This window comes from Toxorhynchites rutilus, chromosome 3 (genome assembly GCF_029784135.1).
Source record: "Toxorhynchites rutilus septentrionalis strain SRP chromosome 3, ASM2978413v1, whole genome shotgun sequence".
NCBI lineage: Eukaryota > Metazoa > Arthropoda > Insecta > Diptera > Culicidae > Toxorhynchites > Toxorhynchites rutilus.
This window is the reverse complement of record NC_073746.1, coordinates 87,339,933-87,412,021: the sequence shown is the minus strand read 5'-3', so window position 1 is coordinate 87,412,021 and position 72,089 is coordinate 87,339,933. Positions and strand designations below refer to the sequence as shown.

Below are 72,089 nucleotides of genomic sequence, written 5' to 3'. Positions count from 1 at the left end.
TTTAAGCAAAAGTAAATGTACAAATAAATTGTATAAATGTGAATCTGTAGTCCACTCAGGAAGTTTTTCGTCATGTTGTTAAGTTATGAGTAAAAGTCATATGTGATCCTGTAATCGTTCACTTTATGTTTCATTAAGGTTTCACGTTATCCGTGTTTCGAGATTATTATTTGGATTTCGTTGTTGTTTTGGAGCCTTTGTTTCCCAGATGGTTGAGCCAGTCTGGTGATTTGTTCGTTGAATACTTCCGGTGATGAGAAAACCCTGTTGTGGTATTCTGTGCTTTTAGGGTGATTCTTGGTCGTTTGATGGTTCTCTCGGAGTACCCTACGGGTGTCTTCTAGAAGTCTTCGCTGGTTGGAATTGGTACAGCTCGATCGTCCCCCGATCCTGATAAAAGGATACAATTTAGGCCTGCCTGTCAGGCCTCTAGCTGGGCAACTAACGCGGCGATTGGTCCTCGAAAGAGGTGGCGCTTAAGCCAATCGCTTAAGAGAGGTCGGGTGGGAAAGCTGAGCTGTTAGCCTTCTTCGAGCTGGCCGTAGGTTCCGGGTTGTCTTTTGAAACCCGGTCCGTTACAAAGGTTTCTGGTAAAGCAAAGATTCCTCGTAAAGATCCTCGAAAACTCATGAAGACAATCTGGCAGTTCCTGGCCCAAGCGGTACAAACTCAGCGACTAGCGTTAGCAGGCTAGGGACTTCGATTAAGCTAAGTGAAAAAGGCGAGTTCCTTCAAACTTCGGATCATTCCAGATCCAAAACCAATAATAGTAATTAATTCAATAATTTTTCCAAACAAGCAGATGGGATCCCAACTTTCCCAAACGTGCCTACAAAGTGAACAACCCAACGTAATGCGGAACACTAAGGTTGTACAAATAAACCTCCATCACGCTAAAGCAGCATCGCTACGGCTGAAAGTCTCTTACATAAAGACAAAAAAAAGCAAGCAGTTATCTAGGAGTTTTATAAAAGACGCTGTGGATCTAATAGGAGTACCGGTAAGTTTCTTCGTTTTTTTTCTAAATTAATGCTTTATTCTGGAAAAATTGTTACAAATTTAATATTCAAAGCATTGCCCATCGCTAGTCACAACTTTTTCCCATCTTTCTGGCAATTCACGGATCCCTTTGCGGGTATAATCGACCGGTTTGTCGGCTAACTACGAATCGATCCAATTTTCATCATCAAAATTGGAGAAGTGCTGGTCAACCAGGCCATGTTGCATCTATCGAAAAAGGTAGTAATCGGACGAAGCATTGTCTAGAGCATAAGGCGGGTGGGATATGACCTCCCATTTCAGCGTTTCCAAATATATATTGACCGGCTTCACGACATGCGGCCGAGCATTGTCGTGCTGCAAAATAAATGTATCTTGTCTTTGTTTGCATTGTGGCCGTTTTTCCTTCAGTGCACGGCTCAAACGCATCAATTATCGTCGGTAGAGGTCCCCGTAATGGTTTCATTCGGTTTTAGCAGCTCATAGTACACCACACCCAACTGGTCCCACCAAATTGACAGCATAACCTTCTGGCCGTGAGTATTCCGCGCGACCGTCGATGTTGATGTATGGCCGGGGTATCCATACGTTGCCCGACGTTTAGGATTGTCGTAATGGACCCACTTTTCATTGCCAGTAACGATTCGATGCAAAATTCGACCCTTTCTTTTATGCCGTTGGGCAGTTGTTCGCACGTGAAAAAACGGCGTTCGGCGTCTCGTGGCTTCAATTCATACGGCACCTCATGGCCTATCTTTCGGTTCATTCTCATTGCTTTTGAACGATCAGATATGGTTTGCAAGTGTAACTGCAAGTTCTTGCAGTGTTTGTGACGGATCTTGATCGAGTAAAGCCTCCAATTCTTCATCTTCAAACTTTTTTCGCGATCCGGAACATTCTCCATCTTCCAAGTCAAAATTATAATTATAAACATCATCATTATCATCACCATCATTCGAGTCCTCTCGCTCCAGCTATCAAACAGCAGTCTTTCTCAATGCTGATGTCACACGTCACATACAATGGTTTTGCTCGATTCCGAGGAAGAATGATTAATAGATATCGCACTGTATGGTACAGCTTTATTCGATGGGGGCACCGCGTTGATTTGCATTTGGTGAAGAGTGCCTCTGTATTTTTTCATCACGTCATATTTGAATCTGTACTGGGTGTATGTTTAAAATTTCTGAAACGAGGGCGTTTGGGGTGCAAAGTTTTGAGCGTTCACACCTTTTTGTCAGTTGTACAAAAGTGTTATGTCAATCACTTCATTCGAAAGATAAAAGGTGTATGAGTAATGCTGTTTACTAGTCGACCCAAAAACTTGTTTCAATATACAGGGTTTTCCATTTCGGGCTTCCGAAAGTATATAGCCCTGCGCTGATATCATGCGTCATATCGTTAGTTGAATGTCTGCCATTTTACAATATGGATCGTTTTAGCATCGCACAACGTGTTAATTTTGTTAAATTATACTATAAAAATGATGAAAACCCGGCAAATGTTTTTCGAGCATTACAGACGGATTTTGGTCCTCATGGACGGCCTACAGAGCACACAATCGCTAATGTAGTGCGTAAATTCGAACAAACTGGATCCGTAGCGGATATTGTGAAACCTGTGCATCATCGTAATGTGCGTTCGGCCGAAAATATTGCTGCTGTTGCTGCCAGTGTGGAGGATGACCCGAATGTTTCGATTCCACGGCGTGCTCAGCAATTGGGCTTGTCAAACACATCATTGTGGCGAATTTTGCATTTGGACTTGCACCTACATCCATATAAAGTCCAACTGGTACAAAAATTAGAGCATGGTGACCATGGAATGCGTCGGGCATACATCGTTTGGGTGAACGAACAACAGCAGCAAAATGCTAAATTTTCGCATCAAATTTTCTTCAGCGATGAGACACATTTCGAGCTCGGTGGCTATGTGAACACCCAAAATTTCCGTATATGGGGCTCAGAAAATCCACACGTGATTGTTGAGAGGCCATTGCATCCGCCAAAAGTCACTGTTTGGCATTATGGTCTGGTGGAGTCATCGGGCCGTATTTCTTTGAAAATGAGGACGGCGAGACGGTAACTGTGAATTGTGAGCGCTATGGCCGCATGTTAACCGATTTTTTTTGCCACAAATTGAAGATATGGATACGGATGACATGTGGTTTCAACAGGACGGCGCCACGTGCCACACAACACGACCGAACATGGCCATATTGCGAACGAAATTTGAGGGACGCATAATTTCGCGTTTTGGTGATGCCAATTGGCCGTCCAGATCATTCGATTTGAACCCGCTAGACTTTTTTTTTGTGGGGTTATGCGAAAGACTGTGTTTATGCCAACTTTCCGCAAACTCTTGAACATTTGAAAGACAACATTCGTGAAGTTATGACCGAGATACCGCCCCATATGTGCCGAAAAGTCATCGAAAATTACCTCTTCCGGATCAAGGTGTACGAGGAAGCCCTAGGTGGACATATGAATGATGTTGTATTTCACACATAATGGCATAAACCAAACTTTAATTTGAAATAAAAGTTTCATCGAAATTCGAATTCTAAGTGTGTTTTATTTCAATTTACTTTCGGAATTTAAAGTTGGAAAACCCTGTATAAGAACTGCTTCGAAAGCAAACTATCGAAATCACAAAAATCTATAAATATGAATACCTGCTTGAAAGTCCATCTTAGTCAAGATTGGTCGATGCATGTCGTTGGCTGTAAGCGAAAGTTCTCTGAATATTGTGCTCGCCCTGGCCAATCTCAGTTTCTATTTTGCTACAGTGTTGAACAATTTTTTTCGCCACAGAATGCATCTTCAGAATATGCAAGAAGCCAGCATAGTGTAGAGCGGAATCAAATCAGAAGAGAAATATTAAATAGGAAGTACATCGTCGGTTTTCATACCGTGGAGATTGTACGCGTTGTTAATTTTATGCGTTATGCGGTATCAAATAGATAACGGTAGTGTGGGAAAAATATATAATCGCCCAGAACCGCACTGTGTGTAGTACGGGAAAAGTGCCGCGATACATACCGAATGCGTTACGTGTATTGTTCTGAGTGCGTGTGCTCTCAATGAGAACAAGAATGAACCATGGATCAACCATTTTCAGCTACGTGTACAAAACAACACAAACCCGTCGGTCCTTTTCAGGGCCACTAAATCATTCGACTAAAGAGTTATGTAAGAATTTTCGATGCATTCTAAAATTCTATTTAATATTTACGTTGGCCTAAAGAGAGCTTCTGTGAATTTAGGAGTGTGTTTGGATTTTTTATTGGTGTAATTATGTTGTTTTGAATTGTAGATGGTTCAAGCTTTCTCAGTTTATTCGCCTCTAGCCTTGAAAAAGACCAATTTGAAATATCAAACTAAACAACCCGCCCTTGAGAAATACTATTTGGAAATCCTTGCTATTTGGATTACTGATAAATCGTGAATGACTGATTTTCGATTCTTTCAATCGATCATTCAACTTTCGTGATTTCTTTTTTTCGGAAGGTATTTTTCAACGTTAAGAGTTGAGTTCTGCGGTGAAAAATTGTAGTTGAAATTTTATTTCGATGGTATTTCTATCGCCTCCGCAGCCACCACATAATAGGTTCGGTTCGGATTTTCTGTTACCGTTCTGAGATGTTTCGTTCTGCGTTGGAGATGTAATTTTTTACGCGGGTACCGCGTTAATTGAAAAATCCGATTTAAAAAAACCGCGTTAATTGGAAAATCCACGTAAAAAAACCGCGTTAATTGAAAAATCCGCGTAAAAAAACCTGTGTGTACATGTTGATGCTTAGAATTAATTTGACAATCTACTCAAATTGCTTCGCGAAGCGTTCGCACTCCTCACTCAGTGAAAGTATTCATTTGTCGGCTCTTGTCATTGCTATCAAATTTTTACATTTACATTTATACCATTTATTCATTACTATCAACAAGCCTACTTAACTATACCCAACTGGAAAGAGCAGTCAAGTATGCCTTTTTCAAGATTGCACGATATAAGTGAAAGTCATAAGACAAGTAACAACGTTAAAAACACGAGACATACTCGATACGGGTTCATTGTAACCGTAATCCGTAAACCGTAAGCAGAGAAATGTATGAGAACACAGGTTATGAAGGGGTAGGTTAAAATTGATCGACTGAAGAAGATCAACACAGTCGATTTTCGAGGAAATAAGATCTGATATGAAAGTTGCCTTCGCTACATCTCTACGTAACAAATCGAGCCCGATAAATTTACAACGATCCTCATAGCTTGGTAGATTCGAAGGATTTCGAATTTTCGCTGGATAGCCGGACTATGCACGCGTATTTAAGAGCAAAGAGGACTAGAGCACAATAGAGAGCTTTGATACAATGTGGGTCTCCTCTGAGCTGCTTGGTTACGCGAAAAATGAAACATAAGGCCCTAGATGCGTTGGTGATGATGGACGAGATATGATCGCAGAACGTTGGCTTGGATTCTAGGACGATACCAAGGACCTTAATAGTCATAACACGGTTTAAGGAGATATGGCGTATTTTATACGAAAATGTAACAGGCGATCGTTTCCGCGTGAATGATATGACACACTTTGCTGGATTGAAAACCATTCTATTCATTTCGCACCATTCAGAGAGAATGTCGAATATTTGTAACAGTTTTATGATTAAATATCTTCAATGTTTGTGTTCGCCAGCAATAATTTCGTAGTTCTACGTTAACACGTGCGGTCGTGTCTTGAACATCACCCTTCTTCATTTACCTTTGCGGCCCACGGTACCATGACTAACACGTGTTTGGGGCCTCTATGAAAAAAGGTTGAGTATCGCTGGTATATACAGATTACAGATTATTGGATATTGATGCAGATTTAATACAGATTTTGTGACAAGATGAACTTATCACCACGAGTAAAGTAAAAATTGAATGAATGTTTATAACGCGAAACTAAATGAAATAAACTCTTTCCGTCGGTTTTCCATAAACATACATTTGAATTTAAAAAAAATATATTTTGCACAATTCTCTATGTATCTCAAACTCTCAATCTAAGATATTACACATCTCTGATCAAATTAGACCTCTGTGCGAGAAAGAATTGCACAGTAAACTTTCCGCATAGGCCTGAAAATTGAATAATCACGAGCTTAAAAATATGGATAAGCATAATATATACACTTTACTACAACGGTAACGATATTGAATTAAAGAGACTTTAAACTCAGAGAGTTCATTCGTCTCTGAATTTACTACAAGTATACAATTATTACTTCATACTTAAATCTAACGCAAAAGTGTTTTCAGGTGCAAAATCTGCAATACAGATTCCAACACAAATCTTCTATTCTTTCTACAGATAAAAAAGATTTTTTAGCTCGGAAATACAGATTTCAATGTGGCAACATTGGTCACCATCCTATACCCTCGACACCATAGCTAACACATGTTTATCACCCCTCACTCAGAAAAAAAGGTTGAGTACCGAAATGAACAGTAATTGGATGGAGCCTAGGACAAATTACGACATCCCCTACAGTGTAATCGAACCTTCTCGTTCAGAAGGGGTAATGGTGGTCCCAGTGTTCGTAATGGTTCAATCATGTTCTATACGGATGTGTCGAAAATGAGTTGTTCTGATACTGATGTACTGGAGTGTTTGGTCCCAGAAAAAAAAAATTTATTATTTTTTTTATTAAAAATTTAGTTTTATTTTTAAAACTGGCCAACAGTTTTCCAGGCTGAAATAACTGCAGCAATAGAGTGTATAAATGTCTGCCTCAAAAGAAAATATAAACATGCTAACATCTGCATCTTCTCAGACACCGGCACTCAAAGCTTTAACGTGCTCTTCAAAAATTGTCTGGGAATGAATTTGCCTTTTACGGCAACTATGTTAGATAAGTTCGGTAAACTGTACTGGATTCCTGGCCATTATAGGATGGAGGGAAATGAAAAAGCAGACTTGCGGTTCAAGCTCTGTGGAATTTCAGACCATGTGTTGGTGGGCTGAAGAAATGGGAAGATCTGGAAGTGATGGCCAATTGGATGGCTGTACAACTTAACCAGTAAAAAAATCATGCCGAGTATTGAGAAATCTCAACAATTGTTGAGTCTTAGTAAAAAAAGATCCCAGTACATTTAATGCTTTTATAACAGCACACTGTCTTAGCAAATACCATCTCCGAAACGTTTCGTTTAGTACAAAAAATATTTGTCGTTTTTATAAAGCCGAAAGCGAAACCACAGAACATTCGCTCTGTAATTTCTGATTGGCACCTTTATCGCTATAGCGTTGAGTCTACTCCTTCATCAATTAGCAGTAGGTAAGCTACAAGTGTAGCAGAAAAAATGGAGCATACCACAATAGATCATAATAATGGACGCAGTGGTTCACATCCAGCAGGGGGAAAAAGCTATGCTCACCTGTTAAAAACACTAGGATGTCTCCCAATGGCTGAGTTGCGTGGATTTGCAGCACTGATACAACACAGGCATCAATATAGTCGGCCTCAGGAGCTTTGGTATAATAAATATCCACCTAAAAGCAATAAAAACAATTTAGCGCAACCCAATCTAGCCATTTAAAATAAAACTATACCGGAAATCGCCGCCCTGGAATTCTAAAAATTGGTGCTTCATCAAAAAAGTCGGAAAATTTTTCCGCATCCAACGTGGCACTCGAGATCAACAATTTCAAATCCAACCGAAACCTGGCAATATCTTTCATTAATCCAAACAGAATATCGGTGTGCAGCGTCCGTTCGTGAGCTTCATCGATAATCATCACGCTGTACGAGTTTAGATCCGGTTCCGACAGAAATTCCCTGTGCAACGTACCATCCGTCATGTACTTGATCACAGTTCGCTCGGAGGTGCAATCTTCGAAACGAATGCTGTACCCAACCTCATTGCCCAGTTTTACTTCCATCTCCTGAGCCACTCGGGCTGCCACGGACATCGCTGCCACTCGACGAGGCTGGGTGCACCCGATTTTCTTCCCATCGTTAGTGAATCCCGCCTCATACAAGTACTGGGGAATTTGCGTCGTCTTTCCCGAACCAGTTTCACCCTCAATGATCAAAACCTGATGTTCCTTGATAGCTGCAATAAGATCCTCTTTGAATGGATAGACGGGAAGAGATTTTTTCGTTTCCTCAATATTCATTTTCTTCCTCTCGGATTCAGAAATGTGAGGTTTCCTATCCTTCTCCTTGGTCCCATCAAGACGCAACGCTTGGACGAAATCAATTTGGTCATCCAGCAGAAGCTCGTACTCATCCTGTTGCCGGGCATCTTTTGATCCTAACTTGTACACCGCTGACGCAAGCTGCTCCGCTTCCCACTTCTTCTGCTCGGAATTGGGTAACTTCTCCCGTTCGTCCACTTCCACATACTCCTCCTTATCGCCTTTCTTAATATCCTTCGGCATATGATACCGCTGAATCCGTTCCAGCTCCCGCGCCTTCTCATGATCTTTGGCAATTTGAAGCAAATTTTTCTTATACTCACGATCATGCCGCTCTTTCTCCGTGATTTGCGACTCCTCGAAGAGATACTCATCGTCCAGAATGTCCGCTTCGAGTTCGGCGACTTTATCATCTTTGCGTTTTTCCAAGTATTGTCGTCGTGACTGGATTCTTAGCTTCGGCAGCAGCTTTTCCCTGTCGTCAGCTTCCAATTTCAGCCGCTTGGCAGCTTCCTCATACGCCTTTCTGCTCGTGGACTCCACAACTTTCCTAGTTCTATCCTCATCCTTCTTTTTCAAGCGTTGGGAAAATTCGTCACGTTCCTTAATATCACGAAGCCGAGCCTCCTCCTCGCTGTCGATACTATCGGCTTCCGACGATGACGAACTGGCTTGCCTTCTTCGACTCATCCTGGTGGACGTAAGATTGGTTTCTTGATTATTAGAAAAAAAAACTGATCAAAATTAGAACTGTAATGTTTATATTTTTCGTAGTGTTTACGATTGATCTGATGGTTTGTTTATAAATTGTGGCCGGATAGTTGTCAAACGCGGATGCAGGGCTGTTCCTCATACAAACATTCGATGTTTTAGGTTCTCAGACTTGAAGGACCCCTATTGGCGATCTAACGTACAAATCTACACCTAGGCGGCGCTGCGGTGAAAGTGATGATGGTTTCAAATTCTGCAATGCTAGTTTATGGGAGGTTTGTAGTTCTTTCCATAAATTACAATGTTATAATCATAAAACATTATTTGATTGCGATGAGTTTCGAAGAAATTTAATTCTGCGCAGTTTCATATACAACATGTTATTTGTTTACCTCTTTCAGTAGTGAAAACTGTATAAATATTGACAATGGTTGAATTAAAGAAGGAAATTCGAGAGCACAATCAAAAACAAGTAGAAAAATGCATGATTCCTGTATGTAAGAAGTATCTTGGAAAGCACGGAAGTAAAATATACGTGATTTGTTTTTGAGTTTTAGGTTACATTAGCATCATTTTCTTAGTTCAAAAACAAAATCCAGATGTCTCACCGATTGTTTACGTTTTGCGTTAGATCGCCAATATGTCGATATGATTATCAACATACAATATTGAAGGTACAGTGTCTACACCTATATCTAGTTTGAGTGTATGTGATGCAAAGTTACCAACTTTCAATTGACAAGTTAGATTTTCATCCAAATAGCGCAGCGAGTAAAATAATGATGTTTTGTTTTTTTGGTTTAAAATTCGTTAAATTCTAAAGAAAAATCAGGACTTTTCTTCAAATTTTTCGGTTTCAAGTATTCTTTTTCGCTGAAAAGGTTGGAAAAACATCATTTTACATTGTTTCATTCGTAACATATAGAAAATGGCTAGGTATAAGTGTTGTAATTTACATTTTTTTAACTGGGCAAACGAAGGGTGGCATATGTTGCGCTTCGAATATTGCAGATCCTTCTCGTGTCGGCCATACGGAATTCCCTGCATAATCAATTATATCAACAAACTCAATGTAATATATTAGGCTGTCAAAAAAGTCATGCGGTATTTTTTTTATTTTCATTTGTTCACAAAATTAGTTACAATCATCTGTTTTAAGTCAAATATGCGCCGTTTTGTTAGATGACTTGTTCCCAACGAGATGCCAACTTCATATTACCCCTGTTATAGGAGCTCGCTTCCTTATTGGCAAAAAAACTCGGATAGCCAATTTTCACAGGCCCTGTTTTGTGGCTAACTTCTGACTACCTAGCTGGTTCGCCATGGACAAAAACAGGTAGTAGTAACGTGGTGCAAGGTCCGGACTATACAGCGGATGCAAAAGAACCTCCCATCCGAGCTCCCGGAGCTTCTGGCGCGTCACCAAAGAAGTGTGTGGCCTGGCGTTGTCCTGATGGAAGACAATGCGGCCTCTGTTTATCAAAGATGGCCTCTTCTTCATGAGTGCTACCTTCAAGCGGTCCAGTTGTTGGCAGTACCGGTCCGAATTGAGCATTTGGCCATAGGGAAGCAGCTCATAATAGATTATTCCTTGACAATCCCACCAAACACACAGCAGAACCTTCCTGGCCGTCAATGAGGGCTTGGCCACCGTCTGAGCCGCTTCAGCGGGCTTCGACCACGACCGTTTGCGCTTCACGTTGTCGTAAGTGACCCACTTTTCATCGCCAATCACCATCCGCTTCAGAAACGGGTCGATTTTGTTGCGATTCAGCAGCGATTCACATGCGTCGATACGGTCAAAGATGTTTTTTTGCGTCAACGTGTGTGGCACCCATACATCGAGCTTCTTTGTGAATCCAAGCTTATTCAAATGGTTAATAACGGTTTGATGACTTATCCCCAGCTCTTGGCCGATGCTACGGCTGCTACTATGCCCGTCTTTATCGGCTAATTCAGCGATTTTGTCGCAATTTTCCACGACAGGCCTTCAGGAGCGTGGCGCATCTTCGACGACCTCTACACCAGAACGAAAACGTTGAAACCATCGTTGTGCGGTGGAAATGGAAACTGTATCGGGTCCATAAACTGCATAAATTTTATTGGCAGCTTGAGATGCATTTTTGCCTTTGTCATAGTAGTACTGTAAAATATGTCGGATTTTCTCTTTATTTTGCTCCATATTTGCGACACTATAACTCACGAACGACTTAACCAAACAAAACACTGTCAAGGACTATATTATAGCGCGCAAAAATACCTTTCCAACAAGCTATAGTATGACTCGATACAATGAATACAACTAGAACTACGCGCTTACAACGACACCTCGAGGAAATACCGCAGGACTTTTTTGACAGCCTAATATATTTCATCGCCCTTATCTCAATATGAGCATCTGAAAAATACCCAGAAGCTAGTACTCATAACCTATATGCAGTGGCGTCGAGTGAAGCTTTTGCACCCGAGCGGAAGAGTTGATTTGCAGCCCCTACCTCCGTCAGAAAAGTAGAAACATTTGCACCCAGGAAAGAGTCTGTATCGCACCCGTGACGGAAAATTCGATTTGCACCCCCACCCTCCCCTGTCAGAAATCATATTTATCCAATTTATTTATATAAATTCGGTCCATTCTGCACCCTTAAAATCGCACCGGGGGCGATCCGTCTCCTCCGCACCCTCCATTCGACGCCACTGCCTATATGCATTAACTAACTTGAAAATTTCGAAGATTATCTATGACTTTGGTCCAATCGCGTGTTAAAACCATTGTAAATATACGGTTAAAAAAAATACGGCATGTTAAAACCATTGTAAATATACAAAAAGCTAACCTTCTTACCATTTACTGACATCATTTAACGGCTAAAATCAATTAAAATGCAAATTAATTAAAATAATCACGGCCGAACCTTGCTTTTCTGTGCGTAGAATTAACAAACAGCATCACTTTTGTAGTTCTGAGCTCTAATTTAGGTGTCGCATGAGCTGATTCAGCTTTACGTAAATTCGTCAATAAACACGCCTGATTGTTAAAAATGCTTAAAAAATGTAGTTCTGACCGTCACTCAATCATTTTATGTAAATCTTTTGATACATCCATTATAGTCCTGACCCTTACTTAACAATTTATTTATATTAGTTTGTTTCAAAAGTTCTTGTCCTCAATGATAAAAGCAAAACGAGCTGAACAGGGATTATGAGAGCGAAATGAAAACGCGTACTGTACGTTTGAACACAAGTAGAAAGAATGAGTTTTTATTTCTGACAGTTTATACACACTCAAGAACACTCAAGTTTGCCTTTTATAATCCTCTTCAAACTAATCACGGTTCAACTCCCATAACGCCTCGATGTTTGGCAAATGATGCCAGAGGAAGACCTTTGGTGAGTATGTCTGCCGTTCGATCTGTTGTTGGGATACAACACAAGTTCACCATGCCTTCTTGGACACACTTCTTGGCAGAACTCAGTTCCACTTCAGTATGCCTGAATTTTTTAGATGATCTATCCGATTCGGCGGTAGCAATCGTAGACTGATTGTCTTCAAAAATCTCAACGGGCTGACGTTCACGAATATCCAATCCTTCAAACAGTTTACACGTCCACAATACTTCACATATACAGTCTGCTAATGCATAGCATTCTACCTTAGTCGAGGAATGCGCTACTGTCCGTTGCTTCTTGGTACTCCATGCAGTTGTGGCTCCGTAGATCTGGATCAGGTACCCATAGACTGAAGGCCTGTCGTTTATGTCTGTAGCCCAATTTGCGTCGACAAATCCTACGATCACGACCTGATGACAGCCTCGATTCTTTCTGATGTATATCAAGCCGTATTCTGACGTTCCTCTCAAATTCGAAGGATTCTTTTTGCATGCTTTCAATGTTCTTCTCCGGGGTTACACAGGAACTGGCTAAAGTATGACACATCTGCGCTTATGTCCGGACGAGAGGATACCACCAAATATGTTAAACACTCGATCAGCTCTCGATAAGGCTTGCGTAAATTTTTCTCCACCTCTGATTTTTACAGCTGCAGATCCGACTCCATCGGTGTTGACGACATTCCAAAGCGTCTAGTACAGCATCAACGTACTTTGGTTGACTCAACTTCAGTTCACCCTTCGCTAGGTCTCTTTCAATTCGCAAACCAAGCCCGTAATGTATTTGTTAAGTTTACACACTGTATCCCCCTCCTCAAATCCCTTAGGTTTTACGCATATAGGGGAAGGGTGGTAAAGACGGACACCTTAAGTAAATGTTGATTTTTTTCGTGGATTTCACAAAAAAATATAGCTATCTCGTCACAAATTGATAGTCTAGGTCTCTTTTTACAAAAAAAAAATGAAACCAGAAAAGAAATGAGGCCGAGTTTGAACAAAATGAATCTGTCCGGCATTTTTGAAAAAAAAAATTGAGTCGGGGAAGGCGGGCACTTGGCGGGAAAGATGTGCACCTGAGATGGGAAAGATGGACACTAACTGAAAATTCAAGTTTATGTACTCGATAAGTTTTGGAGGTCTTCAAATGGGCTCTAAAAATCATCGAACAAGAAGGCTAAACTAATATGTGTAATTTTCTCATATTTTCATGTCCAAAATAGCTCCCGGCATTCGGAATGACAAATTCGGATTATGTTTTAAAAACCGCTCTGCTGATTGGTCCATGATATCTGGTTGCACTTGCGAATGTAGTTAGTGAGCATCTGTTAAAAAAAGGAGGAGAAGATAAAATGTTTTTCTTTCCCTTCGGTGGAGTGTCCGACTTGAATAGTATTTTTTCATCTATACTAAAATGAAAAAATAAAATTAGAAAACATCACCACTGATTTGACGAATTGGAAGTGAAGTGATGATAAAACACTCACGTAAAGAAAAAAAAATCCCAAAAAATTACTCGATAACAATGAGAGCCTTATTTTCTGTAGACGAAAATTTACATCGAGCTGCTCTTTGAAGATTACATTTTTGTTTTTATGTGTTTGAACACACGTGCTGTAATATCATGACAATGCATGCGTTTAGGCAAAGGGTGCGTCGGCGTTGCTCATAATAGCGTCTTGCAAGTGAGTGTATTTATTTAACAGAAAGCCAGCTAGGTGTACACAGTAAGTGTCAAAAGTATTGATACACTGTATTGTAAGTTTGTACATACTTAAAATTTAAAATAAATATGTAATTTACCAATCATACATAGGTGTCTGTCTTTCCCGACTCTTCCCTAGATATCTTCGATCAGGACTCCATTGAGGAAAGCAGACGTCACATCCATTTGGTGGACAACATGATCAAAGTGATTGGCTAGCTAGCATCGAACGAACAGTGAACATTTTAACCACAGGCTAGCTTCACTCCGGTCAACCATCCAGTTTCTTCAACTCATCAATTGTATCAGTAACGTTTTCGACAAAACATTCAGCATTGAGATGACTAGGATCTACAACGCTTCTCTTCATCGATGGGGATTGCTATAATAGATTCCCAGATGCTCCCAGATAACTCTTCCAGCACGACATCAAGAGCGATAAGAATCCGCTTACCGTCCCACAAACGATACCCACCACCGCCGTATCCAACAAAATAGCTGACCCTGCGAGCATCCAATATACCACGCTCTGTTTCGGGATGTGACTGTATGTCGCAGCACAAACGACTTATGCTACTATCGAAATGGACCTCTGTCATTGCTGTATATGTTTTAAAATAATCCAACACCTCATCTTTCGTACTCAGAATGTAAGCCGCACAAAAATGGGTAGAATCATCTGTAAAAGTTACAAAATAGCGTATACCATTCCATGAAGTCGGATTCATTATATCGCAGACACAGCTGTGCACCAGCTTGAGAAGCCTAGAGCTCCAAGGAAGCACCAAATCCCGGTTTCCGTGTTTGCTTGCCTTCCATGCAAGGACCATACACGCCACCACTTCCTTCCAGCTTCCTTCTTCAGTGATAAACCGCACACCATATCATATCACAGCATCATTCTTGGAAAATGTTATTTCCATACCGAGCTACCCAACGCGTCGGATTGAGAAAAGATTTTAATTCAAACCCGGAAAGAACAAAACATTCTCGACGACGCACTTTAACCGACGATTTCCAACTCGCGCTACGATGTCCACTTTTCCTTTGTGGCGACTTCGAAGCACTTCACGAGACGCAAATTTAATCATCGCTGGCTCGTTCAACTTCTTTACGTCCCGGAGATACTCACTTGAACTGATCATGTGATCGGACGGCTTTGTATGGAGTAAATAAAACACCACTATACATTCCTACAGTTTGAATCCGGCCTTTTCCAAGTTCCGCACCATTCCTTCGAATTGAAGCAAGTGCGCTTGAAGAGCCTCAGATTCCATAAACTTTATCGATAGAACTGCCGGAGATTCCTTTTCGGGCGAACGTATTCTCAAGTGTCGCCCAAATCTGCCGCGGGGATCTCTAAGGCTACGGTGATACTGCCTGCAGCTTCTTACGAAAATAAGGCTGCACAAAACGCATACAATCGTGAGAAGTAAACAACCACATAGAATTGTAGTTACATGTAGTGTAGTTATATTGCTTCCTACTTGCTTCGTTCGAATTCGCCAGCTTCTATCGAACAAAATTGTTTGTTTCTCTTCGTCAGTTATCACACAATCAAGTTTTTATGCGTACTCCGATCCAATGTAACCTTACCGTTATACTTTTTTTTCGGATAGAGCCGAAGAACAAACTACTGCTTTGGTTGAGAACACAGTTACTAATGAAAATTTTATTTCTAGGTTTAAAGTCAGCGCCTGCTGCGCATGGATATTCAAATTCAAATTCTGCACGCTAATATAATCTTACGCTAATACTCCTCCTCGTGCTAATCTTGAATTACTCCCATTTGGCTTCGTAAATTCTCCGAACGGACTCGTTGCAGTGGCTTCGTCAACATGTCAGCTAACATCGATTCCGAAGGGCAGTACTGCAGGTTGATTAGCTGTTGTTGATGGAGATCGCGAAGGAAAAAGAATTTCGTTTCAATGTGTTTCGTCCTTCGCTCCAAACGGTCGCTTTCGATTACCTTGATGCAGCTCTGGTTATCTTCGTATACTGGAATTGGCTGGGTTGAAGACTCGCCGATTTCATCCATCAATCGCTTCGTCCAGATAAGCTCTTGGCATCCCTCTGCAAGTGCAACCAGTTCGGCTTCAGTTGTGCTGAGGGCCACACACGACTGCTTTCTGGAACCCCACTGGATCAGGCCTCCTCCGAACATGATCAAATGCCCAGATTTAGACTTCCGGTCCCGCTGGTCTCCTGCCCAATCCGCGTCAGCGTATAGCGACAAGCCATCGCTGTTGCATCCCAGTGCCAGCTTGAGGTGACTGCTTGTTGCTAGATATCGCAGCACTCGCTTAGCTTCATTCCAGTCTTGTTGGTTGGGGCAACTGGATTTCTGCGCCAGGATTGTCGTGCTTACTGCAATATCCGGACGAGTGTGCAGTGCCACGAAAAGCAATCCTCCAATAAGGATAATGAATTGGTGGTTATTCGGTAGCTGGTCATGCTCCTCCTCCTTCAGCTGCAAATAGCCTGGATCGATGGGAACCTTCGACGGTTTGGCATTTTCCAAGCTGAACCTCTTGACTAGCTTCTTGATGTAAGTCTGTTGGTTCAATTTGAAGCCATTCTGGCAACGTTCTACCTCCATACCCAAGAAATGATGAAGATCTCCCAGGTTGGTAACGGCGAACTGTTGCTCTAGGTATCCCAAGATGGAGCGGAACTCTTCCTCTGACTGCGCGACGATGACCATATCATCCACGTAGATTTGGATGTACGTTAATGCTCCTCCTTTCTTCCGGATGTATAGGCATGGATCTGCCTTCGACTGGATAAACCCTATGGCCTTGAAGATAGAATCCACCTTCTTGTTCCATACTCGCGCTGACTGTTTGAGTCCGTATAGGCTCCTCCTCAAGCGGTCATTTCCGGTATGGAAACCATCGGGTTGGCGCATATAGATGACTTCATCCAGCTCTCCGTTAAGATACGCCGTCTTGACATCTACGTGCTTCACAGTCAGATTCTTCCGTGCAGCGACGGTTAGCAACGTGCGAAACGTGACTTGCTTCGCCACAGGTGCGAAAACTTCGTCGTAATCGACACCAAACTTCTGGGTGAAGCCTTGCGCCACGATCCTGGCCTTGTGCCGCACGATGTTGCCCTTTTCGTCCTCCTTGGTTTTAAACAGCCACTTGCAACCAATTGCACGCTCACCGGGGGGTAGATCGACGAGCTCCCATGTGTTGTTCCTCACTCACGCTTGATATTCTTCGATCATTGCAGCTTTCCAAAGTTCGGCGTCTGCGAATTGTAACGCCTCCTTGAAACTACGGGGGTCACTAGCGGTGCGGCTAGCGAGACAGTTGCCCTTCTTCATACGTTGCTGCTCCGATTCGGTAGCCGATGCCGATCCAAACGACGAACCAACCGATGGCTGAACGTTGCGCTGAAAACCTTCTTCGTGGCGGTATCATACAAGCGGTATGCCTTGGTATCTTCATCGAAACCCACGAGAATCGATTCCTTGGACTTGGGATCCCATTTGCGCCGTTTTTGCTTGGGAATGTGTGCCATCACCTTGGCACCAATCACACGGATGTGTGACAAATCCGGCTTACGGCCACTCCAAGCCTCCTCCGGTGTTTGCTTGTGCCCTTTGGTCGGGGAACGGTTGACCAAGTACGTTGCAGCTGCCACCGCTTCGGCCCAGAATGCCTTCGGTAGCTTCGCTTCAAACAATATGCATCGAGCCCGCTCGACGATGGTGCGATTAACTCGCTCGGCCAGACCGTTTTGCTCCGGGGTATACTCCGTTGACGTCTGGTGCCGGATGCCCAATACTCTCAGCCGGTTCTGGAAAGACTTATTGGTGTATTCCTTACCATTGTCTGTCCGAAGAATTTTCAATTTGCATCCGGTTTGCCGCTCTGCGAGACTGTGGTAGTGGATGAACGCTCGCAGCACCTCGGCTTCGGACTTGGTCTCCAGAAAATAGATGGAAATTCGTCTCGTCTTATCGTCGGTGAAGGACACGTAGTATCGACTTCCGCCCAACGATGTCTCCTCCATCGGACCGCAAATGTCTGAATGGACGACCTCCAGCACTTGACCTGCACGATGTCCCTCCTTAGGAAAAGGTAGACGGGACTGTTTTCCCATCGCACAGACGACACAATTTCCACAAGTCGTTTCATCGAACTGTATACCAGAAGCTAGACCACCTTTCAGCTGCTTCAGGCTGCCTACATTCAGGTGACCCATTCTCCTGTGCCACGTGTCGATATTGCTTGATGTGCATGCCAGTGACGTTGCTATAGTCTTTTTCCCTTCGAACCGAAACAGTCCTTTCTCGATGTCATGGCAACCCGTTGCTATGACGACGCCCGATGGGTCGATCACCTTGACTCCGGTTAGAGAAAATTGCACCACGTGTCCACGGCGAACGATTTGACTTACCGAAAGAAGGTTGTTGGACATTTCGGGGATGAATTTCACGCCGTTGACTTCTATCGGTGGGCTTTCGGGAGTACACTTCGCATCTAGCTTGACCAGGCCACTCGCAACGATATTCATCGTCACTTTGTCTGCTGCTATAACTACACCGCGTGCATCCCTTGTGTTCACCAGAAGTTTTCGGTTGTTGGTGAAATGATCCGACGCTCCTGAATCAAAATACCAAGCTTCGTCATCCGCACCGTTGTTAGTCGATAACACGGCACTAAACGCTGATCCTCGTTGATTCGCTGGGCATTCTCGGGCGATGTGGCCAAACTTCTTGCACCGCTTGCATTTGGGTCCCTTGGGCTGCTCTGCTGACCTGCTTTCGGCTGCGCTTTGCTTCTTCCTCGGTTGAGGTGTCCTTTTCCCAAAAAATGCGGTTCGGTCGGTTTGCGTTTGCACTTCTTGTAGCAATTTCGTTTTGATGCTGTCCCCTGTAATCGCAGTCCCAGAGCTTTCCAATGCCATTATCATGGGTTTGTACTCGTCCGGTAGACCTGCTAACAGCAACGTTCCGATCCATTCCTCAGAGATATCAAATCCAATGCCTCGAAGCTGGTGGGCGGTGGAAATGATCTGGGTGACGTACTGGTCCACAGAATCGCATGCGGCCATCGTTGTGGTGATGAGCTTTCGCAGGAGTCCTACTCGCCGGGTCAAACCGGTGTCTTCAAACGCTGCTTCCAGTTTTGCCCAACACTCACTTGCGGTTCTTGCGTCCTTCACGTGAACGTAGTTGATCGGATCAAGTAAAAGGATGATTTTCGTACGCGCTTTCCTATCCTTCCGTTGGTCGACGGCTGGGAAAATTCCATCAGCATTCGCTATCGGCTTCACCGCATCCCACAGGTCCTCAAGTTCCAAAATTTTTCCACCGCAACCAGTCAGGCGTTCTATGGACGGTAGGGTTGACAAATTTTGAACTTGAGCTGCTGCTGGTACCGGTGCTGGTTCGCCGCTTCCGCTTCCTCCTGAGTTACTACCTCCAGTCGACATTTTTTCTTCACTATTCTCGAACTTTCTTCAGTTTTTCGCTGGGCCCATAACCTCTCGGATAGAGCCGAAGAACAAACTACTGCTTTGGTTGAGAACACAGTTACTAATGGAAATTTTATTTCTAGGTTTAAAGTCAGCGCCTGCTGCGCATGGATATTCAAATTCAAATTCTGCACGCTAATATTATCTTACGCTAATATTTTTAATTAATTAAATTTTTTTTTTATTATTTTAGTGTAATACTCTAGATTTAGATCCATAATGTCAACAAATGGACCGTATGAAACTAGGATTGACCGGAAACGCCCAAAATTGGCCAACAGGGGAGGTGTTGTGTTCTATCAAGACAACGCAAGGCCACACAAATCCGGGAGATTGGTTGGGATGTTTTAATGCATCCACCATATGATCCGGATCTGGAACCAAGTGATTACCTTCTTTCTCTCGCATTGAAAAACTTCCTGAGTGATCAGAAATTGGGATCAACAGAAGATTTTTAAAATCTATTGCCAGTGTTTTTCGCCAATAAGGACCAAGACTTTTACTATTTCTACGCGCTTAGAAGCGAGATTCGATCGTGATTATTTTAATTAGTTTCTATTTCAATTCATTTGATACAATAAATGTCGTCAGTAAATGGTAAGAAAGTTTGATTTTTTGTGTATTTACAATGGATTTAAATCCGTGATTGAACAAAACTCTATCTAATTTTGAGCGTTTGATAATGCATGAGCACTAACTTCTGCACATTTTTCTGTGGATAATGGCGATACAATCGATATCATATTAAGGTGGTTGACTATGTAGGGGATTCCGTTCCGCCGATACGAGAAGGATCTGCAGCATTTGAAGCGCAACATATGCTACCCTAGTAAAAAAAAGTAAATTGATACATTTAAACCAAGCCATTCTTCATATGTTATGAATGGAACAATTTAAAATGACGATTTTCTAATTTTTTCATCGAGGAGAGAATACTTGAAACCGGGTAATTTGAAAAAAATTCTGGTTTTCTAAAAAATTGAAACGAATTGACGCAAAGCTGAATCAGCTTATGCGACATCTACATTAGAGCTCAGAACCACAAAAGTGAGGGTGTTTGTTTATTTTACGCACTGAAAAGCAGGATTCGGTCGCGATTTTTCATATTATTTCTGTTTAGATTCATTTCAACCATTAAATGTCGTCAGTATATGGTAAGAAAGTTAGGGCTTTGTATATTTACGATGGCTACAACACGCAATTGGACTAAAGTCATTGATAATCTTCGAAAATTTTAAGTTTGATGATGCATACTGGTTATTAATACTGTGGTCAATGGGGATGAAATCGATCATATTGATTTGGATGATATCATTGATAATGTGAGGGCCGATACGAGAAAGATTTGTAGTATTCTTAGCGCAACAAATGCTACTCATTATTTACCTAGTTGAAAAAATTGAAGTTATAATACTTATACCAAGCTATTTTTCAAAATATATATACCACATTGTAAAATGGCGATTTTCTAACCTATTTAAAGTAAAACGAATGTGTGAAACCGGGAAATTTGAAGATAAATTCTGATTTTTCTAGAAAATTTGAACGAGTTTTATATCAAAAAAACAAAACATCCTCATTTTACTCGCTGCGCCATCTGGTTGTAAATCCAACGTAAATTCTTCAATTCCAAATGCCATCTGGTTGTGAATCTAACCTAGGTTCATCAATTGCAGAAGGCGACACTGTACCTTCGATGTCTCGAATTTCGTGAAAATGTCAACACAGTGTGTCAAATTTAAGTCACTAAACGCACCCACTCAGCTGAATTGCGACAAAACAACCCGACGACTGGATCAAAACAACACAAAGGAATTTCATTTCACGGCTAGCCTTTCGTGAGTCAGTCAGTCGGTCGGTTTTAGTTCTCATTGATTTGTAAACAAAGTAAACACACTCACTAACATTGCGTTTGCGGAAGGGTGTAATGTAGGGCGATAATATTCCATTCAATTATTGAATTACTACTCTTGTGATAGTGGAAATTTTTCAATTCGTTCTTTGCTGTGATACTTTTTGAATTATCGCATCAAAATATTGTTGCTTGTGATGCATTCTGCGATTGTTGGCCATCGTATTTCGGTAGATGCCCTGAATGAAGCTGCGGACGAAGATGCGATAGAGAGCGAACCAGAGTGCATCGTTGAGGCGTTCGAGCAAAGTACGTTGATTATAGAAACCAAAACCAGAAGCCCTGCGCAAGGTATCCCGCCAGTGTTAAATCTGTGATGCAATCAGCTTTCATTTTCGTGTGAAACGAGCCGTTTAGATCGGTGATACAATGTTTATTTTGTGCTTATTCTAGATAACTGTGAGTCATCTCGGTTTATTACGTAGGCTGTGTGTAGCCTATTTGTTTACTTGTCCGATCGCACTCCAAACAATATTGGAATTTTTTGCGCTCTTAGTTGTGTACGGCCTTTGTTTCTTTAGTTTCCAGACATCAAATCGCATTGCCGCATATAATCAGGTCATTTTAGTTAGCGAAGATTAGTGTACATATTGTGACTTTTTATTGTTGTTGGTCTAAAATTAGAAGCTGAACTCATGTGCAGAAAACAGTTTTGTATTATGTCTTCATACTCGTTTCGTTACTATTATTTTGAATATTAAGCTACCACTATCTGTTACATATATGCCATTTTAGCGTTATAACTATTTGTGGTCGATTCAAACTTGTAACTCACTTTTAGGTGCCTGGCAACGTCCAACTAGACGGCCCCTGCCCAAGAATGGCCGTATCGTTCTTTGCTTCGAAATTCTCTACGCTCGTGTGCTTCCGCCAGAGACAACCGACGCAATTGGTTCTTCAACCGGCAACAAAAAATATGTCCTATACGTAGTGAACGTTCGCAAAGATGGTATCGAGCCGGACCCTAATCCAACGAGTATCGAGCGTCGCTATACGCATTTTCTCAAACTATACGAAGGACTTCGGAAAGAACATCCCCTGTTGCTACAGAACGTGTTTTTCCCCAAGAAGGTTCTGATGGGAAACTTTACCGCAGAGTTGATTGGCGAACGAAGTCTAGCCTTTGAAACCTTCCTCGACCATATCATTTCCGTGCCTTCCCTGCGTGATTCGGGCCATTTTCTAGAATTTTTACAGGGTGATGAGCTACGTAAAGCCTGCCAGTTGTTAGACGAACGAAGAAATGAGTTCGCTGTGCCGATCTTGGAGAACACTTTCCGAATGTTGAACAAAATCTTCCTGGACAAATCCAAGTGCGTACTGCTGTTGCTCTGTCGGCTAGTAGCCGCTTGTACAACGTCTCCGATCCCACATCCCCTGGCGGAACAGTGGGCTGAATTGGCACTAAGAAGATATGAACGGTGACCGGAATAAATCGCCACAGTAAACAACTGCAACAGAAACAACCGCTTAGAAAAAGTGTAGTAGGCTAGAAATATTTGGCGCGGGAAAAACATCATGTGCCTCACATTTCTATTATAAATTTATTCTCTTGTTCTCGTTTTTCGAAATTTATTCTGAGGACAATGTAATGGGGACGAAGTCCCCATTTGGCGAGGATAAGGAATCGAGGCGGCCCATGCCGCCAAGATGACGCAATCCGAGTCCACCGCCGACCCGCCGTCGGAAGCGGCGGTGTCTCGCACGCAAACCTGGGATCCACTGATTGCCCGGTTAGTTTGAAACATAGGATACGATCCTTTAGCAATGTCCGACCGAGCTCTAGCGAGCGTCGGACGGTATACGTCTGCCCGGGGCGTTACGTTTGCCTGGGGCGATACGTTTGCCCGGTTAATTCTTGTTTTGAAATACAATACCGCGCCACAATATTTATAGCCTACTACACATTTTATAAGCGGTGGTTTCTGTTGCAGTCGTTTTCTGTGGCGATTTATTCCGGGAACCGATATGAACATGTGTGCGACACTGATCTCCTCGTGCTTTATATTCCTCTGTTGCAAACTTGTTTGCACCTGTGGTAAGATAAACACCATATACGTATTCAATAGATTAGCAATTTGTGTTTTGTTTTCATCAGGTGGCAACGTGGTCGCGATCGTAGTCTTCTGGAAGAACGTTTGAGCGAGATGGGCAAGAAGGGCATAACGGTGAAAGGAGGGCCCACACTGACGCAAGCAATTCATGCGCTCGATCCACGGGCCGAGACCACATGAAAATTTCTGTAACATGAATCACATTTTTCCAACAATTACATTAAGATAAGATTACATTTTCGAGCTAGTATATCAATTTTTACATCAAACAATTAAGTGCAAATGTAATGCGTATTGCGTTGTGATTTGAGAGGTCGTATTTTTGGTGGTAGCAAAAGCTGTTATTAAGATTATTCAATATTTATATTATGTTTGTTATTAAAATTATTACAAGTTTAATGAAGAGTACGAGATGGCTGGAACCAGAGTGGGACAATCCTAATTTTTCAAAAAGTTTTTCTGAATACTGAATTGCTTTCCGTAGAAAATGAGGAATGTTTCTGTCTATTTCTAGCCCTCTTTTATATTAAGATAAGAAAAGTGCAACGCGTAATTGAGAATAGCTTTATCCATGATATTCTTTTTAAATAAGTTCTGTCTAAACTAGACATATTTTATATTGCATCACAAACTTATACACCCACATAAAAGGTTCTTTTTTTAATGATCGATTATCATCACAGTTTATATGGAAATTTCCAACAGATATAATGTTTCAATGCTTTTATTTCAATAATACAATAAATTATATAATTTAAAAAATATAGCGCTTTTTTACCTTCGTCTTGGAGATGACGGCCGCGAACGAATAATATCTACATTATATATTGTAGATTGTAGATTGGCCGCAATATCTCAGATTACAGTGAAACGTTGTGGGTGTAAAGACATTGGTCATTCAAGCAACTTTGCATACTTGAAATCTATATATATATATATATATATATATATATATATATATATATATATATATATATATATATATATATGTGGGACGATTGGCATACCCCCCGGCGAATAAAACGAAGCGAAAGTTAGTTCTAAGTGATACTCCGATCGATGCAGACGCATCTTTGCATTTGTTAATAATCTAAATTGAATAAAGGGGGTCTCCGTAGCCACATTGGTTGCGCGTTCGCTTAGTAAGCGATCGATCGTGAGTTCAAAACTCAGGGCCCCCATTGACCATCTTTGTATTGTTACAGAATAACTACGTCCACGCAACAATCATCAGCGATGGAGATCGATCCACGGTCGAAATAAGATCGATTCATCCATACAACTGCTCTGCTCTGCAGAAATATCGGGCTGCTGTTCTATAAATAACTCAACAATGGATCAACGACTGCCTCCGCTGTCCAGTCTTAACTGTGGATAATGGAAGAACAGATAGAAAACTCTTTCGCCTAAATGGCTACTGTGTAAATATGTACCATTTGCAATGGTATAGAAGGGAATACTCTAACGTCGAAAAATGGCAACTGTGTAATGTGCTAATTATAGAAATGATAAATATGTGACATGTACACGATTAAAATTCGGCTCTGTTACAGCTAAAATGCTAATGAGCCTAAAATAAACAAAAGGGATAACAAAAAAAATTGAATAAACATAATGTTAATATTTCTCAACAACTCCTTTCCTCAACTTTTCTTACATGGGGGCTCGTCCGGGAAGGAATAATCGAGAAATTACTCAGTTGACGCGTAAAATCGCGAAAAAGTGATAAAAGTTGTAAAGAGTTGTAAAGTTGTAAGAGTTGGTTCCGAAATCAAAATGGCGGAACAAGTGGACGAGTTGTGCGAAGTTTTCACAAAAGCCGGATTGATGCGTGAATGTGAAAAACGAGGCTTGGCATCGGATGGATGCAAAAAGGAGATAGCACAGCGAATCGCATACCACGACAACACGATGGTTGCAAACGACGGTCGTTCGGGTACCAACGAGGTATGGAACGGCAAGCAACAGAACAGTGGTGACGATGACGCTGAAAATAACGATGATGAAAACGATGACAACGGTGTAAACGACGATGATGGTCATTATGATGACGACGGCGTAAACGATGACAATGATGACGATGAGCACGATGGTAGTAATGACGGTGAGCATGTTGGTAATAACGAAGAGGACGGCAATAGCCACGATATGTTTCACATTGCTCTGACGAAGAGAGGACGCACATCGACACCGAAAGACAGGAATCGGTTCATGCCTGAGCAGCACCAACCGTATTCGTTCAGAGATGTTGAGGATAGCATTGAAACGTACGGTTCCGAAGAGGGACAAGATGTTAAACTCTGGATGTCACAGTTCGAAGCGATATCCCGAACAGCTTATTGGAACGATGAACAAAAGCTAGTCATGTGCAGAAAAAAAGTTGACGAGCACTGCACGGAAATTTATGTTTGCGCATCGAGATGTCACTTCGTTTGCTAAATTGAAGAGTGCGTTGATCAAAGAGTTTGCTCCATTCGTTCGTGCGAGTGACATTCATCGCCAGCTTGCAGCGCGAAAGAGAAAGTCAGACGAAGCCATACGTGATTACATCTACGATAAGCAGCGTATTGCTCACTCTATCGACCTTGATGAGCCGAGCGTTTACGAGTACATTGTTGACGGAATAACCGACGATGAATTCCACCGATCACTGCTGTACGAGGCGCAAACGATTCGTCAGCTGAAGGAGAAGCTGTTAAATTTTGAGAAAGTACAGAAGAAGATCGTCAAACCGAAGTCATACGAAGGTCAGCAGAGAAGAAAGGAGCAACGCGAGAAGGAGAAGAAGCAGCCGAACGTTAAGAAGTACTGCTTTAATTGTGGTGATTCGTCACACATTGCCGATGTCTGCCCGCAAAAGAGCGAAGGACCGAAGTGTTTTAATTGTAATTCGTTCGGTCACTTGTCGAAGAACTGTACGAATTCGGGTGAAAAAATGAAACACGATGGTGTAAAGAAGAGTGTGTCAAAAGTAAACAGATTGAAAAGTGTTGAGAGTGTTAATCCAAGTGTTTTGATTAACATTGACGACCGCGAAATCAGTGCAATCATTGATACAGGAAGCGAGATATCTCTGATCCGAAAAGATTTGTGGTTAGAACTACCGAATAACGAACGCAAACTCAAGAAGTCGGACATGAAAGTGCGCGGTTACGATGGAGACGTGGAAGTTGTTTGCGGCGAATCAGTGCTTAACGTTTTTATCGAGAATGAGACGTATGAAATGCTTGTTTATGTTGTGCCGAAGGAAGCGATCGACGTGAAACTGCTGATTGGAATGGACTTCCTACGTGGTGTCAATTATTCTATCACCCCGAAAGGCGTACGAATCAAAAAGTTTCCGACAGAAGAGCTTGAGTGCGATGCAAAATGGATCCGCAGGATCGAAGAATATGTTGGTGTGAGTGAAATCGACGTACCATACCAGTACCGTGATGACGTCAAGAATCTTATTGGAAAATATCAACCGGTGTCATCTGTAACGGCGGCGAACAAATTGAAAATCACCTTGAACGACAATGAAGTAGTGTGCGTGAATCCACGACGGCTAGCTCCTCTCGAGAAGGAAATCGTGAAGAAGCAGATTGACGAGGGGTTGGCAAAGGGTATTATTCAACCTTCGCAAAGTGAGTACGCCAGTGCTGTAGTGGTAGTACCGAAGAAAGACGGATCCCGTCGCGTGTGTATTGATTACCGCGAAATCAATAAGAGGATGATCCGTGACAATTATCCTATGCCGAACGTGGAAGAACAAATCGATCAGCTGTCTAGTGCGCGAGTGTTTACAACGTTGGACTTGGAGAATTCGTATTTCCACGTACCTATTGATGAAGACAGTCGAAAATACACATCGTTCGTAACGAGTGACGGACAATTTGAGTTCTTGCGTGTTTCATTTGGACTGTGCACGAGTGGAAATGCTTTTGGACGGTTCATACACTCTGCTTTGAAAGAGTTGATCAACGATGGGACAATTTTAGTATTCGTGGACGACGTTATAATCCCATCGAACACTGAAGAAGAAGGACTGAAAAAGTTAGAAAAAGTGATGAAAGTGGCCGAAAAGGCAGGACTCAAGTTCAGTTGGAAGAAATGTGTGTTCCTGCAACGTCGTGTCGAGTACCTCGGCTACACGATCTACGATGGACGTGTTGAACCAGCGCCTGCGAAGATAGAAAAGGTCAAGCAGTTCCCGATTCCGACGACGGTGAAGCAACTCCAGAGATTCTGCGGTTTGGCAAGTTACTTTCGGAAATTTGTGCCCGCGTTTGCCGATGTCGCGCGACCTTTATCCCGTATGTTGAAAAAAGATAGTAAGTTCGATTTTGACGACGAAGCGATTGCTGCCTTCAACCGCATAAAAGAATTTCTCGTAAGTTTTCCTGTGTTGCGAATATTCCGACCTGATGCAGAGACCGAAATTCATACCGACGCCAGTAAACACGGTTTAGCTGGCATTCTGATGCAACGCGCTGATGACGACAGTAAGTTCCACCCTTGTTATTATTACAGTCGTTTGACAAGTAACGCCGAGAAGAATTACCATGCCTATGAGCTAGAAACTTTGGCAGTGGTAGAAACGATCTAGAAGTTCCGATGCTATCTGTTGGGTCGTAAATTCGGGGTCATTACGGATTGCAGAGCTTTTAAAGATTCGATGAATAAAAAGAAGATGAACGCTCGAATCGCACGATGGATCGTCGATCTAGCTGAATTTGATTTTGATGTCGAGCACCGCCCTGGAGAAAAACTACCGCATGTTGATGCGCTGTCGCGAGCAAATGTTTTAATGATTTCTGCTTCAGTTAGCGCCCAAGTTGCTGAAGGTCAGCGAAACGACGAGAAGCCAAAGCAATCATGGCTGCATTGGAGAGTAACGGCGAGTACGGTGGATACAGCACAAGTGGCGGAGTTTTGTACGAGGATAACGGAGAGAACCGGCGGCTGTATGTTCCGCAATCAATGGAAGCAACGATCGTACGAACGGTTCACGAGAAAGGGCACTTCGGAGTGAAGAAGACGAAGGAACGAATCGCTAAGGACTATTTCATTCCTAGTCTGGAGGATAAAATCAAGCGCTGTATTGCCACGTGTGTTCCGTGTATCGTCAGCGAAAAGAAGCGTGGAAAGCTGGAAGGAGAACTTAAGCCGATCCCGAAGGGTGACGTGCCTTTGGATACCCTGCATGTGGATCATCTCGGACCAATGCCATCGACGCGCAAGTCTTATAACTATATTTTGACGGTGATTGACGGGTTTACGAAGTTTGTGTGGTTGTTTCCGACTAAATCAACTGGATCTGATTAATCGGTTACATATTACTAACATAGATAATAAGAAAAATTGTATTGAACTCCCGGCCCCGTGAGGCTAACGCCATATGAGCCTTTATAAAAATATATATTTTGGAAAAAAAAAACTGGATCTGAAGAGACGTTGAAGAAGTTGCGAATTATATTCGATACGTTTGGCAATCCTCGAAGAATAATCAGTGACCGTGGTTCAGCGTTTACGTCAGGATTGTTTACCAAGTTTTGCTCGGACGAAGGGATTGATTTGCATATGATTGTCACCGGTGTTCCCCGTGGCAATGGACAGGTTGAACGTGTTCATCGCGTCATTATTCCGATGCTCACGAAGCTTTCGATCGACAAGCCTGAAGGATGGTTTAACCACGTCGCGAATGTTCAAAAGTGCCTAAACAACAGTTGGCAGAGGGCAATCCGAACAACTCCGTGTGAACTACTAATTGGTGTCAAAATGAGAACGAAGGAAGATGAAGCCCTGTACGAGATATTGCAGCAAGAATTACGGGACGACTTTCAACAATCACGGAATGAGTCAAGGGAACTTGCTCATCAAAGCATCCAACAGATCCAGCAAGAGAATAAGAAGCAGTATAACCTACGCAGAAAGCAGTCGCAGCAGTACCGACTTGGTGATGTTGTGGCCATTCCGAGAACACAATTCGGCGTTGGCCAGAAGGTAAAGCAGAAGTATTTTGGACCGTATGAGATTGTAGGAGTATGGCCGAACGATCGATACGAGGTGCGTAAGCTAGATGCCGAATCTGAAGGACCGAACAAGACGTCAACATCCGGAGATTCCCTTAAGCCGTGGTCACTTCCGGGACGGAAGTAATGTCAGGAAAGGCCGTGTGGGACGATTGGCATACCCCCCGGCGAATAAAACGAAGCGAAAGTTAGTTCTAAGTGATACTCCGATCGATGCAGACGCATCTTTGCATTTGTTAATAATCTAAATTGAATAAAGATAATGTTAATATTTCTCAACAACTCCTTTCCTCAACTTTTCTTACATATATATATATATATATATATATATATATATATATATATATATATATATATATATATATATATATATATATATATATATATATATATATATATATATATTCGTGAGCATCGGAATAATGACGCGATGAACACGTTCAACCTGTCCATTGCCACGGGGAACACCGGTGACAATCATATGCAAATCAATCCCTTCGTCCGAGCAAAACTTGGTAAACAATCCTGACGTAAACGCTGAACCACGGTCACTGATTATTCTTCGAGGATTGCCAAACGTATCGAATATAATTCGCAACTTCTTCAACGTCTCTTCAGATCCAGTTTTTTTTGACGTAGGACTACGTCTAACCGGAAGATATAGGGGGTGAAATGGAAATCTAGGCACTGAACAAGTAGGAAAAAATGCAAGATTTGGAACGCTTATAACTCGAGCATTTCTCAATAGATCGCAAAGGTTTTTGCATCAATTGATAGGAAATATATCTACGCATCTATCATAACGAATAACATTTCATTTTTCTTGAGATAAATAATTGAATAATTGTGAAATATCAAGCATTGTCCAAATACACTATGTGCCCATTTTTGATTGGTCCATTTTGTGCTCCTCAAATCGTACCGACCAAAACGGGCAACCAGAGCAGCAGCGAAATAGAATGAAGCACGATTGGAAAGGAAAAAGAAAAAAAATTAACGAAACATCGGTCGCAGTCTCACACATGCGTAATTCTCGAGCCAGCTAGTCTGCTTAAAAATCTCCGCTCCGCTGCCGTAACGATCATTCTCATCCGAACCGTACACCGTACATCGTTTCGCATCACCTCACATCAACAAACCAACACAAGCAGCCATGGTTGGATATGGCAAAGGAGGAAAAGTGAAGGGAAAGGCAAAATCCCGCTCGAACCTTGATCTGGAGTTCCCGCTCGTGTTGATCTGGAGTTCCCCGCAAGGGTAGCTAGGCCGAGCGCGTTAGTACCAGTGTACCGGTCCACCTAGCCGGCGTTATATAGCTTCGGCCGCCGAAGTAATCGAGTTAGCTGGCAAAGCTGCTCGCGACGATAAGAAAACCTGCATTCGGAACAGAACACATTCGGTTCGGTGGACATCAAGACAACAACAGGCAGTTGCAGCGAGTGGCGAGTGGCAAACGCAATCGCAAAACGGCATCAGGTAGCAGAAGAAAAAAGTTTGTTCTTTATACAAACTGCTTTGGCGGCAAATCCAGAACAAGGCGGCATCGAGGGCGTTCGAAATGGTTTTTTTCAAAACCACGAGTACTAAGTTTTCTAAATTGGAACCATTCCATAAAACAAGGCGCTTTTCAGGGCCATTAAACCTTCCAAAAAAGAGTTTAGGAAATAAAGTTCAATGCTTTCTAAACCATTATCCAAAATAATAATAAAACACAAATTGATGTTTTCATAATTTGTTTGCCAGGATCTGATGAGTATGTGAATTTGGCAGTTGTTCTGAGCTTATTGATAGTTGGGGACTTTCCTGATTATTCAATTTTCACCAATTCTTAAATTGTTTCCAGATTTAAAGTACAGTAATCTACAATTAGTTCGACATTTAGCTAATTGGACGGACATGTAATGCGACTTATTTAGTTGGACATTTTTGTAAACATAGAGATCCAAATTATGACCCCACATTGAAAGTCGACACTGTACCACTGTCATCGCAAATGTTCAATTACAGGTTAAAATTACCTCCAATCCGGCACTGAGTGGTGGTAATGCGACGTGCCATTGAATGTAATTTACTGTAAAATATGTCACAAGCTGGATGGGAAGAAATTTTCCAACTGTGAAAGCTGTGGCGAGTGGCAAATGCAATCGCTAAACAGAAAGGTTTAGCCGAACAAGATGGGGATATCGAGTGATAACAAAACAATAAACTCTTTAGACTTTTTGTGATCCTGAAAAGGACCTTTTTTAGCCTGTATGTGAATCCAACGAGCGAACAAATCGTAATGAATGTATTTTTTTGCCATCGCTCCCTTTTAACGCTCATTCGTTCGTCTCGTTGGACCCGCCCCTTTGGCTGAGTCTGCCGATTTGTCTCTATCCTGTGAGTGTGTACCGCTAGAGTATAAAACACGCGGACCCCAAAAAAATATCTTATTTTCTTTCAAACCGTAAACCCGTGTGGTTGTACGGCATCGGCATCGTGTACTCAACAAAGGAGGAAAAGAGAAGGGAAAGGCAAAATCCCGCTCGAACCGTGGTGGTCTGCAATTTCCCGTAGGTGTATCCGCCAATTGCACCGGAAAAGGTAGCTAGATCGAGCGCGTTAGTACCTGTGTACCAGTCCACCTAGCCGGCGTTATATAGTTTCGGCCGCCGGAGTGATCGAGTTAGCTGGCAAAGCTGCTCGCGACGATAAGAAAACCTGCATTCGGAACATAACACATTCGGAACATAACACATTCGGTTCGGTGGACATCAAGACAACAGGCAGTTGCAGCGAGTGGCGAGTGGCAAACGCAATCGCAAAACGGCATCAGGTAGCAGAAGAAAAAAGTTTGTTCTTTATACAAACTGCTTTGGTGGCAAATCCAGAACAAGGCGGCATCGAGGGCGTTCGAAATGGTTTTTTTCAAAACCACGAGTACTAAGTTTTCTAAATTGGAACCATTCCATAAAACAAGGCGCTTTTCAGAGCCATTAAACCTTCCAAAAAAGAGTTTAGGAAATAAAGTTCAATGCTTTCTAAAACATTATCCAAAATAATAATAAAACACAAATTGATGTTTTCATAATTTGTTTGCCAGGATTTGATGAGTATGTGAATTTGGCAGTTGTTCTGAGCTTATTGATAGTTGGGGACTTTCCTAATTATTCAATTTTCACCAATTCTTAAATTGTTTCCAGATTGAAAGCACAGTAATCTACAATTAGTTCGACATTTAGCTAATTGGACGGACATGTAATGTGACTTATTTAGTTGGACATTTTTGTAAACATAGAGATCCAAATTATGATCCCTCATTGAAAGTCGACACTGTACCACTGTCATCGCAAATGTTCAATTACAGGTTAAAATTACCTCCAATCCGACACTGAGTAGTGGTAATGCGACGTGTCATTGAATGTAATTTACTGTAAAATATGTCACAAGCTGGATGGGAAGAAATTTTCCAACTGTGAAAGCTGTGGCGAGTGACAACAAATCGCTAAACAGGAAGGTTTAGCCGAACAAGATGGGGATATCGAGTGATAACAAAACAATAAACTCTTTAGACTTTTTGTGATCCTGAAAAGGACCCTTTTTAGTCTGTATGTGAATCCAACGAGCGAACAAATCGTAATGAATGTATTTTTTTGCCATCGCTCCCTTTTAACGCTCATTCGTTCGTCTCGTTGGACCCGCCCCTTTGGCTGAGTCTGCCGATTTGTCTCTATCCTGTGAGTGTGTACCGCTAGAATATAAAACACGCGGACCCCAAAAAAATATTTAATTTTCTTTCAAACCGTAAACCCGTGTGGTTGTACGACATCGGCATCGTGTACTCAACAAAGGAGGAAAAGAGAAGGGAAAGGCAAAATCCCGCTCGAACCGTGGTGGTCTGCAATTTCCCGTAGGTGTATCCGCCAATTGCACCGGAAAAGGTAGCTAGGTCGAGCGCGTTAGTACCTGTGTACCAGTCCACCTAGCCGGCGTTATATAGTTTCGGCCGCCGGAGTGATCGAGTTAGCTGGCAAAGCTGCTCGCGACGATAAGAAAACCTGCATTCGGAACAGAACACATTCGGTTCGGTGGACATCAAGACAACAGGCAGTTGCAGCGAATGGCGAGTGGCAAACGCAATCGCAAAACGGCATCAGGTAGCAGAAGAAAAAAGTTTGTTCTTTATACAAACTGCTTTGGTGGCAAATCCAGAACAAGGCGGCATCGAGGGCGTTCGAAATGGTTTTTTTCAAAACCAATAGTACAAAGTTTTCTAAATTGGAACCATTCCATTAAACAAGGCGCTTTTCAGGGCCATTAACGGACATGGACAAACTCTTCCAAAAAAGAGTTTAGGAAATACAGTTCAATGCTTTCTAAAACATTATCCAAAATAATAATAAAACACAAATTGATTTTTTCATAATTTGTTTGCCAGGATTTGATGAGTATGTGAATTTGGCAGTTGTTCTGAGCTTATTGATAGTTGGGGACTTTCCTGATTATTCAATTTTCACCAATTCTTAAATTGTTTCCAGATTTAAAGTACAGTAATCTACAATTAGTTCGACATTTAGCTAATTGGACGGACATGTAATGTGACTTATTTAGTTGGACATTTTTGTAAACATAGAGATCCAAATTATGACCCCACATTGAAAGTCGACACTGTACCACTGTCATCGCAAATGTTCAATTACAGGTTAAAATTACCTCCAATCCGGCACTGAGTGGTGGTAATGCGACGTGCCATTGAATGTAATTTACTGTAAAATATGTCACAAGCTGGATGGGAAGAAATTTTCCAACTGTGAAAGCTGTGGCGAGTGACAACAAATCGCTAAACAGGAAGGTTTAGCCGAACAAGATGGGAATATCGAGTGATAACAAAAACACAACACCAAAGGTTCTTTTCAGAACCATCAACATAGTCATAAAGAGTAAACAGTAAACTAATCCATTTTTCAGGTAGATAGGTAGGTATTCACGTAGGTGAAGAAAATAAAACAATATATTTAAAATATATATTTAACAAAAGCTGTCCCCTTTGTATAGTCCTACGTCACTCCGGTTATGTCCCCGACATTACCCACCCGTCTTTTTTTTTCCAAAATATATATTTTTATAAAGGCTATATATATATATATATATATATATATATATATATATATATATATATATATATATATATATATATATATATATATATATATATATATATATATATATATATATATATATAAATGGATTTCTGTCTGTCTGTCCCTAGAGGCGAATGAACTGAAAAGTTTAAAGCCTCTTTAATCCAACATCATCATCATCATCTGTCTGTCTGTCTGATTCTTATGGACTCGGAAACTACTGAACCGATCGACATGAAAATTGGCATGTAGGGGTTTTTGGGGCCGGGGAAGGTTGTCATGATAGTTTGAGACCCCTCCGACCTCTCTAAGGGAGGGGGGCTGCCATACAAATGAATCTCTACATTTCTCGAGAATTAATCAAGCAAATAAAACCAAATTAGGCATCTGAAGATTTTAGGTTGCTATAAATTATTCTATGTGTGGTTAGATACTCCTCCCTCTTAAAAGGGGGGGGGGGGGCTGCCATACAAATGAAACACAAACTTCTGCATAACTCGAAAACTGATCAAGCAAATGGATCCAAATTTGGAATATGAGAGCTTTTATATAAGAAAAACTTTTCTAAATTTTCGGAAAACTCTGACGGAAAATGGAAAAATTCGGAAAATTCAACTCGCATATGTTCTACAATTTCATAGTAACAAGTGTTGTTAGTCTTTTTGATGTTTGCGCTAACGAAATTGATCTATGTTCAAAAATGGATTCTAATGTTATAAAACGCACTCCTTTATCTTCTTCTATCTATATAAATAACAATGGATCGCCGCATGTGTTGGTAAGAGCAAAGCTCGAGAAAGGAATTGTCTTATTCAGGGCTGTCTTTGTTCTATCATATTTTCTGTATCAAACATTTATTCCATGTAACGGAGAAACATGTTATTTGCAAGTGGTTGAAAAATCTTGAACGAGAATTGTGTCTGAAAATAATCTAATATAAAAACGAGTTTTGGTAGAAGTACTAGGAATTTTATAGTAAAAGGTAATATTAAAGGGTAGCTTAGAAGATCAATCAATGAACAATTCTGCGATTGTACCCATGAACAGCGCTTAGTAAGAAAACGAGGATGTGATAACGAAAAATAAATTTTGGGCGGGACGAAGTTTGCTGGGTCAGCTAGTATTCAATGAAGAATTAGACTATTTTTTGAAAAAGTCAGTTTTTTCACAATTATTTATAAAAAATTATAACTTGAATAATATGGTACGAATATTCTTTGACCTATAAAATTTTGGTGACATATCATTGTAAATTGTTCAAATTAAAAAAACAAATTAAATAAAATTTAAAAAAATGCACTGATTTTTTTTTTAAATTGGAACTAATTTTAATCAAAAACTTTTTTTTTGATTCTTAAATAATCTATGAATAGCTCTTACAATTTCCAACAAGCCATCCATACATCGGAAGATGGGCACTTTTACAGGAAAAAAGTTTTTCTAACAACAACTTTTTGATGTTTTTCTTGAAATAATTACAATTAGTTTTGATAACATGTCAATCGAGATAATTCACATACTTTAATGATACGAATTAAACATCAATAGTATTTTGTCAAAGGAAACATAAAAAAGTTGTTGCTAGGAAATTTTTTTCCCTGTAGCAGTGCCCTTCTTCCAATGTATGGGTGACTTGTTGGTAATTATACGAACTATTCATATAGTTTTTGTACACAATATTTGCAAAACTTGTAAATAAGATAATTTCAATTTTCGAAATAATTTTGTTTCATTTAATATTTTTTTCAATTTGTTTGAAATTTTTTCATTCTTTATTTAGAGAGACCTTCAACCTCATGGACTGATTCGCTTCCTTATCGACGGCATTGCAGCAAGGTTTCTTTGAGATCAAATCATTGGACATAAAATTCTTACATAAAAGTTGGACTTCAAGTGACACGAAAATTAAAAAAATTATTGTTTTGAGAATGGTTTTACACATGTAAAACCATTCTCAAAACATAACATAATAATTGTGTTCTTTTTCCCCTTCATCGTGGAGGGGAGGTACAAGGATCTTCTTGACTGATCCATTATTCAGACACTAAATATCGATAAGATAAGAATAATCTTACACCTAAAAATGGCTAATGTGTATAGACACTAAATCTTGAAAAATAGTTCAGCTTCTTTAAAGTAGCAGAAAAGCGTTGCTACTCTCGCTGAGTCGTCGCTCAAGACATCTCGTATACTCCCGCTGATTTAGGGAGATTTCGCAGATCGTTATATTACGGGCAACCAAACAGAAAGTGCTCGATGAAGTTATGAACTCGGCTTGTTGTTCCAGAGTAAATGGAAAGGTCCTCTGTTGAATCCATGTTGACAATGATCGGTCCCCTCCTCGTTTAATGATGTTTCAATGATAATTCAACGTTTAATGATGTTTCCTTCGTTGTGTCCCCGTTTCATATCCCTCCTATCCGATCGATAAACTTTTACTTAGTCGCGGTAATACATACACACACTCTTTACAGATACACCGGCCAACGGTTGTGCAGTCCACTGATCCTTCAACAAGAGCCAAAGGTTGTACCGCTCATGACAACTCTACACGAACTGATGATTGCGCCGGCTAGTGACCATTCTATCCTGGATTCCTCGAGTCGAGAAAGACGCACCACGCTAGATATGAGGTACAGACTAGGGGGGCGTTGCTGATTAATGGTCAGCTGCATCCCAATAGGAAGTATCCCGTGTCGGGCACACGTACAGAGCATTGGAGACAGCAACATCCCAATTACGAAAACACTTGTAATACTAACCTCGAGCCAACCGCGAGTAATCGGTTACATATTACTAACATAGTGTTCCGTCTGCTGGGAACTGTGGGGTGGACTGTATTTTGTTATGTTGCTCCACTCATGGAGGCAACGGGTGCGTGGAAGGAACCCTCGTGTTCCTCACGCTTTATTTAACGAGTGGGAGCCCCTGTGGCTCCGCTCGGTGCTGTGAAAGGCCTAACATTTTGGGATGTGCTTAGGAAAGGGTTTGAATAGTGCGAAGTGAAAACATGATGGTTTATTACTATTTACACTTTGTACATCATTTAATATTCGAATTCACTGACATTTCTTATTTACACTTTTACAGTTGTATACATTGATGCCCATGCGAATGCGCCACTATTCTTCTGGTAGTGTTGCTGCTATCGATGTTGATACTATGCTGCTGCACTTGCTGCTACTGATGTGGCTTGCATTACGGTTGAAAATAGACTGATCTTCGCGCGTTCGGATGGCTTCTTTGACTCTCCTTCGCTTCGTGCCGAATGAGAAGAGGTGGTACTTGCGATTGGATGCGTTTTCCCTTCCCTACGTTTTTCGGACGGAACATACTCCGCGGCCGAAAGAAGTGGTGTCGTTAGTCTGCAAGGGTGGAATGCTGGGATTGAAAATCAAAACATGTTCGAACCTGTCCTCTCTCGCGTTGCTGATTTGATCATACTATGTTGGTCTACGTTTCACTCTCGTGGTTGCTATAAAGTCCCTCGTTTGGTGTTCAACTCTACTAATTGTTGACCGTTGTTGTTCTCGTATTTTCTGTGCATAATGCATAATATTCTGCTGGCGGTCAAATCTTTGCTTGCTGCGTACTGCCATATGTTGTTGAACGCTATTTTCTTTTGGTTGAAATTCGTTGGTATAGCCTGCATGACGAGAGTATTCAATTGATGCTTCCTTAATTGTATTTGTTTGCGTGATGCTTTTCCTTCTTGCTCATGATTCTTCCTTGCATTTATGGCTTCCGATTTCCTATCTCTCACAACGTCATTTTCTGAGTGTGAATCGAGAAGGGTATTTGAATGCACACACGTTGCTATGTAGGTTGTACAAATTGTGTCGTTGACTTGATGTGGTTCCTTGGTTGTAGTGCATTCTTCTTCGTGTGTAGATGTGTCTTCATTCTTTATCTTCCAATATTCGTTTCTCCCATCGACAGTTGGTATGAAGCATGTGAGTGGTTGTTGAAACGTAACCTGCTGCTGTTGGATGCAAGTAGGCTGCGATGTGATGCATACATTTTCCATACACGTTTGGAGATTGATGGCCACTTCGTTGTGTAAATCGCAGAATGCGATAAATACCTTATCTTGTTCTCCTCGTTTGTCTGATGAAACTTTTGCACAAATATCTTGGTGCCACTTGATGAAATTACTGTGTGCTTTTTGAATGTTCCTTTGATACACTTTTACATGTGCTGTAGTGAGCGGCATTTGATCCATTTCCGCGATCAAAATTTTGTCTTTTATTCTCGCAATGGCTCGTATAGCCATTTCGCGAATAAAAATCAATGATTCAACTTCTTCCATTTTGTTGGTTTGAACTCACTAACACGCTCTTGTGTTTATGTATCACTCACTTGTCCAAATTTGTATCAGAGAGTCTCGACTAGAGGTGTGCAAATCAGCTCATCATGATGAACAGCTCTGATCATATCAGCTCATCTAAATGAGCTGTTCTTTATGAACAGCTCTTCAGATCAGTTGTCAGTGCCGACTTTCAATTTGGTTCCCAAACTCGATAGCCACGAAGCCAGTTTGAAAATGTTAAAATTCAAATGAAATTTTTCACACCATATTATTAATTACTTGAAACACGTATTCCAGACTATTATTTACAACAGACTCGGCGAGTACAACATTTCCGACATTTTTACTGAGGCTTTACATTACAATAGAAAGTTTTCTTCAAAAAAAAAATCTTATGAGATTTTTGCACCGCCTGCAAACAAAGTGTTTTTCATTGAAATAGAATACTCATTTGATACACAGAAGTTAATTTTCATTAATAATTTGAATTTTAAAAACGTGTTCATTCTGCCTGAGAGCCAATTATTATTTTTGGCGCCCCCTAAACTGGTAAACAAGAAACATCAACATCCCAGCTAAGTACTATTAACAATTTGTTATTTTTATAACCGATCCGAAATGCAATCCGCTTCAAGTCTCTCGGTGTTGTGTGCGAGAGAGAGAAAGTGTCAGTCAGTAGAAGACTGCGGTGATGGCGGGTGCGGCTGCGTGTGAGAGTGTGGTATTACGAGTGCGCGATCGTGGAGGATGACCAGCAAACATGTGATTGTATTGGTGTGGTTGCCTTGCTTCCCAGAACGGACTCGTTTGCTTCGGAAGACCAAGGTAGTTTGATTCTTTTCGTCGGTTGACGTACAGTCGAGTTTTTGTGAGAGGATTGGATCGGAGAGCATATTTTGATTGTGCGATAGCTGACGGATGGAGGAAGGCTGTTTTGTTTGTTCGAGGCAGACGATTTCGGTCACGGCAAGGCGGAGCGGGAGGTGTAGCCACGCCGGTGCAGTTCTATGTCGTTGTTTACTTCTCGCAGTTGCGTGAGATTTGTGCAGCCGCATTTTCGCGCGAAGTTGCATTCAATCTAAACGACATTCTAGAGTTTTAGAAGATCCAATAGTTTTAGAGGTTTTTATATATCTAATATTGTCTTCGTGGTAAAGAGCGCATTGACGTCAATGTAACATCGATTTTCTTTTCTTTTAAATCTAGCTAGACGTTGACTTTGATGTGTATGTACAAGCGGCCATAAGATTTCCATGCAAGAATATTCAATGTAGTGTGCGTTTCGACTATGAGAATGTTACGGAGGTCGAGAGAAAAGTTTGAATTAACTTACATTTGTCTCTTTTGCTCACCCATGTTTTTTCTTGGGATTAGTAGTTCACCTTGAATGTCAGTGAGTTCTTCTTGTATGTATCTCCTTTTCGGTTTTTTTAATAGAGGATTGACGTTGCTTTTCCTTCAATTATGTCATTCTAACCCTTACTACAAGAACAATGATTTCGTTAATAATTGCTCGACTGATTACTTGAGAAATTGTTAGTTTTTATTACAAATCCAAATCGCAGGTATCAAGTTTTCCTTTTCGAGGTTCAAAAAGACGGGTGGGTAATGTCGGGGACATAACCGGAGTGACGTAGGACTATACACAGGGGACAGCTTTTGTTAAATATATATTTTAAATATATTGTTTTATTTTCTTCTCCTACGTGAATACCTACCTATCTACCTGAAAAATGGATTAGTTTACTGTTTACTCTTTATGAATATGTTGATGGTTCTGAAAAGAACCTTTGGTGTTGTGTTTTTGTTATCACTCGATATTCCCATCTTGTTCGGTTAAACCTTCCTGTTTAGCTATTGCGTTTGCCACTCGCCACAGCTTTCACAGTATGAAAATTTCTTCCCATCCAGCTTGTGACATGTTGTACAGTAAATTACATTCAATGCGACGTGCCGAAGCGCCACTCAGTGTCGCATTGGAGGCGATTTTAACCTGTAATTGAACATTTGCGATGACAGTGATACAGTGTCGACTTTCAATGTGGGGTCATAATTTGGATCTCTATGTTTACAAAAATTTCCAACTAAATAAGTCGCATTACATGTCCGTCCAATTAGCTTAATGTCGAACTAATTGTAAATTACTGTACTTTCAATCTGGAAACAATTTAAGAATTGGTGAAAATTGAATAATCAGGCAAGTCCCCAACTATCAATAAGCTCAGAACAACTGTCAAATTCACATACTCATCAGATCCTGGCAAACAAATTATGAAAAAATCAATTTGTGTTTTATTATTATTTTGGATAATGTTTTAGAAAGCATTGAACTGTATTTCCTAAACTCTTTTTTGGAAGGTTTAATGGCCCTGAAAAGCGCCTTGTTTTATGGAATGGTTCCAATTTAGAAAACATAGTACTCGTGGTATTGAAGAAAACCATTTCGAACGCCCTCGATGCCGCCTTGTTCTGGATTTGCCACCAAAGCAGTTTGTATAAAGAACAAACTTTTTTCTTCTGCTACCTGATGCCGTTTTGCGATTGCGTTTGCCACTCGCCACTCGCTGCAACTGCTTGTTGTCTTGATGTCCACCGAACCGAATGTGTTCTGTTCCGAATGCGGGTTTACTTATCGTCGCGAGCAGCTTTGCCAGCTAACTCGATCACTTCGGCGGCCGAAACTATATAACGCCGGCTAGGTGGACTGGTGCACTGGTACTAACGCGCTCGGACTAGCTACCCTTGCGGGGAACTCCAGATCAACACGGTTCGAGCGGGATTTTGCCTTTCCCTTCACTTTTCCTCCTTTACCATGTCCAGACATGGCTGCTTGGGTTGGTTTGTTGATGTGTTGTGATGCGAACCGATGTGGTGTACGGTTTGAATGAGAATGATCGTTACGGCAGCGGAGCGGGGATTTTTAAGCTGACTGGCTGGCTCGAGAGTTACGCATGTGTGAGACTGCGACCAATGTTTCGTTCATTTTTCTCTTTTTCCTTCCCAATCGTGCTTCATTCTATTTCGCTGCTGCTCTGGTTGCCCGTTTTGGTCGGTACGATTTGAGGAGCACAAAATGGACCAATCAAAAATGGGCACATAGTGCATTTTGACAATGCTTGATATTTCACAATTATTCAGTTATTTATCTCAAGAAAAATGAAATGTTATTCGTTATGATAGATGCGTAGATATATTTCCTATCAATTGATGCAAAAACCTTTGCGATCTATTGAGAAATACTCGAGTTATAAGCGTTCCAAATCTTGCATTTTTTCCTACTTGTTCAGTGCTTAGATTTCCATTTCACCCCCTATATCTTCCGGTTAGACGTAGTCCTACGTCAATATAAATTGCAAGACTAGGTTCAAGATGCTAGAGTCCCAATTCGGAAAACTTCCGTGATTTCCGTGTATTACAATGGAAGAGCATGACGTGCGACTAGGCACAAGTATTAAGTCCGATCCGAGTCTGATAAGACCTTATCAGGTGACCCTTCAATATATTCAATCTTCAAATGCATTTGATTTTCGAGTTTTTGCTCCGTTGAACAGAGGAGACTTTTCAAGTTACCGTTCAGCTGCTACGAAATGCATTTGATGTTCGAGTTTTCGTTTCAACGAGTAATTGGGTCCACGCTTACAAAATTAATTCACTTACCAGAGTTATGATTCTTTTGCAGAGACCTTTTCAGGTCACCCTTTAATATCTTCACGGCTACGAAATGCATTTGGTTTTCAAGTTTTCGTTTTGTCAAGTGATCTCTAGTTTGCGTTAGCATAATCACATCACTTACCACAGTGAATCCTGATTATTACCCCTTCCCACTAACAAACTATCCCTTCCATGATAAACGCTAGGGAACCACGCTATAGAGGCGACCATTCTGGCCTTCGGGCGGCGAATATCATACTAACATTCCTACCCTTCCCCTGGTGACTGTAAGGACGTGGCCGGCGTCGTTATTGATCATTGAAAGCTCGAATCACCGAAAATTGCACAACGAGAATGATTTGCTAGTCCCAAGCGTCATTCTGTGTGTTCTTTGTGCAATTTGGTTAGTTCAGGTCAATCACGGAGAGCAACTACGAATTGTACAGTCTACCCAAGCTCAAGCTCAAGCTCACTCACTTGTCCAAATTTGTATCAATGTTGGTTTGTTCAGCTGTATTTCATTTACTTCATTTCACACCATGTCCCACTTGCACTACTATTCACCCTGTTTGCTCTTGGGAAAATGTCAAACGGTTCTGCTCATGGATGGTTTCTCATGTCACCAATTCGATCCGGTTCGAAGGACCAAATATTCCGTCTGCTGGGAACGGTGGGGTGGACTGTATTTTGTTATGTTGCTCCACTCATGGAGGCAACGGGTGCGTGGAAGGAACCCTCGTGTTCCTCACGCTTTATTTGACGAGTGGGAGCCCCTGTGGCTCCGCTCGGTGCTGTGAAAGGCCTAACATTTTGGGATGTGCTTAGGAAAGGGTTTGAATAGTGCGAAGTGAAAACATGGTGGTTTATTACTATTTACACTTTGTACATCATTTAATATTCGAATTCACTGACATTTCTTATTTATACTTTTACAGTTGTATACATTGATGCCCATGCGAATGCGCCACTATTCTTCTGGTAGTGTTGCTGCTATCGATGTTGATACTATGCTGCTGCACTTGCTGCTACTGATGTGGCTTGCATTACGGTTGAAAATAGACTGATCTTCGCGCGTTCGGATGGCTTCTTTGACTCTCCTTCGCTTCGTGCCGAATGAGAAGGGGTGGTACTTGCGATTGGATGCGTTTTCCCTTCCCTACGTTTTTCGGGCGGAACACATAGATAATAAGAAAAATTGTCAAAGTATTGGACTCTCGGCCCCGTGAGGCTAACGCCATATGAGCCTTGATAAAAATATATATTTTGGAAAAAAAAATGATCGGTCCTCAGTCTGGATCCGTTGTTCTCTCATTTTTTTCACGTTGTTGAACCTGGCAGTCGAGCCCTTGATTTTTCTGAGAAACCGCCGTCTCTCTGCGAACCTCCTTTCGGTCCGAAAGGTGCGAAAAGAGTTGGTGATTCACAACTTCACGTCGTCCAGCGGCACTTCCCAAGTGAAAAACGGTCCGGTGTGACCGATTCCGGCAAATGTTTTGGGCAACACTCTAGCTGCACGTATAATTTTGACGTAGGACTACGTCTTTCATTTCTATACCGGGGTGTAAAATCAAAGTTTCGAAAACGAAAGCGTTACGCCGGAGACCGAGATTTTGAGTGTTAATAGCTCCTAAACAACTGAACGAAATGGTATGATAAACACTTCATTCGAAAGATAAAATGTCTACGCGCTCTATACTTGTTACTTTCTGATCCAAAAACTTGTTTCAATAGTCTTAAATTTGCTTTCAAAATAGGCTATTGAAATCACCAATCGGTATATAAGCGAGCGCCGCTCGTAAACCCACTCAGTTCTAATTGAACAGCGATTGGAGCATGTTGTCTCTGTTGTGGTGAAGCTCTTCATTTATCATGAAAGCGCGGATGAACGGTGTCACCAAGAGCCTGTTTGTGCACCTTAGGCCAGAAGGGAATCCATCAGGAGGAGAGTGATGCTACAAACGGTTCCCCGGGAAGATCTCGAAGCAGCCGCTACACACACACACACACACATACACGTCCGGAATTCTTTCCGTTTGGATCGAGAAAGATCCGGAAAATAATCTGCCAGTTCCTCTAGGAATTTAAAATTACATTCATGTGGAAGAGTTTATTTGAATGTTTTCTATCCATGTAACACTGTGACCAAATACATTAGGTTTTGTGATTTTTCAATCAATAGCAAACAACAGGATAGCTTCTGAAGATTATTCTTCCCCATCAGTAGGATATTTCCGTATCCAATATTGGATGCATAAAACCTTGTGCCTCCAACGTAACGCTCTCGTTTTCGAAGTTCTCCAAATATTCATTCATTCAGAATGAATTCAGATTCAACTTCATACAAATGATCACTAAATCAATAATAGTCCTACGTCACCCTTGCGGTTATACCATAGATATAACCCACTTCCTGTTTTTTTATCGTCATCAGTGCTATCTAAATGGGGACTGTGGACGTTGATGATGCTGATGTTGGAGGAGTGGCCTCGCATCCTCAATCTGCACATTCTTCCGTTGAATGGCCACCAGCTAATCACCCGTTTCTGTATCTCCCCCATCACGATAAAAGCTGTACCCATATCGTGTGTGTTGCCGTAGCTTTAGTAGATGGTACAGGTCGGTCTCGATTATATACTGACTCGATCATATATGATTCGATTATATACAATTTTGGACTCGATTATATATAGTTGAAAAAAAAAACAATTTGTTTCAAAAAAAAAAAAAAAAATTCAACGTTAAGGTGAAATTTAATTGGCTATTATAAATGCAAATTCCAAAATGTTATATAAATCCATTAATTTAGATGTTTCAAAACTATATCAAATAATGAAATTTTCTCATCTTTCAAAACGGAAGCAACAGAATCGTCTTACGCAGCGTACGTCTTTAATGTAGAGCCAGAGCCTTAAGGCAAACAGAGCCTGAAACAAATACAATTTTCATTTCATTTCATTATTGAAATTCATCCATATGCGTAGAAGGATTTTTTTCATCAAATATGATCGTCTATCACCTCCTGAGAGGTTCAGGATATTTTTTTTACATTTGAGAAAGATGTTATCTGACTTTAAGGGGAGGAATCAAAAATAAATTCTTCTTTCATTTAAAAAAAAACCAAAAATGTTTGCATTAAAAACAAATAAATATTTTTTTTGACTTGATTATAAACTGGATTCGATTATCTACAGTGAAAAGAAACCGAACACTAAATATAATCGAGTCTGCTCTGTATAACCACTTTAAAACTATCGCACCATTGATCTTTCCAGCATACCTGCTGCAACGCAACGATATTGAAATTGCGGACTCTCAATATTTCCCAAAGAATTCGGATACTCGTTAGAAAGTCAAAAGACTTACAGTTCCGAGTTTCCAATCTCTAGTACGTGTTCTTTGCTTAGCTCTGATCCGATTGTTCTGTTTCGAATTTCTCTGTGAATTTATCTGTTCGTTTAATTTGTCCGGATGGCTTGCAGGGCGCGCACCAACCACCTGCTTTGCCGGAAACCCATCGTGTTGAGCTCTGTTTAGAGTCCCACACTGGCACAAGAACAGTGATCAGCCGCCCCTGACATAGAGAACAGACGCTGTTGCGAGCCGCACCTCCAGGATGAGCAGACGCTCAGTTAGCCCCCCTTCCCTTGTCAGCATACGACCAAGATCTCACCGGGGTTGGTTAGCCGATCTTCACTATGATCACTCGTACCGCAGTCGGCACCGCGGGTAGATAGGAATAGTAGTTACTGGACCCGAACCTATGGACCACGAATTGGGGGTTTTTATGGGTCTATTTATATTATACCGTCCAGTCGTTTACAATGAGATTTGCTCCTAATATCGGATTGTAGCAAACTACCGGAACAAAAGAAGCAATAGATTTTCTGGAAAATCAGAAATCTCTCTTTTCCAAAATGAACTGGCACTGAATACTTGATAAACTGCAATCACCTTCCTCTGAACTGAAGTGTTATTCTTGGTACGTAGGAACCAGCTAAGGTTAAACACAAAACCCGATTCGGAGCGATGGTGTAACGGAGCGTATAGTAAGAATCTGTTGAAATGGTACCTTGGTTGTCAAAAAGAGCAAATCTTTCGATTTGTAATGAACTGGGTTGTCGTGCCACTGCGTGGACCCCGTGACTTTTTTCAATTTTGGAGAGTCAACCTCGACACCCAAAGTAGAAACCATGGATACCGGACACTTGATCAGTTTGAGTCATACATACGAAGAAACGCCTGAATTCGAACAAGGCCCAACCCTTGTCAGATTTGCCAGAAATTCAGTGAAATGGAAATATAATTTGCAAAGATAATCATAGCAATCGATATTATTTGTTTGACGTCGTCATCAGATTTTCAGAATACACTCCGTCCTTTAGTTACTCTCAAGGGTTCTATTTGTGGTGAATTCGAATCGCAGAAATCGACCTTATGTTTGGCTTAGCCGCTTTTCGCATATTTTATATTTGGAACTCTTTTTGGAGAGGCTGTACATACCTGCGAATCCAATTTGATCGGTAGAATTCCAACTTTCCAAATTGGATTTTTTTTTGTAAGTATTCATTTATTTCTAGGAGTATCAAAAATACAAAAGCAGAGCAAATGGTCAGCATATTGGCCCTTTGTCTAGCTCTCTTGTTCCACACTGGATTCAAAATACTGGTTTTCATGGATCCAGCTGCTAAAGAATCATGTGGCTGTTCGTTGAACTTAAATCTCAGGAGTATCCTATTCCTCAGTTCGGTTTTCATGTATTTAAGCACGACCAAGATTTTCCCCCGCCGTTATCGTAAAGTACCACTGGTGGCTCAAGGAGTGGTTGAATTTTTCATATTTTTGATAGCCATCGAAGTAGCAATGATAGCCATCTGGTGTCGACTTGAAGTTCTATTATTTAAAATATTCGATTGTATGGCAGGATCCACCGAGTCTTTCCTGTACAACCGCATAGCTGGTAATAATTTGGCGGAGTTTTTGGTTACACTATGCAGCATGGTGACGTTTACTTTAACGGCCATCGGAACTGGATACGCAGAGACGACCTCAGGCTTATGTTATGCAATGTTTGATAAACTTGATATGATGTTGAAAAGACTACAAAAACCGACAACAGCTACGCTGCCTCTAAATTCAGAACCGAATGAAATTGTGCGTGTTACCAGACAATCGCGATCGCGAAGTCGAAGAAGGAGAAGTAATACCCCCGCTAACTTCTATGAACCATGGCAAACCACAAGGTAAAAAAATTATAGGGTTATATTATCCTGATCATGTGAACAACTTTTTTATAAAACACCAATATTGACCTTTATTGTAATATTGATTGTTGATATCATTCGTTCACTAGGCAAACGCGATCTCGAAGTGGAAGGAGACGAAATAGAACAATTAACTACTGCGAATGAGTATGACCTTCATCTCCAAGACGAAGTTAGAACAAAATACGCTATATTTTTGAAATTATACAATTTACTAACTGGACTGGCAAACGTTGTTCTGCCATATAAATTATTTCAAGTGAATATTTTGGTTGTTAAATAAAAAAACAAATTAAGTGTGTGTGTGTGTGTTTGAATGTTTTAACTATATATAAAAACTAGCTGATCCGACAAACTTCGTCTCGCCCAAAATAGATATTTTGATTTGAATACTTTCAAACATCCACGTTTTCTTACTAAGTGAACGTTAGTGAGTCCAATACAACAACAAAATACAGGAGGCTAAAATCGGACCATCCCTTCTTCGAGTTTTCCGCTTACCAACAGATTTTGCCTTACATTTTTATTTATATTGATAGATATAAGATAGGGAAATGCGTTATTTCGCCTGAAAATCCATTTCCACTTACGAACAAAGATCAATTTCGATAGCGCAAACATCGAATGGAATAACAACGCTTGAATTTTCCGAATTTACCGACCTTCCTTCAGAGTTTTCCGAAAATTTTCCGGTTTTTCTCTCTACTATATTGATCTACGGGAAGAGACGAACACAACAAAATAAAGAAGGCTGAAATCGGACCATCCGTTTTCGGGTTTTCCGCTTACCAACAGGTTTTGCCTTACATTTTTATTTATATAGATTAATCGGATATGTTCGATAAAATTGAACGAATGGAACGATTTCAACGAAGGTGTGTTTGATGTTTATCCTGTCGGAAACGACGATGCACATTTTCTTTCCATAAAATAAACTACATAAACTTTCCATAAACTGTGAAAACTTCGTGACTCTTGCATATATTAAGAAAAAAGTATCGCAGCGCTACATTGGTTTGTCCCGCCCAAAAATGATTTTTTGATATGAATACTTTCGATACTTTTTCAAGAACGTTTGCGGGTCCAATTGCATCTCTTCATTGATTGATTACCCTTTGACCCAATTTCATTTTACTATAAATTCCCTAGTAAAGCATAGTTCATCTTAAATCTGGACGCATTAAAACGGGTCTATCTCGGAGCTATGTGAACGAAATAAAAATGGTATGTACTCAAAATGTAGGTCTTTTATTGAACTTTAAAGGAAAAATAACAAAAAAATTATTTCGATGTGGTTTTGATGAAATCTCGAACTTTTCGGCGAATACCACTCATCATAGTTTGGACACCATGTTCGCTGACCTCAGCGGCCATTTTGTTCCACCATCTCTTCATCTCTGTTGCATCTCGAGTGGTCCTACCACTCTTCTTCATCTTCTGCTTGACAATTGCCCAATATTTTTCGATAGGGCGGAATTGAGAGCAGTTTGGTGGGTTGATGTCCTTTCCGACAAAATCCACCCCGTTGTCTCGATACCACTGTAGTACCTCTTTGCTGTAGTGGCAGCTTGCCAAATCTGGCCAAAACTTTACTGGTCCTTCGTGAGATCTAATGTACGGAAGAATACGTTTTCTCAGGCATTCCTCCTTGTACATTTTGGAGTCTATGGTCTTGTTTGTCACAAAAACCGGGGTTTTTCGTCCGCAGCTGCAAATACCTTGCCAGAGCAAATACTTTCTTGCTAATTTATCGGCAAAAACGAATTTGAATGTGCCGGGGACATCACCCCGACCAGTGGCTTCATTAAATTTTTGGCCTGGAAGCTGCCCAAAATCCATCTTCACGTACGTTTCGTCATCCATGAGGATGCATCCGTCGTACTTCGTTAGAACCTTGTTGTATAACTTCCGGGCACGTCCTTTGGCTACTACATTCTGCATCAATGTCCGGTTTGGTTGATTACTGGCTCGATAAGATCGTACTCCTTCGCGCAGACGAATCCTTCTGACGGTGCACCGGTCGGTATTGAATTTATATTTTCATAGTCCGACTGTCATGGGTTTGCCTTGATCGTTCTTAACACCTTCAAATGCAGTTTCCGTTCCTTAGTTCCACTATGACTATGTTCCACTTGGTATGAACCTGCCGATCGATAGTATGCATCTCACGGAAACGTTCGAGAACGCTGCACCCGGACAATTTGGCCATTTTCAACGATTTCGCGATTTTTGAACCTGACCACGTTGGGTTTTTGACGTGGGTGTCCAAAATTGATTTTCGTTTCGCGGCTTCCATCACGTGTAACTTTTTTGAAACAAAACGAATCGTAATGAAATTTTCAGCACTGATAGAGGAAACATTCCAAAACAAAGTGCTGTCAAAACATTCTAGATCCGACCACTAGGAGCGCTGTGGTCGAATATACAGTGCGTCCAGATTTAAGATCAACTATGCTTTACTTCTACCAAACCTCGTCATTATAATATTTTTTTCAGACACAATTCTCGTTCAAGATTCTTCAATCACTTTCAAATAACATGTTTCTCAGTTACATGGAATACACATTTGATACAAAAGATATATTAAAATAAAGACAGTTCATATCGGACGATTCCTTCCTCGAGTTTTAGCGATCCATTTTTATTTATATAGATAGAAGACATAGGAGTACCATCACCTGAAAATCCAATTCTACTTTCGAACAAAGTTCAATTTTGTTAGTGCAACATCAAATGGAACTAACCAACGTTTATCACGATGTATTTGTAGAACATTTGGGAATTAAATTTTCCGATTTTTTAAATTTTCCTTCAGAGTTTTCCGAAATTCGCTGGGTTTCGTTCAAGAAAAAACAATGATACGACAGACAGCTACAATGGAGCTGGTGTAAAGCCCTATTCGATAGCGCGTTATTTCGAGATTTTCATTCAATCGAGGAATATTCACATCGTTATTCTAAATTAATATCACAGCCGTATTGCTTCCTTTATTCATGGAATTGCAAATGTATTCATTGCTCTTCAACGAACTGCAGAACTAAACATTAATATGAGAATTGAATGGTTTACGCGGCTGAGGCGAATACGGTACTACTCAACGATTATCTATGTCAATGTCTGCGTTGTTGATATTTGTGAACTATTGTCCGCCATTATCAGTATTTCTTTGTTGATATTTTGGATATCCGCCTACGCTTGAAATCGTGTCGTTGGTGAAATCTCAAGAAAAACGCTACATACACCCATACCTCTCTATTCGGCCGCTCTTTATACGGCATTTCGCTATAACAGCCCTCTCAAATTCAAGCACATTTTCGATTTACGGCCTAAGATGTTTCGTTATAACGGCAAAAAAAAATTTCGAGGATTGGTTCAAACATCACTTTCGCACAAAAGTGAAAAAATATTTGCGAGACAATAACTTAAGTAACATACAAATTAGGTATGTATACATACACATATTCCATGTAACATGAAGTCGTTCTATTTTTATTTAAAGATTATTGTTGGTTTTTATGTATGTATGTAGTTTGTATTGTATGTTTTTTTGTTGTTTATGTATGTATTTTTTATTTAAATGAATTTAATTTTGGATTAAATTGAAATAAAAATAAAAATATAAAATGCGTTTTGAATGATAAACCATGTTACATATTTAACAAATTTGTAACCGATCTGATTGAATTTGTATTAGAATAATTGCGGCTTTTCGCTTTGCGGCCGAATTTCGTGGAACGTATCCAGGCCGTAAAGCGAGGTATGGGTGTATTCCATCTGCCATGCAAGGCGATATAAGTTTCAGATCACCGCATGAACCATGCTTTTGGTAACAGTATCGAACAGTCGCTCATTTTTCGGAATCCGATTAGTGTGAAACTCATTCGGGTTTGACGATTCCATCGAAATCGGCTTTTGTATTCTTGAATCCGTTCGACTCACCTAGCCTTGTCGCAAAACAAAGGTCAGAATAATCGATCCAATTAGCAATTCACTCTCCATCAGATTGAATTGGATTTTGCTTCGCAGAAATGGAACACGGAGCTCAATGTCGTCTATGTCGCCTTGCGTGGCAAGGTTGCCACATTTATACAATCCGATTGGAATGGAGTCGAACGGATTACAGAATGCAAAATGGCGATCCGTTCGGGTAATTCTGACTCGATCGGATTTCAGAACACAGATGAGTAGTTGATTAGTAGATAAACCTGGAATTTCTTTGACAATTGCATTATTGATTTTTTCAGGACCAAACTAAAAATATATGTATGCGATAATCCTCGCTTTTACCATTCATCCGAATACATACAGCAACGTGTGTGATCGAGTACGTGTGAGGTCGTAATTAAGGTCATTAAATACCTTTCTAACACACGCGCTGTAATGACATGACGATGCATTACGTTTTAGCCTGGCAAAAGCAAAGGCTGGATCGGCGTTGCTTATGGTATCGCCTCGCAAGTGAATGTATCGTTCCTCACGCTACTTCTGTTGATTGTGTCGTAGGAATTGCAGTCGTTCGCTCTCTACCTTCGTGTATATGTCGACCATGAATTATTTCCATAGCTCATGACATCATACGATACACTTAAAATGAAAGTTCATGAAAATTGATTCAAAATGAGTAATAATCTCCAGGAATGATGAAGTGTCTATGGTGGGATCTCGTTTTTGAATGTTTATGCAATATCTCTCCTGTCCTTTCAGGAGACCAGGGATTTTTTGTCTTGCACTATGGTCACACATAATCAAGAGCATGTCACTCAGAAAACATTCAAGGCGTGTTGCTTGGTATAGAAGTCTCAACAAAATACTAATGCAAATGACGCAAGTAAAACTACGTTGAGAAGGCGAACGTTAGGAACGTTAGTTAACTGAAGAAGAACATGGAAAGCGTCGTATGAAAGGTATGTGTGTGTGAGCTCCATATTATTGCTTCTTCTTCGAATCAAAGTTACTCGCATCGCTATGGAGTCGCCCACCATTGTTGCAGCAACATTTTCAACTACACGTGCATTGAATCTACATACGTGGTCATCACCCGGTGTTTTATCAGGATTGATGACAATAGCGCGACTGTCAGGCGAATTGATGTTACTTGCGCACATGTGGATGAAAGTTCGATGAAGAGGGCGAGCGCCATCTGTCATTTCACAACATAAATTAATTCGTTCTGTTTGAAAAACGAACGACGGTTATATTATCTGGATATTGCTTATACAATATACTTAATTCGCGATTAAAAATAGGGGACGAAGATGGAAATTTTAAATTATATGTATTGGTAACTTCAGCTCCCGATATCTTCACGAGGAAACAGGAGTACCTCAAAGTTCTGTTCTTGCCGTCACCTTCTTTCTCGTCGCCATGAATAGCCTGTTCCAGGTCCTGCCTGGGGATGTCTTCTTGTTTGTCTACGCGGACGACATTCTTCTGATAGCAGTTTGTGACACTCATACACCCAAAGATAGTTTTGAGCTCATGTTATGGCATCCCGATTTATTACATTAAATGAACCGAAAAATAACAGAAAATATTCTACTCCTCAATACGTGTATATTTCTCGTATAATACACTAGCTGACCCGGCAAACTTCGTCCCGCCCAACATTTGTTTTTTGTTATCAATACCTTCAAACATTCACGATTTCTTACTATGGTAAGTTCATGGGTCCAATTGCTACAAAATTCCTAGTATTTCTAATAAAACTCATCATTATAATATCAGATTATTTTCAGACACAATTCTCGTTCAAGATTTTTCAACCACTTGCAAATAACATGTTTCTCCGTTACATGGAATAAATGTTTTATACAGAAAATATGATAGAATATAGACCGCCCTTAATCGGACAATTCCTACCTCGAGCTCTGCTCTTATCAACACATTCGGCGATACTTTTTTATTGGTATAGATAGAAGAAGATATAGGAGTGCGTTTCATCGCATTAAAATCCATTTCCAGTTTCGAACAAAGATCAATTTCGTTAGCGCAAGCATCAAATGAATTAACAGCACTTGTCACTATGTAATTGTAGAACATATGGAAATTTAGTTTTCCGAATTTTACCTTTTTCATTCAGAGTTTTCCGAAAATTTTCATTTTTCATGTTTGGTTGGAATATTTTTGGTTGAAATATGTGTAATATTGTTATGGAACCCCCTCTCCATTTCAGAGGAGGGAGGAATGGTATACCATCAAAATTTCTCATACCCAAAAACCCTCACATCCCAAATAGTGCTTGATTAGTTCTTAAGTTATGCAGAAGTTTTTGTTTGTGTGCCCCCCGTAATTTGTGTTTCATTTGTATGGCAGCCTCCTCTAAGAGAGTAGGGAAAAGTATCTAACCACCGTAAAAACATTTATTGCACCCTAAAACCTCCACATGCCATATATGGTTTCATTTGCTTGATTAATTATCGAGTAATGAAGAAATTTGTGTTTCATTTGTATGGCAGCCCATCCTTAGAGAGGGGGGTGGAGAGTCTAACTACCTTAGAAACATTTATTGCACCCTATAACCTCAATATGCCTAATTTGGTTCCATCTGCTTGATTAATTCTCGAGTAATGCAGAAATTTGTGGTTCCATTTGTATGGTAGCCCCCCTTTAGAGAGGGAGGTGGATAGTCTAACCACCATAGAATCATTTATTGCACCCAAAACCTCCACATGCCAAATTTTGTTTCATTTGCTTGATTAATTCCCTGGTAATGTAGAATTTTTGTTTAATTTGTATGGCAGCCCCCCCCCCCCCTTAGAGAGGGGGGAGTCTCAAACTATCACGAAAACCCACATACCAATTTCCACGTTGATCGGTTCAGTAGTTTCCGAGTCCATAAGAATCAGACAGACAGACAGACAGACAGAAATCCATTTTATGTATATAGATATGCTAGAGCCAATATGAGCCAATACAAGCCAGGCAAACAGGAGACGCATTGGAATGAAAGCATATGAAAGCTTTTCGTATAGTTTGCCAAATACACAGCCCATACAGAGAAAGATATATAATCTCATTTATGCTCTCCTTTTTCCTCATAGAAAAAACTTTCCAACTTCATTTTATGATAAGGTGTAATATTATCACGCTTTTATACAACAGCACTAGTAGCTATATGGATAGCGTGGTCGTGCGAAACAGCTTTGCATTCCAGTCGGCCTTGGTTCGATCCCCATTGACGTCGTGAGGACATTTTTTTGCACAATCCCAAATAAAATGAAAAAAAAAAGAAAGAAAGACATGTCTGCTCCCATACATACAAGCCTTTTTTAAGCTTTTAAAGCAGCCTCACTATTTGTGCATTTGCCCTTCAGCACAGGAAAAAGCATTATTTCTGTCGAAGATGAAATGTTTTCTGTCAAGGCTAGTTTGGGTGTAGAATTCCATGCATCAGGATACAGGCAGCTACCAATGCCATCGGCCGGTGGGCGGCCGAGAGGGGGCTTAGACTTTCAGCGATAGTATCAATAATGAAATTGAAATCAATCCTCTGTTTTTTTATGATGGCCCTAAAGTTCCCAGAGGACCTTTGCCGTCTCAACGGCATCTCAACATACACGCCTCGATTTTTATTCTGAGTGGCATTCTAGAGTACGCGTGAAACGGTACGCAGAAATCCGTTCGTGTAGAATCTGCCAGTCTGAAAGGGAATCAAACCTGAAGCACCCCGCAAAAATAAGGCAAATAAGGCAAAAATAAGGAATCACCCGACAACGAGGAACTCGTCCTACCATCAGTATTCAACTTTAATTCCTCTATGACTCTTGAATTCGTATACTACAACTTACTATGGCGACTGTATTCAAAATCCTCATCGCTTTACTTTCTCCCTGGGGACGAGAGGTATGTATCCCGTTCCAGTAAGTAAATGGAAATGGGACACGTTTCTATGAATATTTGTTGCATGGTTATTAGGAAATGATTGAAGCATATTATTGAAACACGCATTGTCGAATCAATCTACAACGGAGATCTAATCTCTCAAAGGAATGTAGCATCATTGTGAATACATGAAACTTGAACCGATACAACCGCATTGTTTCTCACTTCGAATCTATCTATATATTTATATTAGGCTGTCAAAAAAGTCCTGCGGTATTTTTTTGGAATTTTCATTTGTTCATAAAATTAGTTATAATCATCTGTTTTAAGTCAAATATGCGGCGTTTTGTTCGATGACTTGTTCCCAACGAGATGCCAACTTCATAATACCCCTGTTATAGAAGCTCGCTTCCTTATTGGCAAAAAACTCGGATAGCCAATTTTCACAGGCCTCTTTTGTGGCTAACTTCAGACTACCTAGCTCGTTCGCCATGGACAAAAACAGGTGGTAGTCACTTGGTGCAAGGTTCGGACTATACGGCGGATGCAAAAGAACCTCCCATCCGAGCTCCCGGAGCTTCTGGCGCGTCACCAAAGAAGTGTGTGGCCTGGCGTTGTCCTGATGGAAGACAATGCAGCCTCTGTTTATCAAAGATGGCCTCTTCTTCATGAGTGCTACTTTCAAGCGGTCCAGTTGTTGGCAGTACCGGTCCGAATTGAGCGTTTGGCCATAGGGAAGCAGCTCATAATATATTATTCCTTGACAATCCCACCAAACACACAGCAGAACCTTCCTGGCCGTCAATGAGGGCTTGGCCACCGTCTGAGCCGCTTCAGCGGGCTTCGACCACGACCGTTTGCGCTTCACGTTGTCGTAAGTGACCCACTTTTCATCGCCAGTCACCATCCGCTTCAGAAACGGGTCGATTTTGTTGCGATACAGCAGCGATTCACATGCGTCGATACGGTCAAAGATGTTTTTTTGCATTAACGTGTGTGGCACCCATACATCGAGCTTCTTTGTGAATCCAAGCTTCTTCAAATGGTTAATAACGGTTTGATGACTTATCCCCAGCTCTTGGCCGATGCTACGGCTGCTACTATGCTGGTCTTTCTCGGCTGATTCGCAATTTTCGACGACAGGCCTTCAGGAGCGTGGCGCATCTTCGACGACCTCTACACCAGAACGAAAACGTTGAAACCATCGTTGTGTGGTGGAAATGGAAACTGTATCGGGTCCATAAACTGCACAAATTTTATTGGCAGTTTGAGATGCATTTTCGCCTTTGTCATAGTAGTACTGTAAAATATGTCGGATTTTCTCTTTATTTTGCTCCATATTTGCGACACTATAACTCACGAACGACTTAACCAAACAAAACACTGTCAAGGACTATATTATAGCGCGCATAAATACCTTTCCAACAAGCTATAGTATGACTCGATATAATGAATACAACTAGAACTACGCGCTTACAACGACACCACGCGGAAATACCGCAGGACTTTTTTGACAGCCTAATATAAATGGATTTCTGTCTGTCTGTCTGTCTGACATACAAATGAAACACAAATTTCTGCAATACCCGAGAATTAATCAAGCAAACGAAACCAAATTAGGTATATGGAGGTTTTAGGGCGTAATAAATGTTTTCACGATGGTTAGACACTCTACCTCACTCTCTAAGGGGGAGCTGCCATACAAATGAAACACAAATTTCTGCATTACTCGAGAATTAATCAAGCAAACGAAACAAAATTTGGCATGAGAAGGTTTTAGAGTGCAATAAATGTTTTACGGTGGTTAGATACTCCACCCACTCTCTAAGGGGGGGCTGTCATACAAATGAAGCTCAAATTTCTGCATAACTCGAAAGCTAATCAAGCAAATGGATTTTGGTTTGTGAAGATTTTAGGAGGCACGAAACGTTTCTATGGTGAATAGACACTCCTCTCCCCTCTCTAAGGGGAGAAGATGGGAGAGGTCTGTCTTTATTTATGAACTTCCGCTTAGTAAGAAAACGTGAATATTTGAAGGTTTTGATAACAAAAAACAAATTTTGGGCGGGACGAAGTTTGCCGGTTTAGCTAGTATTATTATAAAATACAAGGGTCCAACATTTTCGAAGACGATACATGAAAATTCTCCTGTCAGTCGCTTCCATAAACGTCGTCTCCTCTCTTACTACTGAGTCACAACGAACGTTTTCGCCGTCGAACATGACCAGTTCATCAGTTATCCTCGCTCTTAACGCTCATCAATTCATTTACTGTTGAAGCAAATGTCTATTCTGCTTGGCTTGGTGAATTAAGAGATCCAATATGCCGTAAAGTTCACTTGACGGTGAAAAATTAAACGAACACGGACCGTCGAAGCGCAGATAACGACGAAAGGGCCCTAATGACTTTTGTTTTAAGTTGACAGAGAAGCTACTTGAAGAAGCAAAAACTCATTTCCAATTGAATGCGAAGGCCGATGACTCAAAAGTCCCATGACGATCCTCAGTTGAATATGACTTTGTCGAGGCCTGTAAAATACAAAGAAATCTGAGAATTAACTTTTCAGTAGAATTTTTTGGTGGTACTGAAAAGGGCCGATGAAACCAAGAGGAGGTAACGTTAGACTTCCCCGTTGGATGACCAGAAAAGAACTTGTAGAAAACTTTCAGCTAGGACTTAGTGACTGATTAAAAGTCAGGGAGCGAAGAGTTTTGAAAGCTTCGAAGAAGAAACGGCGAAGAAAGAACGATGAAATAAAAAAAATATGGGTCTAATTGTTTGCGATAAAGACCAAATTTACCAATTTCTCGAAAATCACAAAGCTCGAAAAAGTCAAATCATTTGAAACGTTTTTTTCAAATTTGTCGGTTTATAATTTCGGATATTATTTGCGAATACGTTGAAATTTCATAAATAACTTTTGAGTAAAAAGTTCCGTGACCCTGGAAAGGTTTAATGATTTTGTAGAATCATTTCGAGAAGCAACGATCCTTTCTTGCCTTGGCGAGAACAATACACTAATTGGTCATATGTCGCAATTTGTTTCTTTATATCAAAGCACGCATTGCACTGAGTACTTAACGAGAGGCATCTTCCGTGCATCGCCAATCAACAAGCATTAAACACGCGTCAAACATCGCGAGAATGACCGTTTATGAAAAATCGTTTCTCGACTCTCAGTAAAAACCGTCAACAAAACTAGGAGCTTGTTGCATCAGAACAGAGCCGATGCGCACGATAGCAAATACGAATGGCAACTAAAAGTATCGAAGGTGTGCTATTCACATATACACAAAGCCAAACACTGATGGCTAGAAGCGACCTATAATCATTTGTACTCTTCTCTTTTTTTGTCTGCTTTGCCATGGCTCGGATGACTGTGTTAATTGCGATGCCAGATGGACTTCAAGTGAAATATTCGCTAGCGTTCACAGCTCGAGGAGAAACGTGATAAGCAGAATAAGCGACTTTTGTTATTTCGGACACAGAAAGATTCTGAGAATTTTCCTCAGAGTAGATGCAATACCTATACTCTAGCGACAGCTTAGGGGCTATCCACATACCACGTGGACAGAAGAAGCACGATTTTGGACACCCCCCTTCCCCTTCGTAGACAAGCGTGGACATTCCTTTTATCCCTCCCCCTGATGTCCACGTGGACACTTCTCCAGTTTTCGGAAGAAAAACAAGAGAATTCTATATTTTTCGCTTAAATTTAATTTCAAGTTTGTTTCAATTTTCTATTACATGTTTTTATTAATAGGCATAATAGCCTTATTAATAGTAACGATTTGTTTTAAATTCACCGATGTTGATATCATCTCGCTGTTCAAATTGTCTAAATCTTGTAATGTATTGCTAGTTGCGGATCGTTCAACACACTCGTCACATTCTCATTCAAACGAATAAACAGTATAGTGTCCAAATTCTGTTGCTGTTAATTTAACTGATCCGAAGATTTAGAATAACATTAGTTTACTATTCGCGTTTGTATTTGTATTGCCTGCATTAAACTTTGTGCTTCGTTTATGGGAAGGGATAATGGCAATCGATTGGTGGATTGAACACACTTTGAAAATAAAAATTATTTATCAAAATTTACTTCTCCGTATCAAATATGTTTTCTATGTAATTCAAAATTATATTAATTTTCGAGTGGTGAAAAATTTTAGAGGAAGGTTATGTCTAATAATGATTTTATATTATAATGATCAAATTTAGCAGTAATATCATAGTAGTTAAGTTGGGGTGAGGACTACGTGTTTCAAGTAATCAAATAACACCAAGTCAAAACTTCCATTCTAAATTGAAAGTAATATGTCTCAGAATCCGGATGTCGCAACTAGATGTTGACACTGTACACTCATGATCGCGGATTGCGAAATATTTTCTCGTCTTACGGAAATCTTAACAGTTGATATTCTGAAGATACCATATCTGGTGAATAAAACGAGTGGAGTCTTGGAAGCACCCTTGAAGCGTTCTAGATCGTTGATTTTAATACGTTCAGCTGCGAGCAGTACTTGATGGAATTCATCGAGACTAGTTGCTTGGTAGAAGCTCATAATGCAGATTTACTTCCAGTCCTACCAGACCCAGAGAACCTCCTTCGGGGTTATATTCAAATGCCCAATATTGTTTTAACTCAACATTATTGTTCACAACTTGCTACAAATGTGTATTTTTGTGCTCCCGTAGCCGAGTGGTTATCGTCACACATTATCATGCTAGGGATTCGAGTTCGATACCCGTTCTGGCCGGGGGCTTTTTCGTCAAAGAAATTTCTTCCGACTTGCACTGTGATCACGCGTATTCTCTAGAGCTTGCCACTCAGAATGCATTCAAGGCGTGTTATTTGGCATAGAAATCTCAACTTTTTGATTGGTATGCAAATCGTTAAAATCCGTTCGCAGCAAAAATAGTTATTAACGTTAACTTTATTTGATTAAAACGTGACCTGTATTCTGATTTGGCTCCCTTAATGTAAGAAGTCCTACGTAGAAAATATATTATATATATATTATATTTTTAGTGGTGCATGCGATAGAGAGATGTATACAGATTGTATTCATACAAATTCGGCATAACACGGCTCAGCAGAACTTGATATTGTTTTGGCCGTACTATATTAGATACCGTATCACTAAAAAGGCTATAGCCAGGAATTTTAGAGAGGTCCTTCCTAGGGCATATTCTTGAATGTCTGAACTTCAGAAATATGAAGAAAAGAATTGTTTTTTAATAGAATACTGTCTCAAATGAACTGTCACTTAATCAAACAATGCAGCTAGTTTTTTAATTTATGGAAAATATAATAGAAACCTATTCACACTTTTTTGGCTTCTGAAATGTTACTTGATTTTACTAACCTGGCTGACTAATCATTATATGGGCGCTGTTTGGTCGGAAATTTTCACAGTGTTCGAACGATAGATTGCGTATTTTTCGAGGTAGAACGGGTTTAGGACAAACAATTCTACCAACTAATATTTTTGGTAAGATTTGATTGTATGCATATTTGATTTCATTAAATGAGATTTTCTATCATCCTTAAGCGAATTTCAAAAAAGCGCTTAACACCCCTATTCAAACATCTGATTTATATTCCGCACTATACAATAATCTGGACCGAAAATTGAATCGAATTTTTCAGATTGCGATCATCCCACGAATAGATTTGGAACATGAATAACTTAATTTCATCACGTTAGGGTGGAGATATGATGGTCCTGATCACGAACAATTCTTTTCGTTTTCACCGTGAAGTGACGTTCGTGATCTGTCCGTAAAAAACATGAATGTTTCTCGAAAAATATGTCAAATAAAGTAATCTTGTATGTAATCTTCCTCTCGTTATTGCTTGTCATTTATCCGAACTTTTCTGATTTCCATCAAGTCAAGCAAATATAACTTCAATTTGTTCGGTTTCTCTTTCACGGTCTGTGTCACGAAAGAAGCGAGGCTAATTGTACTATAAAGTCAAGCTACAGCCTACAAAACTATTAACCACAGCTCCATTTTCACTCCATTGTACCCTGCAGATTGGAGGTAAAGTTAAATGATTCATAACGATGTTAGAAATGCCTAATTTTGTCAATTGTGCTGTGTGCTTCGCTTCCTTAACAGGCCGTCTCGACACGAGGAATGCTCATAATTTGTTCTGAGAGTGAATCTAATGTTTGCATGTGAAAAAATGTGTTCATGTTTATATATAATCACCCATCCCTATGATTTCAAGGAATCAAGTATTTAAACAAAATTTAATTTCACGGGCTGATTAAAAGTGAACAGACATTTTCCTGCTGCACTTGAACATCCCCTGGGAACCTCCCGCAGCTTCCCGTCGCTAAACTTTGTTATCACTGTCATTGATCAGAATGGCGTTGATAACGAACCTAAAGGAGACGAAACACACAGATGGGGGTGAATACTTTCCAGAGTTGGGTTCATAAAAAAGGAAATGTTGCTCCTGAAAGCGGAAATTGTGTCTACTCATCCTCTTCGACTATCTGACTTGTGCAAATCATCATAGAGAAAGAAGAATGGGTTTCTTCTCTTCAACATTCTCTTTTCTTCTCACTGTTCCATTAAACTACTTGTTGAATGTACTTCGAAGGAGGTTCTGTCTTGGGAATTGTGTTGTGTTGTGTTGGTTCTACGTTCCCGTTTTTGTATTGAGTATAATTCTTCAAGAAATCTCCTTTAAGTTTCGATTTTCTTTACTCTGGGTTCTATTTGTTCAATCACTTTTTGCTCCACCTATAAGAATGACATGCCACCAAAAAAAACTGTTCAACAAGTGGCCCACTCACCACGACTCCTAGTCACGATGCGGGCTGTCCCCATTCGGGATAAAAGATTGTGTTCGTTGGAATGGGAAGGACAGAAAGCATGAATGTAAAGAAAAAGCCAAGGAACGTGATAAAAGCATTTTTCGCTATTTTATATGATGTCAGTGATTTATTCCCATCCACGAGCACAAGTGGATGAATCCAACTCTAACTCGAAGAATGCTATCAATGTGAAGTGTTAGCAATAATCAATCTGGGTTCGTTAGTGTCTCGAGAGGTTGGTTCTATGTGTATCTATTGGATAGATAGGAACTGTTTTGGGAGAATGTTTTATTTTTTAATTTCAATGGACTTAACAGGGAGATTCAGTATACAGTTAATATTATCTACTACACATTGGACGTAGCATCACGTATCAAATCAACAAATCAACGTAATCGTTTCTGTTAGTCTAGTATCGGCGTGTCAATAATCAATTAGCCTAATCGTGCAGCACTACTTCTCCGTTCTCAATTCAACAGTTCGTTTCAGTAAATGTAGCATAAGACCACCAATTCACATTAATATGTATGTGTGCGTCCGTGCACTTGACTTGGATTTCAAGTTGTATCCCTCGTTTCCACATCATTCATATGTATTATGCGCGCCCTTCGTCAACCACCCCTAACAAAAGCTCTACAGCCATCATGAGATTTGCAATACTTCTAGTCTTCGGAGTCTGCCACTGCTGTTCTATTCTCGTGCTGTTGAGTATACTCAGAATGGTGAGTTCAAAGTGCTTTTTGTGGGCAAAATCGGAAAATGACCGTATCGACGAGAACATCACACCGAAGCTTCCGAAGATTGGTGCAAAAATATTCAAAGATAAAATACTAGGATGATTGTTCGAATAGGAAGAAAACATGATGAGGACGTTGAACTTTCGATCTCCAATGATCCATAGCTAGGCTTACCTGACGTACCTATTTTTCGACCACTTTTAGTTGTCCCGTGTTTTTATCAGTTTGTACCGTGTTTTGAGTATATAGAAAAAAAAGGGTGGGTCATATCTATGATATAACCGAAAGGTTGACGTGGGATTCCCGTTGGCTTAGAAATCATTTGTTTGTATTGATTAAATTATTGATTGAATGAAGCAATTTTCGAATTCAATTGAATTCAAGATATTAGCTGTGTAAGTAAATAATTTGAACAAACGTCATGTAATATGAGGCCGAGGACATAATGAACAAGATGCGATGCGGGCCTCGTTTGCTGGGAAGCTTCACGAATGCGGATTTCAAGCGGAGAAACTGTTGTGGAAAACGATGCGGTGCGATGCGATGCGATGCGATGCGATGCGATGCGATGCGATGCGATGCGATGCGATGCGATGCGATGCGATGCGATGCGATGCGATGCAATGCGATGCGATGCGATGCGATGCGATGCGATGCGATGCGATGCGATGCGATGCGATGCGATGCGATGCGATGCGATGCGATGCGATGCGATGTACCTTGGTTTAGCTGGCTGTGCTGGGGAATATACTTCGATGGGTACTAAAATTCCCCCCTCCACTTGGATGTATTTGTAAAGCGGATTCCCCCAGGTACATTTATTTTGAACTCTGTGTTGAGGAAACCGTGAAGCGGATCAATTACAGTGTGGCAGGACGGGCGTTTAGAAAACGCTTAACGGTTCACAGTTGTTCAATTGTTTATTTCATTAATAATAACATTTTATTCTGGGGACGCTAAAGGTCACGAGTTCAATTCTCTCTCCCGGCAATCTTCCAAAAATGGACGCAAAAATGATGAACCAGCCAAAACTTGTTGAAAGACACTATGATACAGAAAAAAAAACATTTTATTCTTGCGATAGATGCGTACAAAATTCCTATCAATTGATGCAAACATCGCCGCTTAGGACGTAGGACTACGCAATCTTTTTTTTTTATTTGTTGGTGTATCATTTCGGATAATATTTGCAAATACATCGAAATTTCATAAATTATTTTTTGTTAAAAAGTTTCGGTGACCCTGAAAAGGTTAAACGGCTTGTGTGGTTTTGTAGAGAACATTCCAGAAGCAACGATTCATTCTTGCCTTTGAGAGAACAATACACTAATTGGTGATATGTCGCAATTTGTTGCCATTCAGCAAGCATCAAACACGCGTCTAACAGATACACACAGTTGCAGCGATAAAAATGTAACATCGCGAGAATGTCCGTTTATGAAAAATCGTTTCTCAACTCTCGGTCAAAACCATCAATCGTGTGCTATTCCCATGTACAGGAAATAAACAAGTTCAAAGTTTCACACCCACAAAACCAAACACTGACGGCTAGAAGCGATCTATATTCATTTCACTCTTTTCTTTTTTCGCCTGCTTTGCCATGGCTCGGATGGTTGTGTTAATTGCAATACCAGATGCACTTCTAGTGAAATATACGCTAGCGTTCACAGCTCGAGGGGAAACATAAAACACAAAACGAGCAAAACGATCTTTGTTGTTTCGGGCACAGAAAGATTCTGAGAATTTTCCTTAGATGAGATGCAATACTTATACTCTAGCGACAGCTTACTTACTAAGCAAGGGTGGAGTATACTTCGCAAATATTCTCTTTTCACTATCCCCCTTCGGTGTTTCTATTCTATCGGCTGCATAAGTTGCCCGTTATTGACAGCTCTGTTCGGGAAAGCACACAAATGGACAGAAACAATGTATAGGGAAATGGGAATGTTTAAAATTTTCATCAATTTAAACCATATACAGACTATATAGACTTGTGATGTATAGCATATAAAACAAATCATAGAAAATTTCCGTTGGCAGCAAGAATAGTTATTAACGTTAACTTTATTTCATAAAAACTTGACCTGTTTTCTGATTTGGCTCCCATAATGTAAGACGTAGTCCTACGTCAAAACATTTGTAATGCTGTTATGGTGTACAACGATAAGTAATCATACGAACATTTATTGTCCTTGTTTAAAGGGGTGATGTATATGCAGTTAAAATTGTTGGTAATTTTGATGATTCAATTAGAATGATTAAAACCGATGTGTGTAATATCAGTGAAAACTGCTGACTGCTTGCTAGTTGGAGCGGGGATGGATATTGAACGAACAAACATGGTGAATTATAGAGGCTTTAAACGTTTCAGTTCATTCGCCTCCAAACGAGTATTGAAAATGGCTTATTTATACTCAATTAGCTATAAATCGACGGGGTTAATTCGCACTATCTCCTCTCTTTACAGTGTCCGTATGAACGAACGCTGCATTTGCACTTCGAGCGAGCGCTTTACATACGCTTTACAGAACAAATGTGTGGAAAAAATAGGTATGCTTCCTATTTTTTTTTTATTTAAACTATTTATGAAAACTCAGAGAATTTTCATTCATCAACATCCATTAGCAATAAACATAGTTACATTATTCCATAGAAATTTGACATGTTTTTTTATCTGGTACCCTTACTGACCCGTAATCTTGACGTAGGACTAGTTGATTCAGATGAAATACTGGAGGCTAAATTTCTTAAAACTATCGAAAATTTTATATCCATTCCGGGGATTCAAAGTGACATTATTAAAACAAATTCCAGTTCGTATAGATTACACGAATTATAATTAGTAAGATAAAGAGGTGGAACAAATAATCCGTGCCAGTTGCGTCTCATGCCCAAATCATTCATGAAAAACGAAATACACGTCCCAATCAATATGTTTAGGTCATCAGCAACTTCTCTAACAGTGATTTAAAGAGTGGCCAATACTATCATCTTCAATTTATCAATGTTTTTATCTGTTGTTGACGTGCTCGGGCTAAACATTCAAAATAATCGAGCTTGTCAGCATTAATGAGAGACATGAGTAGCAACATAACACTACGAAAAAAAATTAGTGGGTTATATCTATGATATAACCGCAAGGTTCACGTGGAACTACCTTAGCTGAGCAATCATTCGTTTGTATTGATTAAATTCTTGATTGAATGAAACAGTTTCCAAATTCAATTGAGTTCAATATATTTGCTCTGTGAGTGAAAAAAATGAACAAATGCCGTGTAAAGTCAATTCATTTATTGTGATTGATTGTTCTTCGTTACAAGTAAATTTAATGACGGACCTTTTACGTTTGGTATGATGACTAGAACAAAATATATGTACGGAAGAATTATCAAACGTTTGATGAACCAGCCTAAGGCTGAAAATCTTTCCAATAAAGACAAAAAAAAATTATCAAACGATTATTTTATTTTACATTTCCCTCTGAAGTTTACATCCCAAAAGTGTACATACTTCACGAATCTCGAATTTGCTTGAAACTGGGAAGTTCATTCGCTTCTAGTGGCTGCACGATTTTCCCAGGTTCCTAAGTTTAGATGATTATGTTAGGACAGACATATTCCACTCTGCACAAAGGCAAGCGAGGACAAAAGTACTCGCAGTTTGCATTTATTTGCAGAGCCGATTTCCCCAGAAACCACAGTTTTGAAGTCTGTGTTAGGGAAACACATTTCAATCGGAACAAAAATACCCCCGATTTGTATGAATTCGCAATGCCGATTTCCCCACGCTTCATGGATTTGAAGTCTGTGTTAGGGAAACACATTCCAGTCGGAACAAAAATACCCCCGACTTGCATGAATTTGAAATACCGATTTCTCCAGGCACCTTGGTTTAGAAATCTCTATTAGGGAACACATTTCGGTGGGAACAAAAGCTCCCCCTACTTTCGTGTGTTCTTTTTCTTCTTTTTGGCTTTAAGAGGGTTTAAACTTTTCAGTTCACTCGCCTCTAGGCTCTTTCGTGTGCTTGCAATGCCGATTTCGCTGCTTGGTTTTAAAGTCTGTGTTAGGGAACATTTTTCGATGAGAACAAAAGTCCCCCTACTTTCATGTATTTGCAATGCCGATTTCCCCAAGGCTGCTTGGTTTTGATGGCTGTGTTAGGGAAACCGTAAATCGGGCCAATCAAAACGATGCAGTTAGGGCGTTAGATAACGCCTAATATTTTACAGTTATTGTCAATTGTTTATCTAATGAAAAACAACATTTTGTTAGTTGCGATAGATGCGTAGAAATATTCCCTATCAAGTGATGCAAACATCTCTCCTATCCAGTACGAAATGTTCGAGCTATAAGCATTCGAAATCTTTCATTTTTTTCCTGCATGTTCTGTGTTTAGGTTTTCATTTTACCCTCCATATATTCCGGTTAGACGTAGTCCCACGTCAAAAACTCAAAATCGAATATACGTAACCAACGGACATTCAAAAATCTTACTATACCCTCCTAGAATGTAACGCTTGATATCATAAATTGAAAGCTGCGAACGCCCTTTTGCATGCGAAATTAATCTCCAAGGCAATGAAAATATATTAACGAGTAGGTTCATTCGTCAATGAAAACTTCTGCTTCTCAAATTGAAAAGAAAAATTATAGGAGGTTGTGTCCAAGATACGACCGCATTGTTGACGTAGAACTACGCTGTTATTTTATATAAGTCGCTTGTTTATACCTTCGAATATTATTCTATAATGCTGTGAAAATTTAGAAACAACTGCATAGTAGTATAATCTCTGAAATGGTTTTTGGCGTAGGATTGCGTCCTTCGGGAACATATTGGGGTACAAATTGAAAATCGAAAATCGAGCACATCGTGAAAATTGTCCAATTTCAAACGCTTATTGCTCAGTCATTTCATGATGAATTGATGAAATTTTTGTGTCAATCGATTTCGGCACTCCATAACAATTGTTTATATTGAAGAAAATAATATATGTCATGAAACTAACTATCGAACAATTGAAAAATCTCAACCCCTATCCTAACGAAAATATCCATTTCTGATTGGTCGAAATTGAGTACACATGCGGCGGGTCCCTAACAGAGCCATCAAAACCAAGCCGCCTGGGGAAAATCGGCATTGCAAATACATGAAAGTAGGGAAAGCTTTTGTTCCCTAGCCTAACGGAATCCTACGTCAACTATGCGGTCGTGTCTCGGACGCAACCCTCCTGTGACTTTTTCATTTTAAAATCAGTTGACGATAATTGATTGATGATTTATTCTTGCCCTCGCAAAACAATTCACTAGCAAATCGTATGTCGCAATTTATTTCATGTCAATGCATTGAAAATTTTCCTCGAACGCTATTCCGGTGAGTTTTTTTTCGCAATAAACATAGACTCGGGTACAGTCGATTATATACATGCACCATTATTCCACATCTCATAACTACATCAATATATCTTTGGCACCGCTTGGAAACAACTACAATGACAACACTTGCAAGTATCCAATATTATGCTATATGATATTCAGTATTGCCTCAGTGGAATCGCACCGCTAGGCATCGTTCGTACAACGTAAACCAAGCGCCAAACAAGCGTTCGCCATAGCATGCATACAAAGCCATTACATTGGTGGCTTGAAACTACTAGGAATATTAACACTTCTCATAATTTTGCGCTATTCTCAAAAGAAACGCTTCTGTTAATTTTACTGGCCTTGGAAAAAGTTGCATTACTTTCTCATGCTCAAGAGAAGCACAGCTGTCACCCTTAGTGGAGGAAGTTTTGCTACTGGTAGGCGAAACCTAATCACATACAAAATTCGAGAACGACATTTACTTTCTTGGTGACTAAACAAGCGAAATAAACTCTTTTGTCAATATCAACAACCTGGAAAACAGTAGCATTGCTTCATTATGATCAAGATTAGCGCAAATGCAATTCTAGTTGAAGGCAGATTTGCGACTGGCACGTGCACCCAAAATAACTTTTAACATTTCAGTAAGACATTCAAGATGCTTGGTTTTCCCCAAATATTTTTTGGGGTTTGCACAACCTTAACGCCTGCTTCGCCATAACGTCAGTTTAATTCATTGATGCATTCTCAAAGGCACCAACGAAGCCCTTATGATGACGGAAAATAAACAATGTTAACTGTTTGGAAAAAGACTGAATTATGCCAATGAGCTTGTACTCTGCTGTAACACCCATCGATGCGAATTCGTTGATGAGTTTGTCAAGAACGACCGCCTTCACCGCCAGCGGTGGGGGAGCTTGGTTTTGGTTGCTGCCTTGGTAACGACGCTTACATTTTCGATCGACGCGCCGAAGTCGCCTACTTCGCTGTTGTTCGATGCGGTGTCACACTCGCGAAGGCTCGGTTCAGTGCGAGCGCTTTTCACTGCATCAACATCGCGTGCATCATTAGATGACGCTTGCCTCGAAATTTTATTGGCAATGCGTTCGTTTTTTGCAGGGCTCGAGCCTGCCTTCCTCTTCTTCTTGCTCATCACACAGCGTCAAATTTATGACGCGGAAAGAAAACACACGATACGAATAACGCGAAAAAAGAACAGAAAAACCAAACGACGATATCCAAGTTGGATTACCACTGGTGGGGTCCAATCTTAGATCGAAGCGCAGCGAAAGCAAATTGAACTGGATTGCTCAACAGTCCGATGCCGAATGAAAGTTTGCCTCAGCGAGATCCACTGTTTATACTCAAAGTATTCCCCTTCATTTTTCTACTTTTCCTTTGTTCACGGAGACTTTAAATCCTACGATTGCTCCTTCGTTGGTTGTCGATAAGTTGCTCGTTATTGACAGCTCTGTTCGGGAAAGCACACAAATGGACAGAACAAATGTATGAGAAAATGGAAACGCTTAAAGTTTTCATGAATTTTATCCAATTACAAACCAGGAGATTCTAATGTATAGAATACTGAACAAATCTTAGGGAATTTCCGATTCGTTTAGTATGTAAATCGCCAAAATCCGTTCGCGGCAAAAATAGTTATTAACGTTAACTTTATTTCATAAAATCGTGACCTGTTTTCTGATTAGGCATCCTTAATGAAAAACGTAGTTCTACGTCAAAAACGGACGAAATGAATGGAACAGGAGAATCGATGGTTCAGTATTCATAGAAAAAATACTGAATTCATTTCATCCTGATAGACTGAAAGGAATCTATCGATAATGGCCCTGACTGAGATGAAACTAACAAGTAAAAAATCTTTTTTTTGGTTTTGAAAACGGCTGGTTCGAGTTGGTTGAACTGTTTTGCCCAAATATGCATGATTGACGTAAGTGCCATTTGTGTTGTTCAATTGAATTAAAATAACAAAAATTTCTAAAACCAATCCTGACTACTTTCGACCGTTAATATTTATTTAATAGAGACAGTTTATATAAATTATTCAAAGTCTCGATTATTCAGCAAGCAACAAAAAAGGCGTTTTCTATCACTGAGTGGTGTTGGTGGATACGCCAATCATGCATGTTTTGACAGTGGAATGGGACATGGCAAACATGGAAAACATGTATATTCAATCAAGTAAAAAAAAACCACTTTCAGGTTTTCTTTACTGATTGATGGAACCAGAAGCAGCATCGAGTTAACGGAGTTTTATATGGAAGAGCAAATAATTTTAGTTTCGTTTTCCAAAAATCGATTTGATTCGTTCAGCTACTGGTTAACACGTTGAGTGCCACGGTTCTATGGCGACTGTATGGAAATTTTTTAACGTATTAGGGCCAACGTTTCTAATCGTAGTGGAAAGTATTTTTATTCGAAAGGGAATGCTTAAAAGCATATATGCTTATATTAGTTACCTTCATTATCATATGTTATACTGTCAGTCACCGGTCACTGACGTTGCAGTCAACGTGTTAAAGTGTTTTCTATAGTAGGACTACGCCTTTCAGTAAGGGTTCCGAATCAGAAAACATGTTTTTATGAAATGAAGTTAAAATTAATGAAAATTGGAAGCTTTCCATTTTTTTCTTACATTTATCCTGCCTATTTGTGTGCTTAACTACCCCTGCCGTCAGGAGCGGGCAATGGGCTACAGAGTATTAAGTCTCTGAAGAACAGAGAAACAAACATACCTGTTTTAAACTTATTTGACAGAAATAAGCCATCCGAGATTTGAAATCACATTCTCAATCCAGACAGCAAGCAGACAACTATTTTATTTTCGAATAATCTTTTCTTAATCATTTACATTTCAGTTGCCCTCCGAAAGACGCTGGAATACACGAGATACGCGAATCAAATGCAGCGTTCTATCTAGAGCAATGAGAGAGGAGAGAGGAAATATTCCGACCTGAGAATCTCCATTTCTCGATAGATCGCAGAGATATTTGCAACAAAAAATAAAAAAAAAATCTAGGCATTTATTAAATTACAGAAAATTATACGTTCTTTGAAACTAACTACTGAACAACTGGAAATTATCAAGTATTATCTGAATGAGAATATGCGCTCTGATTGTTCGAATGGCATAAGCAATTTTTGCTTCTTCAGTTGTGCTGTAAGAAGCATAAGCAATTTTTACTTTTTCAGTTGTGCTATAAAAAGTGCAAGTAAGTTAGCGATAATGATGCAACATGTCACGTTATATCAAAGTGGGATAACAGATACGTGACTGCGACATACACAGTGTATTCTTTTGCCTGCCGGCTTGTCGGCGGCTGTTTCCGAATTTCGGAATAACCAGGAACCCAATAGAAGATGTATAAAAAAAGGGAACGTTTTTCTGAAAAGTATACGTTTTTTGCTTGGTTCAACTTATTTGGGTCTGTTTCGCACATGTCACGCTTGCGAACTCTGGTTTCTCGAAAAATTGATTATTTTCCAAATCTGCAAATGCGCTGCGAAAAAAAAACAATGACATTGAGA

General features: G+C 40.3%; 3 protein-coding genes across 4 annotated transcripts in view; 2 read left to right on the top strand and 1 right to left on the bottom strand.

Annotated features, from left to right (window-relative positions):
• Positions 1-8,979, bottom strand: part of LOC129779314 (pre-mRNA-splicing factor ATP-dependent RNA helicase DHX16) — a 14,081-nt gene extending 5,102 nt beyond the window's left edge. The window contains exons 1-3 of the mRNA XM_055786720.1: positions 8,961-8,979; positions 7,592-8,892; positions 7,417-7,531 (exon numbers count right to left, since the gene is read on the bottom strand). Of these exons, the coding sequence (XP_055642695.1) occupies positions 7,417-7,531; positions 7,592-8,869 (1,393 nt within the window). The 5' untranslated portion in view covers positions 8,870-8,892; positions 8,961-8,979. The remainder of the gene's footprint in view (positions 1-7,416; positions 7,532-7,591; positions 8,893-8,960) is intronic.
• Positions 8,980-21,240: 12,261 nt separating this feature from the next.
• LOC129776091 (sorting nexin-21) lies at positions 21,241-24,167 on the top strand. 2 transcript variants are annotated; one of them, XM_055781492.1, is made up of 4 exons: positions 21,241-21,671; positions 22,162-22,800; positions 23,355-23,418; positions 23,479-24,167. In XM_055781492.1, exons 1-4 carry the CDS (start codon positions 21,518-21,520, stop codon positions 23,612-23,614), a joined length of 993 nt encoding a protein of 330 aa, XP_055637467.1. In that variant the 5' UTR covers positions 21,241-21,517; the 3' UTR covers positions 23,615-24,167. The 2 variants fall into 2 exon arrangements, with proteins under 2 accessions (XP_055637467.1, XP_055637468.1); XM_055781493.1 differs by having other exon boundaries at positions 21,244-21,629.
• A 22,547-nt stretch (positions 24,168-46,714) lies between these two features.
• Positions 46,715-71,481, top strand: LOC129773296 (uncharacterized). The gene is made up of 4 exons (XM_055776894.1): positions 46,715-47,048; positions 47,106-47,768; positions 65,648-65,730; positions 71,420-71,481. The coding sequence occupies exons 1-4, from the start codon at positions 46,963-46,965 to the stop codon at positions 71,479-71,481; spliced, it is 894 nt and encodes a 297-aa protein (XP_055632869.1). The 5' UTR covers positions 46,715-46,962.
• The last annotated feature ends 608 nt before the right edge of the window (positions 71,482-72,089 follow it).

What these genes read in the sequence shown, in the direction of transcription:
- LOC129776091 (XM_055781492.1), top strand. Translation starts at nt 21,518, where the DNA reads ATGCATTCTGCGATTGTTGGCCATCGTATTTCGGTAGATGCCCTGAAT. An exon ending in GGCACTAAGAAGATATGAAC is followed by an intron (nt 22,801 to 23,354) that starts GGTGACCGGAAT and finishes ACCGATATGAAC; the next exon opens with ATGTGTGCGACACTGATCTC. An exon ending in CAAACTTGTTTGCACCTGTG is followed by an intron (nt 23,419 to 23,478) that starts GTAAGATAAACA and finishes TGTTTTCATCAG; the next exon opens with GTGGCAACGTGGTCGCGATC.
- LOC129773296 (XM_055776894.1), top strand. Translation starts at nt 46,963, where the DNA reads ATGTTTGGCTTAGCCGCTTTTCGCATATTTTATATTTGGAACTCTTTT. An exon ending in GAACCATGGCAAACCACAAG is followed by an intron (nt 47,769 to 65,647) that starts GTAAAAAAATTA and finishes CTCTCTTTACAG; the next exon opens with TGTCCGTATGAACGAACGCT. An exon ending in CAAATGTGTGGAAAAAATAG is followed by an intron (nt 65,731 to 71,419) that starts GTATGCTTCCTA and finishes TTTACATTTCAG; the next exon opens with TTGCCCTCCGAAAGACGCTG.